The sequence below is a fragment of the Pocillopora damicornis genome, chromosome 2, assembly GCF_964200805.1.
Source record: "Pocillopora damicornis chromosome 2, jaPocDami1.2, whole genome shotgun sequence".
Classification (NCBI taxonomy): domain Eukaryota; kingdom Metazoa; phylum Cnidaria; class Anthozoa; order Scleractinia; family Pocilloporidae; genus Pocillopora; species Pocillopora damicornis.
Genome location: NC_142671.1, coordinates 16,125,433 through 16,197,521, shown reverse-complemented (window position 1 = coordinate 16,197,521; position 72,089 = coordinate 16,125,433). Strand labels below are relative to the sequence as shown.

General features: G+C 39.4%; 1 protein-coding gene, 1 long non-coding RNA gene and 5 pseudogenes across 4 annotated transcripts in view; 3 read left to right on the top strand and 4 right to left on the bottom strand.

Moving 5' to 3' along the window:
* The window catches only part of LOC149050083 (uncharacterized), a 3,009-nt gene extending 1,689 nt beyond the window's left edge, over positions 1-1,320 (top strand). Inside the window, exons 3-4 of the mRNA XM_089197437.1 lie at positions 237-365; positions 999-1,320. Coding sequence (XP_089053563.1) covers positions 237-365; positions 999-1,219 — 350 coding nt within the window. The 3' untranslated portion in view covers positions 1,220-1,320. The remainder of the gene's footprint in view (positions 1-236; positions 366-998) is intronic.
* The window catches only part of LOC149050082 (uncharacterized), an 89,740-nt pseudogene extending 78,298 nt beyond the window's left edge, over positions 1-11,442 (top strand).
* A 1,148-nt stretch (positions 11,443-12,590) lies between these two features.
* LOC149050081 (uncharacterized) lies at positions 12,591-13,324 on the bottom strand (annotated as a pseudogene).
* A 9,231-nt stretch (positions 13,325-22,555) lies between these two features.
* On the bottom strand, positions 22,556-24,957 carry LOC149050080 (uncharacterized; annotated as a pseudogene).
* A 1,425-nt stretch (positions 24,958-26,382) lies between these two features.
* LOC149050079 (uncharacterized) lies at positions 26,383-28,619 on the bottom strand. Its single transcript, XR_016183774.1, has 2 exons — positions 28,446-28,619; positions 26,383-26,832 (listed from the first exon to the last, which is right to left on the bottom strand). It is a non-coding gene; the product is annotated as an uncharacterized LOC149050079 (long non-coding RNA).
* Positions 28,620-41,201: 12,582 nt separating this feature from the next.
* LOC149050078 (patched domain-containing protein 3-like) lies at positions 41,202-46,621 on the bottom strand (annotated as a pseudogene). The gene is made up of 4 exons (XR_016183772.1): positions 46,450-46,621; positions 44,153-45,376; positions 42,630-43,773; positions 41,202-42,148 (listed from the first exon to the last, which is right to left on the bottom strand). The product of XR_016183772.1 is annotated as a patched domain-containing protein 3-like (transcript).
* Positions 46,622-50,333: 3,712 nt separating this feature from the next.
* LOC149050077 (uncharacterized) lies at positions 50,334-71,565 on the top strand (annotated as a pseudogene). The gene is made up of 13 exons (XR_016182486.1): positions 50,334-50,392; positions 55,995-61,713; positions 61,798-61,954; positions 62,130-64,564; positions 64,733-64,895; positions 65,319-65,597; positions 66,060-66,448; positions 66,862-67,152; positions 67,613-67,930; positions 68,411-68,641; positions 68,823-69,144; positions 69,600-69,728; positions 70,337-71,565. The product of XR_016182486.1 is annotated as an uncharacterized LOC149050077 (transcript).
* Positions 71,566-72,089: the final 524 nt, after the last annotated feature.

The window sequence follows — 72,089 nt, the reverse complement described above, 5'->3', positions numbered from 1 at the left end:
TTCATGGCCGGCCATTGCCATCTCTATGGTTTTTGGTTCAACTACTTGAAATCGCAAAGTATTGTATAAAAAAAGAGGTTTACAAGACTAATGGATAAACTTGACATTTTGCCTATTGTTTCTTTCTTTACAATGCACGAAATAAACTGTCAGAGATCTGCCTCAAAACAAGATATTAGACATGGATAAACGTATCCTGTTTGAATCTCGTGGGTAACAAATTTCTGTTATACTAGGCAACAAAATGCCGCATTACGGAATGCTATTTTTCCGTGAAGATGCCCACAGACTTGAGTTGAGATCAAAACCTGGCGAAGAAGAAGGGATTCAAAATGAAAAAACTAAAAAGATCATTGATCTGAAAGGTAAATATACTTTTTAGTCTGCGCAGCTTTATCAGTCTTTTTGTCCTTCATGAATATTTTTGCTTGGGACGAATTTCTGAGATAGAAAATACGCTTCTTTGTCAAAAGAAGATCAAGCTCTGAAACCGAATCGCTCATACAGGTCTTATCTCTCCGAAGTTATGTTTAAGATTTGGAAATCGGTTCTCTTAGGAAGGGTGTCGCATTTATTTTGTATTTTATCTCAATGAATTTATCAACGGAGATCATGCTGGGTTATCTGATTTCACAGGGAAATGATAGAAGAATTACTTGAGAGGGAATACCATAGCAATAAAGCCCATGTTGAAGCTAAAGCCCCTCAGTTTAATCGTCTTTTATTTGTTTACCCGATACTTTCAAGTTAAAGATGAGGTCAGATGCCTGTCAGGTTGTTATATTTGCTTTTAGCGAGATCCTTGACCTTCACTGTCCCACTTATCCCTCATTCGGACGCCCTGCACACATTGACACAAAGAGTACCACTGCTGTATGAGGGGAATTTGAAAAACTGCAGTATGGATGCATAACAGAATCCTGCGTGCAACCTTTTTTCTATTGTTAAACTCGTGATTGCACCAAATGTCTGTTAACATGAAAATCAACGTTTTTCAGAACTTCGCATGGTGCAGCCGGGAAGATTTGTCTCCAGTGCCCTGAAGTATACCTGGCGAAAACGAAGAGTTGGAGGTTATGAAAGTGGAAATTTGGGATACATTGCTTCGGTTGCAACCAGTCGCCGCATGTACAATTTGGAATTTTGTGATTATTCCGACTTAAAAGAGTTTTACGACATGGTAGAAGCTGTGTTCGCTGTCAAGCTATTGACTATTTAGAAATGTAGTCGTGATATTCAGTAGTATTCAGGCAGGAATTTGCTAGTTTGAAGTATCAGTGTCAACTGACACTTAAAACTTTATTATAGTTTCTACCTTTTTATCCGGCCTACAATAAGGAACTTTGCTCAAAAAACGTTGACAGATAGATGAAGAACCGTTTTTAAACTTAGATTTAACATGTTAATCGCATCCTCGTTCGACTACCACTCCTCATCCTTTGCGATAATATTGATATACAGATGAAAAGGTTTGGAAATACTATTTATTGGAAAAGTTGAAAAACACTAGACCACTTTATGAAAACGGAATGATTTAATTGACAAGATGCTTGCGTAACAACTTTCTCCTTCGTTAAGCCAAACGAGAGAAGTATTGGCTAAGCCAAAAAGTGATGTGCAGGCCTAAATGAAAAACTTTCTATCGCCTTTTTATTCCCCCCCCCCCCCCCCATCCCCATTGGCTCTTGTTTCTCATGCTTGGACGAAAAGAAATGGAAAAACGAAAATTCTGCTGCAGAAACATGAATACCTCGTTATTAGAACTAACTTTCACAGCGTACGAAACCTTCAAGTAAATTTACCTTTGGATGATTGAATTTTAAAAGAATGTCATACACTTTCCTTTTTGAGGCCCCAAATTTGGTTGATAATAATTCTGTAAACTTGAAGCATGCTCAAGAGCTTCATCAGGATGTTACAACAAACAGACCTTTTTTTTGTTTGTTTCATAGCCTCACTTGAGGCTCTCGTTTCCTTTCTAATAGGTAATGGCGGTTCATTGGCCCCGGTGTGAATACATTTAATAAATCTTTAACATGCAAATTTTTTCATAGTCGAATCAATAATATTCCATTACTGAAAAGTGTTTTTGATTACGTAGGACATAAATTTTGCAAAAATTAGGTAAGCTGAGAACAAAAGCCTTGAAGCTACCGCTGCAAAATGGTGAAAGTCTTAGACTGAATTGCTTTAATTATCAATAAAATTTTATAATTTTTTAATCAGAGATGTGGTCTATTATTTTCAACATATAAACAAATCCATATATCGAGGTCTGGACCGCGAGTCTTTGAAGCAGACCTGTGTATAGGGTCACTTGTGCATAGAGGACGCGGTCACCCTTTAGATTCCCGAATCCAAATTGTCACCATCATTATTTACCTGTACATAACGGTCACCGAACTGGATTACCACGAGCGAATCATGACAAGCTTTATGTCACGGCTCATTATTAATTGTAGCTTCTGGGGTAGGGGTCTCACTGAATACAACTACAGATCCTACATGTCATTGCTTGTGTCCACCATATGCTCGCGACATAATCGTTTTCAAACAAAAGTTGCCCTCTCATAACTAAAGTAGTAACATGAGAACTATATTTTAATGTGAGGAAATTAAATGGCGTCCCACATGGGATCAAGTTTCGCGCTCCGAAATCTCAGTAAACCATAGCATATTTTTTTTCGTCATGAATAATCTTTAATGGTAATTATGAGTGTCATTGTACGCCTTTCCTATAATGAAACTCAGCAAAAACTTAAATAAACTCGACCTCCATAAAAGTCCAGCACAGACATTTCAGGGGCGGGCCCTTTCTCTTATTTCTTGTATCGCTGTTAATTTTTATTAACAAAATAAGAAAGAGTAATATTTTTACATAATTTTTCAATGTCTGTCAGTACACAGTATAGCACCCGTATATATGTGGCACCCTGTATACAAAGGTCGCCCAGCCATTTCCCAAAAGTAACCCTTATATACAGGTTGACCATTTACATAGATACAGTTATTTTTCCAAAGCGTCCTTGGCGTGCTGGTGGAATGCGTCAATTTCGACTTTGTGTAATGTGGTAAATGGGTCGGCAACGTCGCGTGGCCAAAGTGGTATAATTTGTCAGCAAGTGAAAAGGGAGAGTTCCATGTCGTTCTACATCACAATTTCTGCGACAACAACGGAAACTGGCGCCCTCATGGCTGTTCCGTGTAGCTATTGTACTGAAGATGAACAGGGGCTACCTTTAACCTAACGATCGCTTTATTCCTTTACAGGAAAAAACATCCCTCCCCCCATAGAAGAGCACATTAACATATGACTATAGACACAGAATTCCACTTAGAGAGTTGAAACATTTCCTCAAAGTTCACAGCTGTACCACTAAGGACAGCTAAATGTGAAAGATGTTAAACAATAAAAATACGTCCATATCTTATTCTGGGATTATGAATGGAAATAATATAGTAGCATAAACCATTCAGTTAAAAAATATTGTAAGCAGTTGATAATTTCCTTTTTCGATGGCGCTCTTACCTTATAAGTAGAATAATTGTTATCTGTTCTTTCTGGGAGAAAATAATCTACATAACTACACAAAAGTTTGTATTAAACTGTTGACATATTATCCTATCGCGAATTTGACATGAAAGCAGCTGCTCAGTTTGTACAGTGATTAAAACTTACCGTGACGTATTTCTTTATCTGACGGTAAGATATATTTCAATTTAGGGTAGCAAGAGCTTTTGACGACAGTCAACATCTCGAAGGTACATACATATGCAGAAACTGTTCCTCGTAGATTAGCCTTATTCGCTAACTAAGAAAGAAAAGATGACGATTTCTGAAGATTGACAGGTTAGTAAGTGTCACCTTTATAAGCTGGCGACCAGCATTCTCACTAAGATCTGACTTAGTTCCCGAGGCAATAAGTTGTTCAAGAAGAACAGAATAAAGAAGTTGTTAACTGTACGTGAAGTGTTAGATAAATCATCTAACAAAGACAATTTTTCCCTAAACGACGTCATAATGGTTCGTAACTGCATTAAGAGATTGGTGCCAAGCGACTCAACCAAAAATTTTACTGATAATTTTACTATTAGGAATAGAATCACTAGAAACCTAGCTTATGTCTATCCAAGTGCAGACTGTCCACTGATCAGTCGTCTTTCATTTTTATAGGCGCCAAAAACTTTAAACACATTCCCAATAATATTGGTGATCAACTGCCTCACCACCTAATCTCAGGGGCACTTATTTTACTTCTCGATTTTTAACTTGTTTAGATCGTAATCCTTTGTAGTATAGGTAATTTATTATTTACCACTACTGTTGTCTTCTGTACCTTCCACTGGTTAAAATATGGGATCAGAGGGAGTTTCAACACAGAATGACCTGCCAACATAATGATTATCCTCCAAACATCAAGTAAATAAGAATGCAGGATGAACTGAGGATTAATCTTAACCACCATTTTAGCCAACACGACACATGCACAATCATGATGTAATTTGAAGGTAATAAGTTAATATCTGGTATGATATATGTTTTGCACCAAGGCAATATTTCTGATGTTAAGATGTAGACATCCTTTTCAAACATGGCTTAGCTTATTGATTTACAACTTACCAAGTTCATTTCTGTCGCCAAGAGAAATTTCTCCATCGATAGCAGAACATGACCCGCGTGTGTGATGGCGATTGCCAATCTTGCTACTAACATGTTTCAAGTAAGGGTTATAAATATTTATAAAATGTTAATCATGATTAACAATCATTCCATGAGCGCGTTTTGAATATAAGATGGTAAATAGCTATTGAGGCGTGTAGCGACGAGTGGGCTATAAACAATCACGTATCTAACAAGCAGAAATGGAGTAATTGTTTTGTAAAATTTCAGCGATTCCTGAATGTTTGAATGTTTCCTTTTTTCAGCTCCGAAACACTTGGGCATGTATTTCCATGTAAGGTGACTCAGAATATGAGCTGATAACCTCATAAATTGCATGGTTTAGTTTATTCGAATTTTTATCATTAAGTGTAGTAAATGCCACTTGCTTATTGAGGATCTTTTTAAGGTTTGAAACTGTTGGATAGTATTCTGTTATTATAAAGGAAAAGATTCGATTGTTTGTTTTCAGTGTTGGAGGAGGGCCCGTTTGCGTCCTTTAAAATTTCACTTCAGCGAGTAGGTTGTCAATAAAGTTTTTCTGGTACTCTGTTAGGTATGACAGCCAGGTATGCTTTGAACTGTCTTAGAGATAGTAGCGTTTAAGAAAGTAGCTTTTAAAAGAGATATTTCAGATGTAAGTTTAATTGTTGGTGGGGTTTATTCACTTGTTTAAAGAACTGGTTGGCGACATATCTGTTAGTGTGAAAAAAGAAAATTTGGTCGTCGATGTCGCGTTTGCAAACGAGCACCTTTATCTCGGATATGCAAAGCTGAAAGCTCCTGCCTTTTTGCGGCCCATGGCGATTTCGTGCGTTTGCAAGTAAATCTGTTCGTTGGATTGGGATAGGTTTCCCTGCAAAATTAGCCTAATGCTTTCTCTAAAGTAAGCACTTGGGGGCGTGTATTTGTGTATAAAACCGTAACGTCCATTGAAACGAGTATCACCTCTTTTGGAAGCTTTGTTTTTTCTACGAAGTTGATGAAGTCCGTTGTATCTTTGAGATATGATTTCTGTTGTTGGCTGAAAAAATTTGATCTGTGTAACAGAATAGTTTTTCCTGTTGGTCCTTCCGTGGGTGGAGTTTTTGTCTCACTCAAACACACCGAGGAACAACTGTTTTTATGCTGGCTAAATATGCATTAAGCAGCTGTGGATTTCTGCATAACGAGTCTACATTACCAATATTGTAAAGGCTCTAATTTTTCCATAAGGTGGCGGTGAACTGGAGTAACTTGGGTCTAACCCGGCGGGATCGGGATGAAATTTTCATCCCCGCGGGATTGCGAGATGGAATGAAAAATAGCGGCGGGAGGCAGGATTGGAAAAGTCTATTTTTGCATGTGAAGTTGACGTACCTAGATGTTCAAGTCTTGTCTCATGAGAGACAAAAATGTAATGAAAACAAAGTTGAGCACACTCGTTTATTTTGTTGGAACCTTTTTTGATAAAAACATTCAGGCTGAGATCAACCAAAATTTCAGGAACAAGCTAAGAACGTACTCAGGCTGAATGTTTACCATATCTCTTGGTCCTAAATCTGGGGATGGCGAACTCCGCCACCCTTAAGTTGCAGGGTGAACAATGCGTGTGAAATAGCTTGCATATTATGGTGGGGCATAGTTTGTGTTTCACCTTAAACATAAGGATAGCAATATCTTGCAGTCTTCTGTCTTCTTGTCCAGTAATACCTGGTAGCTTGATTGCTCATCTAAAAAAACTGCGCGTAATGCTCTTTCTTGAATCCGTTCGAGCTTTCTTTTATCCGAGTAGCACAACAGAAATGCCAAGTCAGGTGGCAATAGGTTAAGTAAGGGTTAAATAGGGCAATATGGTTGATTTATAAAGAGTTAATTTAGCATTGGTAGGGATAAGTTTTTGAAGCCTCAACATTACGTCTACCTTTTGAACGGTGTTTCCTTGAAAGTGCAAAGAATGTTAATTTCTGTCCTGTTATGCTTTAAAGTCATAGTTTGATATTTGCTCAGGTTTCCTTTTGGCAGATTGCTAGCCTTCCATTCGGAGGCCCTATTGGCATTCCTCAAAAGATTGGTGTTAGCCATTTTCGGGTCCCCCGCTGTTACATACATTTGATGGTCATCCGCTTATGGAGAGATGCGAAATAATTTACGTATATTCCATAACAATGGGCCTAGGGCCGATCCTTGTGGGCAACTTCTATCTGTCTGCCTCCACTCACTTCTGAAAGCTCCCAGCTTCACTCGATTCAATCGATTACACAGGTAAGATCGAAGTAGATAAAGCAGTTCGTCATGAAATCCATACGCTTTTGATTTGCTGATCGTTAAGGAAGGACGGAGCGAATCGAAAGCCTTACTCAAGTCGGTAGACAATATTTTAACAGTTTAAGACTTATAAGTTTTGTTTTACAACTATGGTGTTTACGGTATACTGTGATTCGGGGGTCCAAACGGCTGTCAAATTGCTTTGAAATCTGGTCGCTAAGCAGCTGCTCAAACGCCTTACTAACCACTGGAAGGACAGTTCTTGGTCGATAGTTCCGACTATCTTGTGGATCTTCTTTCTCAAAGGCGGGCGTCCATTCCCCCCTTTTCCAGTTGCTTGGCCAGAGTACTTCAGTAAGTCACTCTCCGAGGAGTTTCTTAAGTTGGCATCTCCGATATCGCTTGCTATCGTTGCAAAATGATCTGCTAATATTTTTAACAGTCTCTTGGTGGCTAATGATCTTGCTGTCAACTTTAAAGTTAATAATACCACACCAGACTAAGGTGGGTGGGAGCGTCCAACTTCCCGTGGTAGGCTGAAGCTCATGCTTATCATACCCCTTGCCCATTTATATTATTATTGTTATTCTTGTTTTTATTACTATTATTATTTTTTTATTATTAATATTATCAGTCAGGTTCACATTCTTAGCTTTGATGACAGGTCTTCCACACCGTCACTTTCCTCAGTTCAATTTTACCTTCCGTGAGTTATTGCGGCTTCGAGTAGTGAAAATCTATGAAAGATCCCAATACTATACGCGATCTTCAACTGATAAAAGAAAAATGGAATTTGGAAGAAATTGGACCTTATGCTCCTACTACTACCGTGATTACCGGATTTTTTCTGTTCACCATCCTTTCAATTTCCCTGCTATCGCCCTATAATGATAACAATAATAATAATAATAATAATAATAATAATAATGATAACTATCATCATCAGCAGAGTCATTATTATCCTTACAATTATTAGATAGTATACTTTAAAAAGTGTTTCATACTATCTTCAACTATTGCTGCGAAGTCGCCACTCACCGTTGGGAATACGATTGTACGATAAATTTAGTTCCTTAGGTTATCACTTGAAAACGCCAACTTCAAGATCGATATAGTCGAAGCTGCAACTCATAGCCAGGAAAGGTTTTTGAACAGTTAAAAATTGCTTTTTCTGTTATTATAAAGCTACGTCGCATCATTTGCGCGGTTTCAGTGCTTACGTAAGAGTTGCCCAACCGAGAAGATGGCGTGATTTAAAAAAAACAACAACACGGATCCTTAAAAGTGCCAGGATAACTTTAAGTTTGGTGCCCAAGTTACACTATAAACTCAAACTTACCTTAGCACTTCATAATTGCAGCGTTACTGAAGTGCGTGCTGAAATACCTTTTCATGGATGCAATTTTGACACTTTTAAATTATTGTCAAGTCGTTTGTGAATTTAGGAGTTTCTGCGCGCAGATCAAGGCATAGTAGTTTAGCACCGATGGCCCATACAAATATTTCTCGTAGCATTATGCAGGTCCCAACTATTTAACGAAAAACTAAAAAAGGTTATGAACATGAAGACCGTTACTGTAATTTGTTCGGTCGTTTCAGTGGCATTTCCAATTTTACTTTTTTATTCCGTTGACACCATTGGATGATCGGATGATATAAAGTTTTGATTAAAATAGTGAGAGAAAAAAGCAAAAGTTACCGTGCCAGTGTGAAAACACGATGAAGGATATTACTGATTTGCAGGTTCGCCAATGGAACGAGTTGAGAAAGAACCAGTTTAAATCACGTATATTGTCTCAGTTACAGACCGGTAACTTCATTCGTTTCACCGTTTTTAACACCTAAGCATAGTCTCAGTGAGGCTGCCACTAAGTACTGATAAGGTATTACAAGCCTGCCGGTATCGTAAGAGATCACTCTTGACGACTAGCTCTTTCATATAACAAGCTCTAAGATCTCAAAGTCGACATCATTAAGTTCGTTGCCAGTTACGCTAAAAGTTAGGCTGGGGAATTACTCATACCTCAAGGACTTAGATCCCCACCTGAGGATCTACAAATCTGACAATCCGAACGACGTAAGTGATTATTAAAAGAAGCCATTGAATATAGATTGTGCAAACTGTTAATACCATAAATCACTAGAGACTTTGTAACAAAATAGCATTTATAACTACATAAGCTGAAAAAAATTACGTAAACAATACAACCACATGGATATTAACGACTAACACTGCTGACTGCTTACAACAAACAAATGCTGTTATTCCTCGGCTAGCGAAAATTTGTTTTAAAAAGTGACCCAAAGGAAAAATTTGGGCAGGAAATCTAGCTTGTAACTAAAGAAACTCCTCCTTACAGGAACTAAATAGGAAATAGACAACTCAATTTACAAATGAACATGGTAAGAATAAGACTCGCAAACTTAAATTTGGACCGGAAACGCGGTTTTTTCCGAGGCCAGGGTGATCTTCGCTTGGAATAAGGAGCTTATGACCCCAATATTGCTACCTTTGACGCCCATGACCTGGTTCCTAAGTTCTGATGGGTCTCGAGCCGACAAAAGGGTATTTCTGACGCTTGAGTCTGCGAATAAGGCAGAAATAAATATTTTGTTGGCACGAGATGCGACAAGGCCTGGGTAAAAGATGCAGTGGTATATAAGGGGGAGTATAGCACGTGGCGTCTATCTGGGTCTTAGAACCAACCGTCCACCTCTGGCTTATAAAAAATTCGGTGGTCTTTTTCTGATCTTTTTTTCACGCTGTCGCCATGTCGATCGAGAAAGAAGACGTGGAAGCACTAATCACGGCTAACAATGACAACTAGAATAATTAGAGTGGTAAAGCACATGGAACTGTGTAAGACGAGAGGATCGGTTATCCTTCCCTAGTGGAAGCCCTCTTGCTTCTGGACTTTCTTTTGTAGAGACAGTGTGCACTGGAATAGTTTTGTAATTGACTGGGTGTTTTTACCCAAATTCCCAGGTCTCTTTATCAAAGGAAAAGCCAGAAACTCGCTTTTCGGTTCCAGACCCCTAGACTTTGATGTTATAGCCCTTCGAATTGATTTTCGCCGCCCCAGATCTCCCTGTGCTCACGTAGACTTCTTTAAGAAGTTCAGTAAAGACTGTGATCGTTGTAATTAGCCCGGCGACCGTTTGTATTCACCGCGGAAGTTTTTTCTTCTGGATGCAAATGCGCTTTTGTTTCAGTCAATCCCAGCTTAATTGCTCTAAGTCCTTTGTACTTAGCCTATGGGTTGTTTGGCACTTACTCAGGCCTGGAGTGACTTAAGTCATAGTATTTCTCTTCAGTATCGTGTTATGACACGAGTTTGTGTCAAGAATTTATTAAGCATTGTTTGAAATTAAAGGAACCCATTTGTGGTCCACTTTACAGATTCCAATTTTCTGTGCATTCTCTGTTAGAGTTTGATTATTCCCGGTTATCCTATTTTTATTTATCTATTCATTTAGTTATTTCTTGTTGGATTGTACTCCTCACTTTACCTTATTTTATCTCTCGTTTAGATATATTTCATTCTGGATTTTGGGCATTCCGGGACGGACCGCTTGACGACTTGCTTGAGGGACTGAAAGATCGACTGAAGACGACTGTACTCTCTTCCAAAGAAAATGGGACTGTTATGGTATACAACCGAGCTTTTCGCAGATGGAAGCAGTTTGGAAACGATAAGTTAAACGGGAAAGCTGCTCCCGCCGGCCCTTTTCATGTGGTTTTGTATTTACATCATCTTGTAGAGGAAACCCACTCCCCTTGCGCGGTCGATTCTGCTTTCTATGGCTTAAAATGGGCCCATGACGTAACAGGAATCCCCTCTCCAACTGATGATCCAATTGTTGAAGCTGTGGGGACGGCGTCCAAAATAGTCCTTGGTACCAGTGGCCTTAGTCGTAAAGAACCTATTTCGGCCACTTTATTCCACGACATTATTAACAAATCAGACCTAAACAACCCTGTAGAGTTGCGTGATGTTTACGTGTATGTTTTATCTTTTGCCGGTTTCTTTTGGTTTGACAATGTGTATAGAGTTAGAAGTAATATTTCCTTTAAAGAGGGCTTCATGGTCATTAAACATTTGAAAAGCAAGAGTGAAAAGCTCCGTAAAGGCGACGAAGTCGTTATCTCACAATTGTCTAGTTCTGCATGCCCCGTTGAGTTGCTTAAGAGGTATTTAGCTATGTTTAAGATACCCCCTGATTCCAAAGATTTTATTTTCAAGCCCATTTCTAAAGGGAAGGGCTCTTGTGAACTTGTTGCTCCTGATAAGCCAATTAGTTACTCTACTATTAGAGGGAATTTTCGACGTGACCTGCAAAGTCTCGGAGTTGAACCGTTTAAGTTTGGTTTGCTTTCTCTGAGATTTGGAGGAGCCACTATAGTAGCAAACAATAGAGTAAACGACAGGGTTTTCCAACGACCATGTCATTGGAAATCGTTATAAGCCAAAGACACATACGTAGACGATAATCTTGAACAACTACTCGAAGTATCGCGTTTTTTTGGGCTCTGAGGGCGTTTTCGTGTTCTTTTTAGTGGTATAATGTCACCTAGCCTGGTGCGTCTTGCCCAATTCTTTGCCTCGGGTTGGTTCTCGGCAGGCTTCCCGAAATAAACTTATTTGGTGTACAATACTCTGTTATTTGTTGTGTAGTGGAGACTAAATGTGGTATTTCTGACGATTGAGTCTGCGGATAAGGCAGAAATTAATATTTTGTCGGCACCAGATACGACAAGGCCTGCGCCTTGGGCCCGAGCATCATGGGTAATGATGCAGTGGTATACAAGGGGGAGTATAGCACGTGGCGTCCATCTAGGCCTTAGAACCAACCGTCCACCTCTGGCTGATGACAAATTTACTAACTGTGAAGCCTCGTAGGACGGGATGCCAACTGCTCTTAGTCTGGGCCATGGCTCCTACGTAGATTTCCTGTCATGTTTTTTCCCCAAAGGGGTTTTTTCTGGCAGGTTTTTTCTGGCCTCCGAATAACCGTAGTAATGTCCTTGTAAGCGGTAGTGCATCTCTGTTAATCACGACTTGGTGAAGTTTGCGTGTTAATAATGTCTACCTATTTTTGAATGTGTAAGGAATCGACTGTATATCAGGATTGTATATGGTATATCAGTTGCGAATGTATGTATGTATGCATGCCTCGGGCTATATATGCCTCGGGTTGGTTCTCGGCAGGCTTCCCTAAATAAACTTCTTTGGTGTACACTACTGTGTTATTTGTTGTGTAGTGGAGACTAAATATATTGATTACGGCTTTCTCCACAAGCTCACATGTCAGGAAATAGCATTTCACTGTCTCTCTTGCTAAACATAAGTAACCTACTATTCATTAAGACTACGGTCAGGAATCAATGGCAAGTCATTCTGGTGTGAATGTAATAGAGTTCCATTCGTGTAACCTATATTGATCAACTAAAATGAATGTTACAAGCTACTAGAAAGGATTCATCGAAGCAGGTTATACAATGTAACTATGATTAGAAGAGGCCATAAAAAATTAGATGCTCAACTATTATTGACGGGAAAAATTAAGTAGTGTTATTGCTTTAATCTTTTACAAGGGTAGAAACAGAAATCAGTGGTAAAGCCAGTCTACATGAGTTACCCTCAAGTTCGTCTAAGAGGCAATGGTAACCTAAAAGTATACGTTATTTATTCTGCGACGGTAATTGTTTCTTCAGATTCCAAATTCGAATGATTTCGAGTTCGAGTGAAGCTAATCCCAATGCATCCAGCAGCTCTTCTGCACTCGCATCCATGTCAAGAAAATATCTAAAAGGCAAGCTTCGGTCAACGCGTCAGAAACGGCCTTTGTCCCCTCATTTTTATTGTAGGCTTGGGAAATGTGAGAGACCACTTGAAACTTTCAAACGCTTCTTCACACTCCTTTGGGTAATTCCAGAACAACACAGGGTGGATCAGTTATTGAACTGATGGGTACGATCAGGATGTGTGACAAGTAGTCAAGATCCATATGAAGCTGAAGAAGTCTTGCGTAGATTAAACACTGATGAAAGAATTTCCCAAAAGCGTTTTTGTTCTTCTCCCAGAAGTTCAAGATGTCGAGAACCTTCCAATCCACGATTACATACCTTTCTATTTCCGTTTTCGAGTCTTTGTACCAACCAATTGTGTCAGCTTCTCCGCGCCAGAAATGAACTTTTGGTAATGCGTCTGTTTTGCCAGAAGCGTTGTCGTACAGTGGAAAATATTTGTCGAGAATATTTATACCAAAGTAACCGAAAATTTCCTCAGTTGTGTCTTCTTTTTTTCGGTTTTTTGTGAACCAACGCTTTTCTGTCGTTATTGTATTTATTTTCGCAGAGAAATTTCCGTCCCAAGCAATACCAACATCGTTGCCAGGGTCATATTTACCTCCCATTGCCAATGTTACCCCATGATCACGTTTCCTCTGATACTCCCAGACTTGTCACCGAGACCTTCGATAACAAGAGAGTCTAAGAAGGGGGGGGGGGGGGTACAAATGTCAGTTCAGTTAAAATTTCATTCGTCAGTTCTCAGTTAGATTTTAGGACATTTGTCAGTTGTCAGGTAAATGAATGCTAATGATTAACTTGGTGAGTTAATTATTACTTTCCGACCATATTTTTGGCTAAAAAGGCACATGTAGAGTAAACTCGAAAATTAGGTCATTTATACAATAAGAACTCCCTTTTCTCAATTCTGGAATAAAATAATACAGGAATTTTTTCTATAAATATCTTCATGTCGAATCCTAAGTTTCCTTTTATTTTAAAGTTTGAAATAAGATATTCTAGGTCTAGCTTATCTTTATTTAAGTCAATCTTTCGCAGCGCAAGAAACAGATTGTAAAGAGAGTTATATTTCATTGGCCAGAGTTGCCAGGATCATGGACAGGCTCGGTTTAAAGACACTGAAAAACGAAGCAGAGGTTACCGAATTGAATAGCTGAAAAATTGAAATTTCCAAGCAGAAGACAATCACGAAACGAAAATAATCGAAAGAGAATCGAAGACGTTAAAAAATAACAGGTTTAAACACGAGTTAAAGGTGACCTTTCTTCATAATTTTCCACACTTAGAGAAGCATGACACGTCAGAGAAAAATTGGTGGAGCAAACACGGGCGACTGACGACATTAAGAGAAGGTATAAGAGAAGCCCACTGATTCGCTGTTGTCAGAGGGGCCGTAAGGGGGTTTTCTGTGAAATTTGATCTGTTATTTTTAATTGCCGTAAATTGTGATCGTAAAAATAGTTAAAAGCAGTGAACTGTGGACGATTTGCTAGTCGTGATACGTGCAAAAAAGAAATTGTTTTCTGTCCTCCGTGGTGACTGACGAGAAAATGCATTTTTTTTTTTGGTAAAGGCAAACTTTTACAAGCCCTCCTAACGACCGCTTAGCCCTCATACGTCAAAGTGATTCTCAATGGTGTAAAAGCTCTCAAACGTCTGTTACACGAGTTGAACCCAAGCTCCGAATTCACCTGCACTCTTGCCTCACCACTCAAGTAGGAAATCTACGTGTTGTAGGTCACTTAAAGGAACAGTTTCCTACTTTGCTCTAGTACCCACGATTTTTGCCGATACGGTCTATGAGAGAATCAAGAGGGTTGCACAGTGGGCGACAAACTAGTTCACACACGCGTAGTCCTAGTACTATAGGATAAATCACCTTGGTCCAGCCAGAAAACTGAATGAAAGTAAGCGGGAAATTATGTTAGACTGGGTAGTAAGCAACGCTTAATGGAAAGAACTGTGCACCGGGCCGAACCACCAGGTTCAAAGCAGGTACCCTCTTACTCAATATGTATCCCACCTTTTTGAAACCAACGGAGACTAGGTAAAGCATAAAAGCTCTGGATTATCCTGCCAACAATATGGAAAGTCTTACTGAGACGCCTTCTGATAACAACAACAAGCAACGAGACCCCCCCAAAAGGAGGAAAACAAAGAGGTGAAATGGAATTAGAGCGGCAAACATCAGAACAAGGTAACGACGCAGTGAAAATGATAGCCAGACGGACAAGTGCGGTACCTGACTCCGATAATGAACCTCTACCTGCGAGGGACCATGAGGATGAGGCGATTTTTCCACGCCGCAACAACTCGCAACTGTTAAAGTTACATCAAACCTCCGTTAGGTAGACCCACAACGAATACATCATATCCAAATTCAGTTCTTAAACCTTCTTCCTGCGAAAAGGCGATATCGCGTGAAGAAAAACATTGAAACTGACGGTTTGAATAAAGCACTGAAGAAATTTCACGATCTGAAGATTTTCTCTTGTTGCAGCGTTTAGATCACCCCGGATGAAGGCACTAGACAGGAGTGTCGAAACGTTGGGTCTATGAATTGTAACTTCTTCGGTTACATTCATTAAATCTGTAAACCGGAGTAGCATCGTCAAACCATGTCTGTAAGATCTTTTTCCCATTATCATGTTATTTACCTTGAAGCGTGAAATAAGAGTATTGATTAGTATAGATTACCGTGATTCGTTTTTTTCTCATATTCAATAGTCGTGAAAAGTGCAAAGGACCCCCTTAACGGATCCTCTTCCGGCGTGTACCCCTCGATCAATCGACCTGTGATATCTTCACCTGAAGTTGTTTACCGTCGCTTCTTTCAATTTTTTAGCTAATTTTTCCGACCAAAATTATCAAATCACGCTCAATAAAATATCACTTCAATCGATACTAACATCTTTCACTGTATCTGAAGAAAAAAACATTCCCTATCCTAAAAAATCCGTTCAAAACATCAGGAACATCAAGGAAAGTCTCCAGCCGCTTGAAAATACTACTGACAAGCATGCGTGTTGAAGGTTTGGGCGTTTTCTGACACAACCAGCTTTGGTATACCTCGTCTGCAGATGAAACGTTTCAAGCTTCTAATGAATTTTTCCGCGCTCAGATCTGGTACAAAATCAAGATGAACGGATCAAGAACTTCCACAAGTGTACAACACGATGTAGATCTTCTTAACAACGTTTTTTCTGTGGAGCTACTCTTAGCGAACAACGGTCCGGCAAAATCGATTCCAGTGTTGGTGAAGGCAGGATTCCCTCCGACAAGAAACTGAGTCAGGGCGCGATCGGTGGGATTGCATAATGTTGCCCCTCTATCTTCTTGCAATCCACACAAGAATCTTGCTAATGACTTGTCTTGTGGCAATCTTGAATGATAAGAACGGCTGGGTAGTGATCGGATGGCAGAAAAATGAGGAACTTGGCGTTAAGTGGAATCTGTAGTCTTCTCTTAATAGGTGCAACTCGTTTTCATCTGTGTACAATCCTAGCCGTTGCTTCAAATTCTTTAAATTTCTGTGGCTTGGTTAGGGACTGCTGCATTTCGCAGAACCATAGATTTTCTGCGTGCGCAACGTCTTAGGTGCTCTTTAAAATTGAGATGGTGTTAGACCTCCGAATTTCACAGGGTATTAAGTTCCATTCTCTTGGCGCATGAACAGCGAATGCTCTGTCTCCGTAGGTCTTAGTATACGATCTAGGTTGCATTAAAAGTTCATCACTAACAAACATAGATGATCTAGTGGGAGAACAATACTGCAGTTTCTGAACTAAATAGCTAGGCGATGCCCCATTCAGTGATTTATACACTAGAAGCAGAATCTTGAAAATAATACGGTATTGGATCGGTAGCCAGTCAAACTCCTGCAAAATAGGTGTGATATGCTGAAACTTACTCATTTGACACACGACTCTAGCCGCCGTGTTTTGTATATATTGCAATCTTTGTAACTGATACTTAGGCAAGCCATGTAATAATGCATTACAATAGTCTAGTTTCGATGTGACAAATGCGTGAACAGCAACTGCTGCTGATTCTTTAGTGAGATACTTCCCAATTCTAGACAGGTTCCTGAGATGATAAAATGATAATCTACAGATGCTAGACACATGTGAAGGAAAAAACATGTGCTCATCAAAGATGACGCCAAGACCCCTAGCCAACTGAGAGGCAGCCACGCACTCATCATCAACACGTAAGGACTGAAAGGATGGAGAGAGACAATACTTTCAGTGGATGAGCATGACCTCCGTCTTGTCGTGGTTTAGCTTCAATTCGTTGAGATCCATCCAACGACAAATAGCAGAAGTGCAGTTCTCGACCCTCAATTTAGTGGTGTCTACATCCACCGATTTGAATGCAAAGTATAACTGAGTATCATCAGAGTATACATGATAATCCAAGCCATAAGATCTTATCACTTTAGCAAGTGGCGCCGTATACAGAAGGTAGAGTACAGGTCCCAGAACTAAACCTTGGGGAACTCCCACGGGAAGATCACATATTGTAAAATTCACCTCATTGATGTTAACAAACTGAGTTCTATCAGAAAGATAGGAATTGAACCATTGCAGAACAGTTCCTCTGATGCCAAATGATTTCTGCAGTCGTGCCAGCAACAAGGTATGGTTAACAGTATCGAATGCTGCCGACCAATCTTATAAAACAAGGTAAACATTCTCGCCTTTGTCCAATGATAGCATAATGTCATTTTTTGATAGTCAGAAGCGCAGTCTCTGTGCTGTGAGAGATCTTGTACGCTGATTGGAGAGGCTCATGTAGATCATTTTCGCCAAGATAGTTATTCAATTGCACAAACACTGCTTTTTCTATTAATTTAGATAGAAACTTTAAATTTGACACAAGGCGAAAATTACTAAACTGCTCAAAATCTGCATTTACCTTATTGAGAAGAGGTAATAGCAGCGCGATGTCAAGTTCCTTGGGCAGCACTCCAGATGATATATAATGACAAATTAATCGCTCTTCTAAATACAGGAACAAGACTAGAATAGCATTTCCACATGATACTCGCAAGAAGTGGATCCAGTGCGTATGCCTTGATTTTGCGAACTCACTAAAGCATGATGTACGCTCAAAATCCTCCATAGTGAGCTACCCCAGCTGTTCTTTTGCTAACCAGCAATTCATTACGAATTCGCACAATCGTGGACTAAAGAAATCAGCAAAGGCATTCGCGGGTTCTTGGTCACTGTTCGCAGACGGATATCTTTTGTCTGTATTCTTTTGCAGTAATTTATCAACTGTGCGAAAAAGTAACTTGCTATCGTGGGTATTGTCCTCAATAACTGTTGAATAATGCTGTTCTTTCGCCTTATAAAGCATTGCATTTACAACTTTGCACTATTCCAAATAATTCACCCTATCAATTTCGAGACCAGTCGAACGCCATTTATGTTCGAGCCTCTTCCTCTTCTGAGTGGCGATCTCCTCATTATATCAAGGGACATTAGGTCGAATGACGATAGTGCGAGTTCTTTTAGGTGCCACCTTGTCCAAAGCCTTGCACAAAACCTCATCATACTCCTTAGCCAACGTCTCAATACATTGCGAGACACATCCATCCGACAAACCAGTCGATATAATCATTTCATTGAAAGCATCAAAATCAAACCCCTTTAATTTACGAGAGACAACAGTCTTCCTCTCATTTACTGGTTTCCATAAGTTCAGATTAAAGCAAACAGCCTTGTGATCATAGATAAACTGTTTCATGACTGTGACATTCTCTAGGCCTAAAGCACCCTTAGTCTCATTCCTTGTAATGACCAAGTCCAATATATAACCTCGTTTATAGGTGGGTAGACTCACATGTTGCTTTAAATTGAACAAATCCAGTAGCTCTCCAAATCGTGTCGTGTCCTTATCGGCCTTGTCATCCATATGGAAGTTAAAATCCCCTTATATCTAAAGCTCTTCTGGGCATGTTACAGTCTCTCGCAATAGACTAGAAAATTCCTCCAAAAAGACTCCAACTGAGGCACCCTCCGGGGAACGGTAAACAACAATTACTCTCAAACTCTTACAAGCAGCAAAGGTGACATCCATGCATTCAAATGATATAAAAGAATGCTTACATAGCCTTGTTTTAGATTTAAAGCCAATGCCTTGCTTGTAAAGAAGGCCTACGCCTCCACCTCGTCCTGTCGACCGTGGTGTGTGCATGAGACGATAACCATTCGGACAGAGCTCTCCAACAGCCACGTCACTACCTTCCATATGCAACCATGTTTCTGTGATCCCTAACAAATCCACCTTGTAATCCACAACAAAATCTTTCATGATACGAGTTTTGTTGCATACTGAACGAGCATTCATAAGGCACGAGGTGAATTCCCTGTTGAAAGAAAATTTAGGAACAACACTGACGCGATCCAAAGCACAGTAGATCCTCCAAGTGCTCGGCAGAGGATGGCGTGAGAGAAATTGGTTTCGTAATTTAGATTTAAGAAAGGAGAGAAGATATTTGAATGTCAGCGGAGTAGAATAAGAAGAGGACTCTCTATGGTCGGAACTAAGACCATTGGAAATTTTAGTGGCACTAGAGGCAAGTGTGCGTCTCCCAGAGTCACTATTTGGGTATGGCATCTTTAAGTCATAAAGAGAGGCTCTTGTAAGCGGCCCAAAGGTCCATGCGAATCAGAGAGAAGTTGAAATCTGTTCCTGAGGCAATTGGGAGCATTCGCATCAAGGAGTACGTTGAAAAGAAGAAAAAGTTTCCTCTATTTAATGATCCACTTTAGTTTTAAAAATAAAGAAAGAGAAGCCGGAGAGAAGTCGGCATTAAGGAGTATACGCGCAACACGCTTCTGAAGACGATGGAGACGTAGAGACGATGGTGGGAGCAGTTGAAGTAGTTGTTAACACAAGAATTATATAATTGTAGAGCAGAATCAAAGTTGAATAAGGTTTGATACGACGGAGAAGACAAAGCATACTGCTAATAATGCGGCAGATTGTATCAATCTGGTGCTCCCAAGACATGCTACATTCTATCATAACGCCAAGCAACTTGGCATGATCCACTTGCTCGATAGATCTACCACCTATCTAGACGATGAGTGCTGCAATGGTTAAAGTGCTGCGTTTCTGCTGAGTTTTAATAAGTAAAGATTTAATTTTGGTTATGTTGAGTGACATTCGATTATTATCAGCCCAAGTAAATACAGTTTTAGAGGGCTCTCGAACAAGAATAGTAGTATCATCTGCAAACATAGTAGAATTCACGCCTGGAGGTAGCTGTAACGGCGTCATGATTTGAATAATAAAGAAGTGGCCCTAAGATACTATCCTGCGGCACACCTACAGAGAATGGAAGTGCATCGCTCTTTCGCTTCAATTTCATGGTTGAAAGTATTAAAGCCAATTGAATCACGGCAAATCTGACCTATCATTTAGACCCCATTTTTCAAGAAGCGTCCGCGCTGTGATCGTGTATTGAAACGGGCTCCTGACAGACACGCTGGTAAGCATATGGTTAGCGAAAATAATTGTTGCTTACAGTTTTCGAGTTCTAAAGCAGTTTTGAAAATTCATGAGTGCGTTTCTGTAACCTTTCTGGATATTTTCTGTTGAATTTATTGATTTACACCCTCGAAATCTCATGAGCGATAATGAACGATAGATTCGAATCGGCAACACCATTAAAGCACATTTCGTGCAATTTTGTTAAAAATTCATGAACCATTTCTGTTACCTGTTTGGATATTTTCCTTTGAATTGATTGAGTTGCCCTCACGGAATTTCATTAGCGACGACGATCAATGAATCCTTATATGTATCACAAATAAAGCACATTTTAATCTTCTCATACGATTTTAGCCCCCATGGATAAAGATGTGAATTCTTGAAACACTCTCATTATTCTTACTGCAAACAGTTTAATGTAGGTAAACTTTTCTAAAATTTCAAGCTGTCGTTATCAGCCCTGCAAAGAATGCTCAAAATAGACTGTTTGTAAGCAATGAGTCACAAATCAACAATCCTGCCTTAATGCTTGACATGCTTCACTCATACATGTTAGTTGTATATACTTACCATAATAGAGGTGTCTTTCAAAAAATGGTTGGTATAAAAGCTGTTGCTCTTTATCGATCTTTAAGGCCCAAAAAGCTACTAAAAGCAATAAACTTCAGGTTTTGTGCGCACAAGGCTCCCTCCAAGGTGGAAGAATAGAATAACGTGTTTACTAGGTACTTACTGATATATTCAAGCAATAGTCTACTGTCTAATGAAAAACTGATTACATATATCTTTCATGGCTGTACACTTTTATTGTTGCATTTCTTGGCAACACTAGTTACGACTGTTATGAAAGCAAACAAATAACTGACAAGACAGACAGTGAAATAAGTGAAACTATACACTTTACCATTTGATAGAAAAAAAGGTCACAGTACTTAAAAAGGGAAACTGCAGCCTTTTATATTTGACTTTTATGTTTTAGATCCAATAAATTTAATCAGTTGTAAGATTTGCCTACAATTTGTCAAATTACCAGTGTGAGCTTCATTCTTCTCAGATGAAGTTGGTTAAAGATAGATACTAAAACCGGATGGCCAAAAGAGAAAGTGCACATTGTCAAACAAATCACAATAAAATGGCTATTAATGGTACAATTTGATGTAATTTGGTGTAGTGACTGGTTTTTGATATTCAGAATGATAGTGGCAGGTAAAACACATTGAGGTTTTTCTTATTCAACTGCAAGTTAATTCATTTCAGATTCTGGATTACACATTCAAAATAAGTGAGATTAAATTCATTCATGTATTACATTTCATCATGGTGTGTTTACATGGAAAGGTAATTTTAATCATAGCTTTACAAATTTATTTTCATTACTACTAATGGCTTTTCATTTAAAATAGAATGTTTCAAGAACTTTCTTCTTTTCGATCTATCAAACATCATTTACTGTTGCTGGAGCACAATTAAGCCTTTACAACCCAACATCCACATGCTTTTTCTCCAATTTGATCTCTGTTTAGATGTTCGTGAGTAAATAAATGAAGGCTTTGTATGTTCGTGTGTATATAAATGAATTGTGAATATATTCATGTGTTTATAAATGAAGTGTTTGTTATGTTTGCAGGATCTTGTATTAAAAGACAGTTTGAGTGTTATTGAACACTTATTTCCCTCATTTTCTTTCGTTCGTTTCCCAATTCTCCATCCGGATAACCATACAATCTCTATACACTTTGTAAGGTGCTGGCAAGGATAATTTGTTTAACAGTCTTCAGCTTCTTTAGTTGGTGACCATTTCCTTTAATTTTGTGCACCTAATGTGTGATTCAGGGGTTGATTTTGTAAGGAGAAATAACATGCTAGTCATTCTTCGAGTCAATTGGTTAAAGGAAACAGATTATGAAAAAACATAACTTTTGATTCAGTTAGTTACTTGAACATGTGAATTACATCTGATGTTTTCCCATGCAACAGGATAGTCCTGCTGAAGATGGCCATGCAGTGGAGCGGGCTTGACTGAAACAAAGGTGACCAATTGGGAAACTTGAGCACTTGGTTTTAATTGATCTTGGCTTGATATTTTGATGATTACAGCTTGCTGACGTAGTTGTAATGTCAGTCCCTATAAAGGTGGGAATGTAACATCCAATGACCTGTACAGTCATAAACTATGAGATAACTGAAAAAATGTATTTATGTATTTGTAGTTGGTAGAACTATTGTAGGTAGAGTGCCACCTAGTGACAAAAATTAATGATTTCCTGTAAACATTAATGTATGGAAGAAGTATGGCAGTAGTTAACTTATTTTTGTTAGAATGCAGAGGTAAGTAAAGTAAAGTAAAAGCTTTATTAATGTGTCAATGTATGTAGTTTTCACAACCAATTGGGGACACAGAAATAAATAAATAGATAAAATAGAATTATCTACAAATAAGAATTTATGAAAGATGTATACATAATTCATATGAATAATATGTATAAATTGTGCAATAAACAGTAGGTATATAAAAGGTGATCTCTAAGAGTTGCACAGGTTACAGCAGTTATTTTTGTTGTTTATTTGTTTGCTAAGCAGTGATTCAAAAACCTTGTCAATAGTCGAGAGCGTAATGATAAGTCGATAGTTTTCTACGTTATACTTGTCCCCTTTTTTGAAGAAAGGAGTGAGTGCTCCTCTTTTCCATGAAGCTGGCCAGTTGCTAATTTCAATACATTTGTTGTAAAGGTTCATCACTGATGGTGCAATACCCTCTACAACTTTCTTCATTAATTTAGGCATTAGTCCAGTGTCATTGCAAGATTTTCTAGGATTGAGGTTTTCAAATGAGGCTTGTGCGTCTTTTGTATTTACATGTTTGAATTGAAATGAAGAGTTGTTATAGATGGTCTCGATCATTTGAACGCTGCTGTGGTTATTAAATTCATTTTCAGTTAAACTGATCACATGGTTGCCACCGATATCAGATGCAGTAGTGGAGAAATAGTTGGCAAGAGTCTCAGCAACTTGCTTTTGATTTTCTATAATGTCATCCGCATGTTTATTTTTTAGGTATATTGGATTAGCATCTCTTGTTTTGTTGTTCAGAAAAGGCCGAAATGAATCGAAAAAGTCATGTGGTTTGGACTTCACTTCTTCAGACTTTTTGTACCAGTATGCAGTAAGAGCTTTCCTTTGTTCACTCGTTGCAATATTTCGATATTTCTTTTTAAGTTCAAAGTTTTCTGCTGTGCGGTCTATGGAGAATTGGATGACATATTTCCTCTTGTTTCTAATCGCCGCTTTCCATTCTTTAGACATGAAACATACATCTCTTTCACGAACCCGTTTCTTTCTCATGGGAGCATGTTCATTTGCAATACTGTAGTCATAAGCGTCATCCACATCATCAAAGATTTCACCGACATGCCACGGAGCATCTAGTAGATCTTGTTGAGGTTGTCAAAGTCAGTAGTTTTAGTTTGTCAGTGGACTAGAGTCTTGGTTGTGTGTTTCTTTACCTTTACTGTTATTTCACCATAGATCTTGCTGTGATCACTGATCTCGGGGTTGAACACATCGCAGTTCTTGACTAGATCAAGGTTATTTGTAAGCATTTCATCGATGAGTGTTTGCGAGTTTTCCGTGACTCTTGTTGGTTCATTTATAAGGCAGTGTAGGTCATTGACTTCTTCTAGGTCCCTTAGAATTTTTCACTCGCTGCGATCCAACCGTAGTCTGTCTGGATTAAAGTCACCAATAATAATACTAGTTTTCTTTTGGAAACACGCTCATTGACTGATGTTGTTTAATTCACTTTCGACTCTTCGTATGTAGTTGCCATAGGTATTATTTTCTTTCTCGGAGCTATTAAGTGGTCTGTAAATTGATAGTATCAGAATATCTTGTCTCCCTATTTTAACATCAGCGGCTATAGCTTCTAATGTTTTGTAAGTTGTCGGCAGAGTGAGCTTTCTTCATGGAATTGTAGTTGATATATAGATGAGTGGGCCACCCCCTCCTTTAGCTCTGTCCTTGCGGAACATATTGTAACCTTGCAATTTGAATTGACTGTCGGTTGATTTTGGTCTCCGATAATACCAATATTTGTGCTTTCAGAGATCTGTTCAGTATACTTAGATCTTCAAATTTGTTTTGAATGATGTATATATTCAGATGCATTATAAATGCGTGGCTTAAGTTCCCTTTTCCATGGTCAATTATGGATCTATTGTTCTCATGACAGCTGGCTTTGTTGTGTGGTCTTTGTTAATCGGTTGGCAAGATATTTGCATATTCTCCTTCCCGATCCTGAATAATGGCGAATATTTCGAAATCATTGGATACGCTGAGTTCAGCACCAAATGCTAGGTCAGAGGGGTTGTTGAATGGCAGACAAAACCAGCCACAAATCCAATCGATATGTGGATTGTCAAAGTAGCCTTTGAATTGTGTATCGGTAAATCCGAGACATTTTGCATGCGACCAGGTTTCGAAATTAGCACACAAGATAACATTTTGATTTGAACGAACATTACTCTGGCACTCTTTACGTGGGTATTTGACCTCAGCTGCTGGTCCTGGTTGCGGGTGGACGTCGCCACATAAAGCGATTCAATCAAACTGAAAATGGCCCAATCATTCGGAGATCAGCCCCAACTTCCTTCTTACGATATGCGATAGCGCATAAACAAAATGCCAGGAAAGCAACAAGTAATTTCCCAGAGCCATATCGAGAGCGTCTCAGCGCCATGATTGCATGACAGCGGGTTTAATGAATTGTAATCTACATCTTTCAGCTTTCAAACTATCAACTTTATATTATTTGTAACTGTTTACCATATTTATTCCTCTGTACCTCAAGCTCTCAAGAGTTGTGGAAGGCGAGTCAACCTGACTTCCTTTGTTGAGAATTGTGTTATTATATAATTTTGCTTTAGCGACCACATTGTAGCATGTAATGATATTTGGATGTCATCAAATAATCAGGCTGAGCAAGCTTTCAATAGTGCATGGTTTTCTTACAATTGCGCTCATACCCAAACTAACCATTGATATAAGAAATTGGTCATAAGATAGTTTATAACATTAAGTGAGTTTTAACAGGTAGGAATCTAGAAAGGCAAGGATCCTCCTTTGATTATGTCTGGGACTGAAATTAAAGAATGTCTTCCTATAATTGAAATTCATGTTCTCCTGTAATGTTTGGGGCACAAAGATAAAGAGGAACCTTTTTGTATAATTGGCATCCACACATTATGCACAAAGCAAGAATATAAGTGCCCTAGCTTTATAGGTTAAACTTTTGAAATATGAGAGTTGTGCAGACCTTATCCTACTTTTTATCCTCCTCATGATATTTATACAAATAACATAGTCATTATCAGTCTTGCTAGCTCTCTCTGTCCATTGAGCTTGAGGAAAGATTGTTACCACTGTATCTTTTAAATGAAGAAAGGAAAGCCTATCCTCTCGCAGTGGATTAAGTTGCCTTGTGTATAAGCAAATCACTATTTTTAAAACACCTTCTGAAGATCAAAATTTAATGGCAGACCTAGGGCTGTGGTTCACTACCAATTCTCCAGCTAGGCTAACATTTATAAATAAGTTGCAAAATTGTCTTGATTGCATCATTTTCAAGAAAATTTGACTCAACTTTACCTGACTGACCTAGACTGACTCAATAGAAACTTGAGGTCTTGTTCTTGTTCTCCTTTTGAGGTGTGCATCAAAGTTTAGTGGTAATGACTGGTTTATATTGCATGTTTATAGGAAATCTGCATGTGTACCCAGGTAAAATCAGGAGCTGGGATCCCAGGTCTGTCCCAGGTGGGATTCCCAGTGCATGGGATCCCAACAATCCCACCTGAGATCCCAAATGGGATTTTGGACTGTCCCAGGTGGGATCCTGCCTAAATTTTTAAGGCTGGATCCTGTAAATCCCACCTTTATTTCTGGGTGGGATCCCACCTGTGCTAGTGGGATCCCGCCATTCCCACCTGAGATCCCAGATGGGATTGAAGGGATCCCGTGTAAACCAGGCTGCCCTTTTATCTGGGTATGTGTGTCTTAAACATTAAAATCTGGATTGTGGCTTCTTGGGATGACTCTACTACATGGTACACAGGTACAGGCAGGTGTTTTAAAAAGTTTTGCATAGCTTTTACATTTGCACACATTTCTTTTTCTAAGCATCTTCTTTATTCAGCCTACAGCTAATTATAATTTTTCCACCAAATTTGATACATTTTTTTTTTCTCCTTGTATCAGTTATCAACAAGTCTTTTAATTTTTTTTTTTAAATTACATAAAATCGAGATTACAGAATTATGGTACATTCATTTTTTTCCCTTACCCAATTGACACTTAGTGATTGGTATTGGTTGTAAAAAGTATAATCAAATGGAAGTTTTGTGCAAAGCATATAAATTATGTCAAATTTATGTCATGAAATAGTGTCCTCCCTAAATCTACCTTATCAGAATGGGAATGAGTTACCATTAGCACAAGTATGGGCTTTTCACAATGATATCTTCCAGGCTTAAAATAAAAGTCACTTTCCTAGTGAACATTTCCTTAAATCTGCTGGCCTACCAAAATCCTCAGTCCCTTGTTCTGACAGATCAACCTGATAAAAAGGAGAAAAAGCAACTTTATGACATAAACAACCAAGCTTATTCCCACATACCGGTACACCCTTTTGCATCCTGATAGCCAGTACTGAACATGGCATTTCAGACATGGATTATATGCCACAAATTTTCCATTTTCCTGCATAACTATTTCATAATGGTGTTTAGAAGTTATGGAAAATGGTTGGATTGAAACATATTTCAAAGATTTTCCAGCTTGTTGCAGCATTAATGGAAAAATGGAAGACAAACCTGTGTGTTCAATGTATAACCTGAGTTTTAACAATTACCCAATTACACAATTTCAACAAAAAATACCCAAGCCCTATCAAATGACTTCAATGTTTGAATTTTCTCATAGTGAACCAGTGAAATTCTTTGTGAATGAATCCTTTTTTTAAATCAACAAAATTTGCTGTTGTCTTTCTTGTTGACATGTTGCCACAATTCCACCTTCCAGGAAATTTCTTTTCTGCTAACATGAGAGAATACCACACCAAAGAGAGTATCTTTGTTTGAGACCTTAGAATCATACTCTTTGTCATGGAAAAAAGCTTCTAAGTGAACATGGCAAAGGAATTTTTTAACATCTGATTAACTGAAAATTCACCGTGAAAACCTACATTAAAATAGTCTATTATGAGAAAGTAAGAAATTCCAAACTCTCTACACAAGGTGGCCAGCAGAAAGTAACCATATTATCAATATCCTCGGTAGAAGGCAAGAATGGAAAAGGGGCTTAATGCTTTGCCTTCCATACAAACCCTGTAGGAATACTCTGGGACCTTAAGTTGCATTAAATTGCCTTAAGTCATCTAAAGTTTCCTAAAGTGACTATTGGTTACACAATGTTTTAAGGGCTCCACCCTTTTAAATTGATCCCATTCACTTCATTCCCATCACAAGAATCAGAGGAGGAGGCATTACAGCCAAATGGTTGGTGCACTGGACTCTAGATTAAGCTGTCCTGTTTTGGTCCCTAGTAGGGATCATTGCATTGTGTTCGTGATATTTACTCTCAAAGTGCCCCATCTCTTCCAGATGTAAATATGGGTAGTGGTTGGTGGGGAATAACCCTGCAATGGACTACAAGTCAATATGAGGTTGGTAATGGCTTCCATATTATACATGTAAAACTCCTGTTATAAGTGTCATGCACCTGCCTTGCCCCTGTGTTTGCACGAGTAACTCCTAAATGTAGACAATGCTGACATATGAACTAATTATGACAATGTACTCTCTTCCTTTTTATTACTCAGACAGCCCTCTGTTTAAACCAAATTTCTGTTTTGTATTTCATTTTGAGCAAGTTGATCAAAAGATTGCCAGTGTGTATTATTATCAGGAAATAATAAATATAAAAAATGATTGATCTCAGGAAAAAAAAGACAGCAAATGACTGTGGCTGCAATCATTATTTATTCTTATTTTGAGATATTACTGAATCAAATCACACCTACAGTTCCGATCATCCATACAAAACAAAATAGAAAGGTGTTCTGGAGAAAGGCATAATTCTTGCAACACACTTTTACATTGAGCAGTAAAAATAACATAGTTCGAAATCAATTGAGCTGTACTGGAGCTTAAGTTTAGACACTTTACTTACCCAGAGTAAACGAGTGACAAAAGTGGGCCATTTTTCCAGCATAAACCCATAAATCTGCACGAGCTACTTCCACCATCGTATTCGACCCAATATAAACGTTTGAAATTTTTAACTCGACGAACCCACTAAAGGCATAAATCTTTATCTATCTGAAGATTTTGAGGATCATGTGTACTATAGGTGGACTCGGTCGACATATCGGGCGACTATCGGTCGACTATCGGTCGACTATCGGTCGACTATCGGTCGATGCTCGACCGACTATCGGACGATAGTCGACCGATACTCGACCGATAGTCGACCGATATATCGGTCGACTGTCGCCCGATGCATCGACCGATATATATCGGTCAAGTATCGGTCAAGCATCGGTCAAGCATCGGTCAAGCATCGGTCAAGCATCGGTCAAGCATCGGTCAAGCATCGGTCAAGCATCGGTCAAGTATCGGTCAAGCATCGGTCAAGTATCGGTCAAGTATCGGTCAAGTATCGGTCAAGTATCGGTCAAGTATCGGTCAAGTATCGGTCAAGTATCGGTCAAGTATCGGTCAAGTATCGGTCAAGTATCGGTCAAGTATCGGTCAAGTATCGGTCAAGTATCGGTCAAGTATCGGTCAAGTATCGGTCAAGTATCGGTCAAGTATCGGTCAAGTATCGGTCAAGTATCGGTCAAGTATCGGTCAAGTATCGGTCAAGTATCGGTCAAGTATCGGTCAAGTATCGGTCAAGTATCGGTCAAGTATCGGTCAAGTATCGGTCAAGTATCGGTCAAGTATCGGTCAAGTATCGGTCAAGTATCGGTCAAGTATCGGTCAAGTATCGGTCAAGTATCGGTCAAGTATCGGTCAAGTATCGGTCAAGTATCGGTCAAGTATCGGTCAAGTATCGGTCAAGTATCGGTCAAGTATCGGTCAAGTATCGGTCAAGTATCGGTCAAGTATCGGTCAAGTATCGGTCAAGTATCGGTCAAGTATCGGTCAAGTATCGGTCAAGTATCGGTCAAGTATCGGTCAAGTATCGGTCAAGTATCGGTCAAGTATCGGTCAAGTATCGGTCAAGTATCGGTCAAGTATCGGTCAAGTATCGGTCAAGTATCGGTCAAGTATCGGTCAAGTATCGGTCAAGTATCGGTCAAGTATCGGTCAAGTATCGGTCAAGTATCGGTCAAGTATCGGTCAAGTATCGGTCAAGTATCGGTCAAGTATCGGTCAAGTATCGGTCAAGTATCGGTCAAGTATCGGTCAAGTATCGGTCAAGTATCGGTCAAGTATCGGTCAAGTATCGGTCAAGTATCGGTCAAGTATCGGTCAAGTATCGGTCAAGTATCGGTCAAGTATCGGTCAAGTATCGGTCAAGTATCGGTCAAGTATCGGTCAAGTATCGGTCAAGTATCGGTCAAGTATCGGTCAAGTATCGGTCAAGTATCGGTCAAGTATCGGTCAAGTATCGGTCAAGTATCGGTCAAGTATCGGTCAAGTATCGGTCAAGTAGCGGTCAAGTAGCGGTCAAGCAGCGGTCAAGCAGCGGTCAAGCAGCGGTCAAGTATCGGTCAAGTATCGGTCAAGTATCGGTCAAGTATCGGTCAAGGATCGGTCAAGTGTCGGTCAAGTGTCGGTCAAGTGTCGGTCAAGTGTCGGTCAAGTGTCGGTCAAGTGTCGGCCAAGTATCGGTCAAGTATCGGTCAAGTATCGGCCAAGTATAGGTTCACTTACCGACCATATCGCTCAGAAGAAAATAGGCTAAGAAAGAGTGCGAGGTTTTTTCGATATATGTTCCCATTTGGTAATGGAAAAATACATTGTAAAGTTGGTCGCTCTTGTGTAACTAATGTTGTGCCTTAACGTATTTCCATTATTCCTAAAACTACCCGGCTTATGCTTTATCCCTGATGTCATGCTGCCCTTAATCCAACTTACCTAAAATAATCATTATTCCATAGCTCTTATAGCTCTAACAGGGCCTCAACGTTATATTCCTTGTTCAACGTTACCGATATTAACTGTCCAATTTATGTCGGTAATGGGATCCACCTAAATTGTATCAGCTAAAATTGCAGTGTGTAACTGCCCAGCTAAACGAAAAGTAAATGATCTTTTGAAACTGAACTAGGCGGTTAAACTCATAAGCAAAGCGATTTTATAAAGACTTCTTTTTGCAGTGCAAGGTCAGCCGTTGTTTGTTTTTTTTTTATTATTCTTGTTATTTTACCTAGAATAGGGCGTCTTTTTGGGGGTTTGGGCCTTAACAACGGTATCAATTTTTTTCATCCTTAAATAGGGAACTCCGCGGCACCCACCTGTCGGAAATACAGAACTTATCCGCTTATAAGAACCTAGAATTCACGAACCTGTTAGACTAAAAATACCAATTTAGACCCCCTTTACAAAAGAACCTATTTAGCCTATATTTGAAACAGGTTTCTGTTTTAGAAAATGAACCTTAAAGATCTTCAGGCAAAGATAAAAGACATGACTCTCAAAAGTAATGAACTTAAACATGTATGAACTATAAAAATCTCTAAATTTGGTATAAATAATGTATGAAAAACGGTAGTATGTACATGTTGGTTTTGAATTAGAATTCACATGAGTACACCCTACGAGTAGATTTAGAACTGAGAACTCAGATTCTTATAAGCGGGTAAATACTGTAATTTGACTTACTAAAACGAAATCAAGTCTGCAATGAATATCTGATTGTCTTTGCCTCCAGATAAACCTCTTGCCATTTGGATTAAAAATTCTCCAAACATCACATAGCTCCAAATTTTCCATCGCATTTTGCACTACCTTTAAAGCGTTCTGAGGTGTTCTGGCGATGCCATTTTTTCAGAAAAAATTGAGAGAGTAAAAAACATCCTAAGCAGCTGGTCTGCTAGTAGACTTACTCTTCTATGTAAAATCACGATCATAAAAGCTTTTGCAATATCCTAAATTGTACATATCTTCCGACGCATCAGGGTGCAATTAAGGAAATCAATACCCTGCTATATGACTTTCTCTGGGAAAGCAAAGGGGACAAAATTAAAAGGACACAAATGATCAATGATTACGATAAAGGAGGCCTCACGATGATAAATATTCAAAGCTTTAATAAATTGCTAAACAAAAAGTGGGTAAATGGAAACTTCTCGTAGACTTCCACCTCCAGAAGTGTAGGGGGAAAGTAATGTTTTTAAAGTGCTACTACGATCAAACAGTCGATATCCATTTTTCATAATTTCGTATAAAATATGACTGTCTAAAATACCTTGCTAAATATCAATCCATTACGACCATCAGAAATCTTTTTTTTAATTTGTATTTTTATTTCCGAGAAGTTGCAGTCGCCATTTCTTTATCTCTTTCCAATTATAGCCTGGTTGAGAATTAGGGAAAATGACGTCAAATGCTCAAAATACCTCGCGTAAAATAACTCGAGTGTGCTAGACTATTGCAATGTTTGAATTTATTACAGGTACAGTAAAAAACCCTTTTTTAAGAACCTAGATTTTAAGAAAAAAAATAGATTAACTGAAAATGTTAGACAAAAATTGTACATTAAAACTCCTTTTACACGAAAACCTGTTTTAGCCTACAACTTTGAAACAGGTTCTTTTTTTGAGAAATTCAGTCAAAGCAACAACACAGTTCCATATATTAATGTTGCGTTTTGTTCTGTTTGTCTTGGATAGCTTTGTAAACTTGGTAAATATATGCTTGGATTTTTAACATATTATGCATACAATACCAAAAATAGGCCACGCCCTCCAATGACAAACAACTCATTTATTTTGAAAACTAGACTGCGAGCAGTGGGCACGATCGACAAGCGGTGAGCAGCCAAGCTGCATTCTCTTTTCGCTGTGACTAGCGCCCCTGCTGCTCGCAGATCACGGCTTCGCCCCTCATCGCTCGTCGATCACGTCCGCTTTTTCCCCGTTCGTTCCAGTGGGATTTCACAGCAAAAGAGACTGCTCGCAGTCTATTTGAAAACAAGAACCTGAGTAGCCAAATTTTCCAGTTTAGCACCATCTTTTATAATAACCTTCTTAGCCTTGCTTGGAAAAAATTAGGTTCCTATAAGCGGGTTTTTTACCGTATATGCTTCTGAGTCTAAAATTGAAAAAAATACCAAACTGCACCAATGTTGCACTAAGGTCACAGGAACTGTCCCGTTTCGGGGGAGGGGGTACGCCCGTAAATTTTGAATAAGTGTGTGCCTCGAAGAGTCTTAAACCCTGTCCCACTTTAAGGATGAAACAAACGAGAATTGTCCAAACACGAAATATGACACCCTATTCAAGGAAAAACAATCACCAAACAACGGCTAACCACGCGCGGCAAAACACAAATCTCGATAAAATCGCGTTGTTGACAATTTTAGCGGAATTTGGTTTTTTGTTTAGCTGGCCATTTACACACTGCAATTTTAGGCGATACAATTTACATATCCTATCTACAGATCACAACGGAAACACAATGCTAACAGAGGCAAAACGATAACCGCCAAAACCATACCCTATCCCGCGGCACATACATGTATATGGGAGTACCCCAACCTCTGGGTATTTAAAGTGGATATTGTTCTGCAATGTCCTCCATCAACCGTCCAAAACAGCCATTCGGGTGAGGCTCACCATGCCATCTTCTCCACATGAATTCTTTAAGGTATTCTAGTAGGAAGTTAGGATTTGTGTTCCCTTTCATCTTCTTAAATTTGTCCTTTGCTGCAGACCAATTGCTCTCTGCGTGTTGTGTGTGGACACCTGTGATTGGGTCTACAAAGTTAACCGAGTGATTAACCGTTTGATGATTGAAACCCAAAACCCTTTGCATTTGCCTGTATGCCGCCCATTCATCAGTATAAACCAAAGAGCCTGGTTGTACGTGTCTTTGGATAATGTTCAAAAGAGTACGCGCATCTCGCCTTCTCACAAGCTGTAAATACGGTCGAGCGGGGTCATACTGTGTGTCAAAAAGCCCAAGAACCCATCTCTCTCCTCGAGGTCGACGTCCCCTTTGGAACTGTGCTCAAGAAGAGACAAATTTCATTAAAACATGTTGAATATATAGAAAAAAATTAAGAAAGACTGTTTCCTAGCAGGTGCAGGACATAAGTGGATATTATAAACTGAAATACGGTTGATGTAATGTTTCGTATGTATTTTAGTTGATATGTTTTCTGTTGTAAAAAAGACCTGAATGAAATACAATGTATACGAGGCATCGAGGTGAATCTCTTTATGAGCACATTTCTTGATGACACATTTATTGTTAACATTTTCAAGGTAAAATGCGCACAGTTTTTGGCATTTTGGCTCTAATCTGGCTACAGGTTTTGTCGAAGATTTTGGGAATAATTCGGATGGCGCTATTTTTCTGTTGAAGTCACTACGGTGAGATCGACTTGCTGGGATGGAAGAGAAGAGAATAAAACGTGCTATAGCCATTTGCGAGAAGAAGATAAGGTGCATAAGCTTACATTTGTTCAATTTATCTTCAAAAGATAGTGACTAAAACACCACACGAGCACTACGAGTAACATACAAGTACATACGAGTAATTACGAGTCATACGGGCGCACACAGATACATATGAGTAACATAAAAGTAACATACGAATACATGGAGTAACACACAGATAACATACGGTCAAATGTGGGTAATACGCATGAAATCTGCTAAGTAAAATACAAGAAATTGGACCTTTAACGGAAATAGTTCATTTGTTTTTCACTGCTCGGTATGGAGAGAAATTAGCATTTGAGGGTGTGTGTGTCTGCGTGTGTGATGGGGGTGGGGGGGGGGGGGGCTGGGAAGAGACCTTCCTTAATGCTTCCTATGAGCCTATTACTACATAAAATAGCGATAACAAAACTAATAATAAATTCAAATACTATTCAATCCTGTAGGCTGAACAACAACGCTGATTTCCTACGGTTACCACCCTCCCGAGGTAATACCCGGGACAAGATCGGCCCTTGTGACCCTAGGGTGGAAACTGTTTGAAGTTTTCAGTTTTTTCCGTGGGTAGGGGGTTGGGCAACTTTAAATAACTACCCGCACAAAGACTCCTGGGGCGAAACGAGATATGTATTATTTTATTATTTTATTATTTTTATTATTATTTCATTATTTCTCATTCTTTTATTTTCATTGTATTTCTTATTATTAATTTATGTTATTGCTATTTTATGCAGCAATAGGCTCACACGAAGCACACGAAAACACACCCTCAAATGCTAATTTCTCCCCACACTACCCCGTTTCGTACAAATGATATCATTTGCACATTTATCGCGATTGACTACCTAAATTACCCCGACCTGCTCCCGTACTGGTCTCGTAGCTCAGTCGGTAGATCTAATTCGGAGGTCGTGGCTTCAATCCCCACTTGGTCAAATTTTCTTTGCCCCGTGAGGACTCCCAAATTTCCTTTAAAAGGGTAGTAACCCAGGGGGATTTATTGTATCGGCAGTATTGCCTTCTTCCAGCACCCAAACATTTATTAAAAAATATATTATAATTTATAGTACAGGTGCTTCGCGGTTCACATTCTATATCTATATCATTTGAACCAATGAATACACCGAGCAGTAAAAACAAATCGAAGGTTTCCGAGAAAGGTCCAATTTCTCGTATTTTACTTTGTAGGTTTCGTGCGTATTACCCACATTTGACCGTATGTTACCTGTGTGTTATTCGTATATATTCGTAGGTTACTTGTATGTAAAAAAATGTAACTCGTATGTATCTGTATGTACCCATATCTGACTCGTATGTACTCGCACTCCTATGTTACTCGTATGTAACCCGTATGTAACTGTTTGTACCCGTGTGTCACTCGTATATACTCGTATGTACACGCAGGTACTTGTATGTTACTGTTACGTTACTCGTGTTACTCTTGTGGTGTTTTGGTCACCTTTCAAGGCAACCTTGATACCTGGGCTCATGTTGTGTACCTACCTTGGACTTGTAGTTAAACTTTGATTCATCGATTTGTATAATTACGCCTGGACCGCCTAACTGCGGGATTGGGTGGCGTAGTAGTGCTTCCCATGCAACTTCCCGGCACTTTCGCGCAAACTTGACCAAAACTTTCCGTGATGCTATCCCTTCGATCTCCATTACTTTCAAGGAATCGCTTTGTGCCCATTTCCAAAGAAAGTGCATATGTCTTCCTAAAGAAATTCTGCTTCCAGCGAAATATGAATTTCCTCTCACTGAGGAAGCACGTCGACATCGGAGACATCTCCTGTTGAAGTTTTCAAAATACATTTTTGACGGAAGTTTTTCATATTTTCCAAACATATATCTTTTGGACGGAAGTTTTTCATATTTTCTAAACATATATATTTGTGACGGAAGTTTTTCATATTTTCTAAACATTTAGCAGGCAAAATTTGGGTTAAATACTCACCAAATGTATCCATCAACATTATGTAGGTGGCGAGTGAGCCGCATCGCCCGCCGACAATTCACACAGTTGAAGCTTCTTTTCAAAAGTCTCCTCCTTTGTAACCAGTTTATTATACGGAGTTTGTTTCCTCTATTAATTCCAAATACGAGGGGTCCAAGTTCATCACGAAAAAAATTGGCCATTCCAGGTTGCGTTACTTACACCTGACGCGAATGGCAAAAGTCCTTGAAAGATCGTAGTTTGCTCCCGGAAAGAGCGCTTGCTACTGAGAAGCAGCAGAAAAGACATCTGGAATTTGTCATATAGTTCTTACATGATACCTTATTACATAAAATTTTCGCGAAACGTTAAATTCGCGATTTCTTTTGAAATCGCGAGAGTGAAGTGACGCGAAAAATAAGTGTCGCGAACGTATCATGACACGAAAAATTACGTGAAACAGTATGTCAATAATCAAGAAAGAAATAACAAGTTTATAAAGTCAATACGTCTCTTGCAAATTATCTGAAAATTCTCCACGAACTATTGCCGGACGACTTTTCTGAACTGCCCAAATAAAAAAATACGAGAAACTGTTTGTGAAAAGTGATAAGGTTCAGTAACACTTTGGACTTTCTGACTTACTATCGCGCTATACCGCCGGATTGTAAAAGAGTAAGTATACGACCACGGCTGCTAATTCTAGAAGAAAATGTACAAGATAATTTGACAAATATCTGCCAAACTTATCCTTTAGAATAGGTAAAGTTTCAATATTTCATAAATTGGGGAAACGAATGGTAATAAATTCTGAATAAGGACATTTTTCTTTCTAATATTCTAGGAACGGTCCAAGGATCCAATTTACAAGGAATTCATGACAGGTATTTAGGCGTTCTCGAAACAATGAAAGAGAACCAGTGCTCCCTTGCAGAGGCCATGCGACTTTCTGGTGTCCCACGGAACACCCTCAGGGACTTTATAGGCATCTGCGAACTCAGAATCATCGACAAAGAAAAGTACGAGAGAGTGGTCCAATTAGTTAAGGAAAAGACGGGTAAGGTGTCGATGAAATTAATTGAATCGAAATGTAGGGAAGCGCTCAGTGATTATCGCGCCCAATCAAGTAGGTTAAAAACCGAGCAAAACCTTCTCCCGTTTTACCCAAAGGATGATTTTTATATGGGAAAATAATTAAAGAAATTAATTAAACTAGTTCATCCATTATCTTACCGTATTTACTCTATGAAGCGCCACGTTTATTCTTTTTTTTTTCGGTGCGGGACGCTCATTAGAGAGCGGAGCTTATTCAACAACCATCATATTTCTGAAAAAAAAAAAAAAAAAAAAGGAAAAAAGATAGCTATAAGGAAATTATAACCATAGCCTTCTCAAACTGAAAAATATTATACTATGGTTATGTTCCAATGTAATTAGTTTCCTCAAATAAGTGCCGCCGGCAATATTAGATGCGGCACTCATTCTGGGTGGGGCTCAAACGAGTAGATACGGTGATTTTATTGATTATTTACCACTATAGATTTTTTTTTCTATTGGTCTCAGTTTTGTTTTTTCTCTTTCCGGCTATGACCCCTAGAACGTTTGTTGTTATTTATAGGTGTAACTCGCTTGAATTCTTCGACGCTGTTACTTTTTGGGTTTTAGGTTAAATAAGATTCTGTGTTTTTGTTTTTTTTATAATATTTTCATCTCCACGGACAGTTTATACTTAGCAATGTGTTAACAGAGTAAAATTTTGGCTAAAAGAAATTGTTGTTAGGATTTAAAGAAAAAGGCCCTTTTAATGTGTGCCAAGAAAATGTTTTAGATCACTAAGTTTTGAAGGAATTTTGGTTGTTGTTACTGTTCTTTAGGCTTTAAATGTAGACCATAATGATAATAAAATGCTATGCAATAAGGTTGGTGCACCTTTTTGGAAAACGAAAACGAGTAACCAAAAATTACTGCTTTTGGAACGAACTTCGTAGCTGATAGTGAACTGTTGATAGTTATTAATTACACATCCACTTTTATATTGTACAAAACCATAACAAATGATTATCCTGAAATAAAGTTAATGATTGAAAGATGTGTAGCAATGTGAAGCAATTATTATCTTAATCTCCATGATCCTCGTTATTTTTAATGGACGGAAATTAGAAAGTTAAATGGGGGAGGGGACTGAGGGGAATTTTCGAGCTGCAAGCATTTTTTTTCCCCCTCATTTTTCCTACAGAGGAAAGTTTTCGGGGAAAACCCCGGCACATCTTTGGAAGGAAAAAAAATTGAAACAAAACTTTAACCGCGCTACTCTCTTGGCGCGTCAGTAGTTCCCTCTCCATCCACTCAAATTAGAGAGCTCAGTTTTACCACTCGAAAAATCTTGCCTTTTTACAAATCAAAGGAAAGAAAGTCAATTAAGCTTTCGCTAAAATGCATGCGATCGAAAACCATTTCCCATTTGAGTTTTGGAATGTAATTTTTTTTGGATGACAAACTGCAGTTACCAGTATACATCTTGTATTACGGAGGACAGTAAGGAAATTAACCAATGTTTTTTAAAACACTTGCACACAGCCATTGTTTTGCTCCATAAATCATTTATTTTTCCAGGCTCTCGGTGCGATCTTCGTCACCGTGTTTACTGTGACGCACAAATCTTGCAGCACCTATAATTGTTAGTGCACCTATAATTCGTGTTTAAACCTCTCGAACGCGGAGTAACCGTTTATGTCCCCCCTTTATTCCACCAGTCCCCCCTCCAAAGAAATGTGAGCGCGCTTTCTTTTCTCTATTCCCAGCCTTCTTGTGACACAAATAGGCCGCTGCGGGGGAGAGAGTGTAAACAGCCATTTCAAGAAAGGTTGTCGTACAAGAGCGTAAAACCGTGCGCTACAATACCAACAGGTTGTATGGGCAACAGTTATTTGCTTTTGTTTGATCGAAGCTCACAGTCTAAGCCGGAAGGAAGGAGAATCCATGAACATGCGTGCTCATGCTATCTCTCTCTATTGCGTTGAAGCAACGAGAACTTCGACCAAGCAGTGGTAAATTACTTTAACCCATAAAGCCATTTGGTATTGTCGCATACGCTTTTAAGCTTTTGTCGGACAAATATCTCGAAACAGTTATATCCCTATAAAGTGGATTTACAAAGCTACGGAACCTAATACGATCTATATTTTCAACCGTCACCACCATTTAATACACCAGCGTTGAAGACTACATCATCGGAAAGTGAAATTTCTTTACTCGCGGTCCAATGGGAACAAACAGGGTTAGAATTGTTTTGACGTTTACTAAAAACACGCGCTTGATATAGAATGAAATAGAAATCAAAACTTTATGAGTGCGGCTGGAAGTATTGCGAGTTCACTCTACCGACGTCCCGTTTGCCGTTATGTCTCAAACTGGAGGTTTTTAACCCTTTAAATAGTCGAATTGTGTGCTCTTTATCGACAGACGGTGACACTTTTTTTTAAAGAATAATGACAGCGGCGGCGGAAAAAAAAATTAAAATGCCATTCATTGTCCAATGAAATAAGCTTCCAAAGCACAGATAATAAAACCAAATATAACCTAACCTTTGAAAAGGGTGTAGTAAGTCTCCAACGCATGAACATCGTGCGTTGTAGATCTCATAATTTTGATCTACTGTAAGTGAACACAGATCCTTAATTCTCACACCACATCTATCTCCGGAAAAGTAACAGGCAAAGTCAATAGGTTGAATATACTTGAAAAACTAGAGAGGGTAAGGGACCGTGCACTTAGGTATGACATGTATTTATAGCAAAGACCCTTCATTAAGAAAGAATGCTCAATTTGATTGGTTTAAATAACACATTAAAAGGTCGTCTCACCCAAGATATGTTAATTACGATAGACAGATGTTTTCAAAAGAAGACACCCACCACTACAGCTAATTCATTTCAAGTAAAGAACACGTATCTTAATGAAAGGGGCACAAATATGCTTTGATACCTAAATTAACATGTACAAAACATGGTCTAAGGTCTCTTCGTTACTTCGCCGCTGTAAGGACTTGGAATTCGCTACCGGAGACGACACGCACCATGGCCGGCACAAGAGAAATCTAAAACTGGATTCCAGACATGAAATTTGCATCTAAATTATGAGGTAATCATATTACTTATAAGAGTTTTATATCTTTTATCGTGAAATAAACCCCCTCCCCGGGGGGCAATGAATTATCGGCCAAGTATCAGTGAAGTATCGGTGAAGTGTCGGTCAAGTATCGGTGAAGTGTCGGTCAAGTATCGGTGAAGTACCGGTGAAGTACCGGTCACGTATCAGTCAAGTGTCGGTCAAGTATCGGTCAAGTATCGGTCAAGTATCGGTCAAGTATCGGTCATGTATCGGTCAAGTATCGGTCAAGTATCGGTCAAGTGTCGGTCAAGTATCGGTCAAGTGTCGGTGATGTATCGGTCATGTATCGGTCAAGTATCGGTCAAGCATCGGTCAAGTATCGGTCAAGCATCGGTCAAGTATCGGTCAAGTATCGGTCAAGTATCGGTCAAGTATCGGTCATGTATCGGTCAAGTATCGGTCATGTATCGGTCATGTATCGGTCATGTATCGGTCATGTATCGGTCAAGTATCGGTCATGTATCGGTCAAGTATCGGTCATGTATCGGTCAAGTATCGGTCATGTATCGGTCAAGTATCGGTCAAGTATCGGTCATGTATCGGTCGAGTATCGATGGTTTAAGACTATATCGGTCGACACATTTATCGGTCGACTATCGACCGATAGTCGGTCGACTATCGACCGATAGTCGACCGATAGTCGACCGATAGTCGACCGATAGTCGACCGACATATCGGGCGACTATCGCCCGATATGTCGACCGAGTCCACCTATAGTACACATGATCCGATTTTGATAGTCTTTTCGCACATTCCATCTTCGTCGGTTTGATGATTGACATACATGTATGAGCCCTTCAATGATCTATGCCGAGAAAGACTTTTTGCTGCAAATATGGCTGCCAGGCTAATATTGGATTACGATATTTCGTGTTAGCTAAATGATGTAGAAGGATATTTCGTGTGTACATAAACCATTGGTTTTGTTTGTTCGAGTAATATTTGATTGAAATTAGTCCGAGTGGGATTGTGCGATTATTTTCCTAAATTCGTTTGGCCTTCTTGTGTTTCTTCGAGTTAGCAAAGACGATACACATTGAAACTAGTTAGCGCAAAGGTTACTTGGAGAATCAACATGGCGGACACAAGTGAACCTGTTATCAGTTCATAGTTTTTCTTTGTGACTCGTTAATTTCTGGACAGTTGAAAAGTAACAACGAATTCTTTTAAACCTGGTATACTGCCATATCAGCTGAAACATAAAACTTATTTCATTTTTATTTGGTTAAATGCTGCAGAGTGGAAACAAGTGAATCCTTGGAAGGTCCTAGTGATCCGACAAACGGTGATATAGTAAAAAGATCTTCTAAAAAGATTTGATTCTCTATAGGTGCCAAAAAATGGGAGACAAGTTGAGTACTTTTATAATTAGCGAAGCTTTATGAAGTAGTTAAAAGGTATAAACAATCTTGAGTAAGTTTAGTGAATTATTATGTGGAAAATTTATCGTCAGTATGTGAGTTTTATGTAAATCATAACTCTTTTCTTAAATTTAAAATTTCTCACCATTTTGATTTGGAAGCAAAATTAAACATCGAATTTACAATGTTTGGACGGTCATAAGCTCTTAACAGGTTTGATTTTGTTCATGTCAGGTAGGCTGACCCAAAATGGTCTCTCAAATCTTTAAGACTTCCTAATGCCAGACACAAAAACTTCGCTTGTAAAATGAAACTATTAGTCTCTGAAAAGGTGCTATTATTTTCTTTTTGAGCTGACTAAACTTGCAATCTGGGTATTTTTTCAAAGCACTTCTTCAATTTCCAGTCTAGCCACATTTTTTAACGTCGCCTTCTACCTCCACCGTCTCAGCGTCGTCGTCTTCCTCATCAATCCCCATGTTTTGAACTCCTTTCTCAGCTGCTATCGTCTCTATCTGCTGGTTGGCTGGTTTTTCACTGAGTGAGACGTCGGCTTCCCTTTTTGAGTTTGAGTGTTGTGGCGACTGAAGAGATGTATCCCCGGAAGATTTCACCAAGGGGGGTCTGATAAGAGCGGGTCTCCAGCACAGCAAAGACAGATAAACAGGCATGATGCACAAGCCATGAAAAAGCCCGAGCATGACGATGCCAAAGAACATTCTAAAGAAAATTCGGAATATCTCGGATGCAGCAAATGCAAGTACAACCATGCCAAGGAACGTACTGACTCCTAAAACATATCAAGAAGAAAAGACAGCGGATGTTGCGACGGGCATAGCACTACAAATGTTAGGTAGGTGGTGGAAGTTACTTAAAGCAGAAATGAATTTCACCTTAAGTTGTTCCTTGAAAAAAACGAAGGATGAGATTTTTTCAATCATTTGCGGTACACCCGAAAAATTTTGGTTTTATCAACTAAGTTGATAAAGACCATTAGACACTGTAAAGAGATTATAGAGCTGATGTTTGAGCGTTAGCCGTTCGTTGGAGAAGATTCGTTCAAAACATCAGCTCCATAATTTATTTGTGGTGGCCAATTTTCATCATCAACTCAATAGATCCAAATTTTCTTCCAATACCTCCTACCGAAACAGGACCACAGTCTTTAAAATCCTGTTTTACGCGCCAGAAACACAAAGATGTCAATATGTTTGTAAATGCTTACTTTTCTCGGTCACGTTTTACAATAATTGATTTTGCTTTCGACGTACCTCCCATGAAAACACTTGCACCCAACGTACTTAAAGCATCCACAACTCGCTCATCGGCTGTTACTTTGCTTGACATAATGTATGCATGGGCAATGTGGGCACTGCAGTCAACTGCAAATCCGATGGCCATTACTAGGTTAATCATGGAAACAGAGTTCAGAGACACATCCCAGATAACCATTAAACCAAATAACTCGCAAACCAGCGCTGCGAAGTTAAGCACCACCACGAACGTCACAGTACAATCCATAAAAAAGGGGCTTGTGACAATTACCACCGTTAAGCCTGCGATTATCAGGTTTCTTAGGGTCTCACGTGACGTAATTGCGTATTGTTCAAAGAATATGAAGGATCGAGTGATTGGAAAGGCATTCAGTTTGGACTTCTTTGTTATGTCTTCACGGAGTGTGAGCATAGCGTTTTTCTGGAAGGTGGAGCTACCCGAATCCTTCATATAGCCTATTACGCGAGAAGCTTCTATTTTGGTCTCATCCTCGGATAACTTCACGTCCTGTGTGAAATACGAGAACTCGGGAATACAAAGGAATGTTTTCAATTCTCGTAGAAAACCTGAGCCAGTAATGTTTCTCTTCGACTTTTTAGCATACTGGGCTAATGCAACCATCCAGGATAGCGATTGGTTCTTGTAATATTCATTTTCCTTAAATATGTTCGTTAATTCTTTAATGTCGCTCTGCGTGGACCTCAATTGGTATCAACCTTACCAGTCTGCACGATACTCACTCCAATGGACAGCTCAAAGTACTTTTCTTGAGCTGTCAAAAACTGCCTCAAGTAGGAATCATCTCTGGCCAGTATACGTCTATCAAATGACTCGTCTACCTGAGTGACTCCGTATATCCCAGCACCAAGCAGTGACAGAGAGAAGAGTATAACCAGAACTTTTGTAAATGGAAGGATCAGGAATGCGCCCCAGTATTTCATAACTTTATTTGAAGTTTGGGGGAGAGGCTCATCCCATGCTGGTTTACCCTCTTTTGGCCGTGGTGCCAGGCAGAATGGGAGGACATCTCTGCGGCCAGATTTAATTCGTCTTACGTCGTATGTCATAAGGGCCACAAAGAATGTGACAACCATCAGGAAGGAGAACGTCACCGTCAAGGCAGCATAAACACAGAAATACCTGAGAAAAGAAAGTAACTAAGTTTTAATTTAGACGATTTCATTGAAATACTCTGCAACATTAGATGAAATTGGAGAACTTGAAAGCCAATCAAGTGACATTTCATGCCACCATTTGTGCTTACAGCTCAATCATACAAGGGCAAAAAAGATATTCCAAGAAACTGTAAGCATTTTCATCAGAAAATCAATTCATTAACTCTTGTCACAGCTCGACATCTCACTTCAATGATTTGCATTTGAGGTTTTAAAAGAAATTAATACAGGTCACTTAATAAATTCGGCTCCTTTAAACAATTACGCCATGGCTTAAAACCTAATGTTATTGTCTTCATCTTCACAAACTGGAGAAGCACTGGTTATCAATTCAAGTATCTTACCTGATAGCAGGAAATGAGGTAGACGTGCTGACCGCAAACGCAACTAAATCAGTCATAGTTGTCATAGTAACTGTTGCACCAGAATGTTTCATAACCGCTTTGATCTTTCCGGTTGTCGACAGGTCACGTGGCTGCCGATCAAGCTCGTCGACCATGATGAACATGTCGTCGATGCCGATTCCAAGAACCAAGAAAGGTAACACCCCGACCAAACTAACAAAAGGTACACGGAGCCACATACCAAGGCCGAGCCCAGACAAAATTCCTAGGGCAACTGCGATGACCCCTCCATTAGCAAGTAAAGCATGACCAGTCAACGGATTAAGGTACTTGCCCAGCATGAAACAAGCAAAAGAGATCATGAAGGTGAATGTGATTGACACCAGTTTAACATCAGACCCGGTACTTGCACTTATAGCATCATCCAGGCTCCTTTCACTTGAATAATGGACATCGAAGCACGAAAGTTGGTCCACTAACGAGCCAAGTTTATAAATGAAGGCCTTTTCCCAGTCGAGAATCTTGTCACTCTCATCATCGTCCCTCGGATCACGAAGGAGATAAATCATTTGCAAAGCTTTGGCGTTGGTAATGCTTCCATGTTTTCGAATGGCCTTGCCAAACATTCGGTTGAAATTCAACCAGAATGGGCGTCCATTACGCATGAGTAAACTTGTGTCGTTGTAGGATTTGCTCAGTTCCCGTTGGACATCATGTAAGTCCTTTCCGTTCAAGTTGCTTTCATTGAACTGCAAAAATTCTAGCGGATTAATCATCGCACATCCGTTTGGTGACCTAGATTTGTTTCCCGACAACGTGACACAGAGGTCTGAAAACGATTTCAACTCCATGACTGCATCGTGAGCTCTGAAGGTCTGTTTTAAACACTTCGGGGAAAGAGGATTAGGATTACTAGGGGAGGCCACCAGTAGGATGATTTCCTCTCGAAAGTTGACTCGGAAGTATTTCTCGGCAGTTTCCAAGTCATCTATTGCCTTGCTGTTTTGAGGGATGAACAATTTTACGGTTCTGTTTTCTGAATTGAACCAAACAAAGCCTACAGAACAGACACTGATAAATATGAGACACAACTGGATTGTTATCAGCGGATGTTTGGCGATCCCTATACCATACCAGCCAAAGAAGCGTTCCAAACAACGCATGTACCATTTGCAGAATGAGGACCACAGAAGACATGGAAGAAACCGGCGTGGATAGCAGGGTCTGTAAAAAAACACACATTGAAAAGTAAATTTTGATATGGGTTTTTGAAGTATTCAGTGGAGGAGAGTGATCTACTAGTCCCAAAATATTTGAAACAATTCCTCAAACGCTCTTCCCCTTCCCATCTTCCCCTCGGCCTGAAGATTTTCAGTAGGTCTGATTGTGCAGGGTGGATCAAACATGCCAAGACATGATCTAGCCAACGGCTCTTTCAACGTGTTTTTTGCTATTTTATTTTCCTTTTTCTGGTATTAAACAATGCCACTGTATTACAGATGACAGAGGATTACAAAGAGAAAGAATAAATACAAGGAATGCCTTGAACTTGCCAGAGAAAGAAATAGATATATAAACAGCATATAATGCACACAGCTTGCTACATAGTTTTTGCGACACATGTAAATCTTATTTTGGCTGGCTTAAGCCATGAGCCAGCCACCCTTTAAGTCTGATCAGCGGTTGACAGCAATCATCAATCGATGTACAATTTCATGCATTATCTCAAAGTTTTAGTCGCAGAAGTACCTCGAGTTCGGTGTACGACCTAACATGAGAGGTAAAACCTTAAATGGGTTTAGTTTCTAAAGAAACTGTGGTGCTGTCTTGGTGTTGTTATAACCATCATACTTTGTTCGTTACGTAAGTCTTAGCCGAAAAGACGAGAATTGTTTCCGAGCGCTTAAATAACGGCTTTTAACATCTTCGTGAATAGAAGATGCATCTCGTGGTGTATGTCTACTTCGATTGAACAGATTTCAAAATTTATTCGTTTCCCGCTGAATTTACTTCAATGCACCTCACCAGGTTGGTAGTAATCAAAGCGCCTGTATATGAAAGGGTCCAAGTATCGTTAAACTCCTGACATCTGAATCATAACCGAAGAGCAGGACAAACTGCGCTTGACATAAAGTATAGTATATCTTCTTTCAACGCCGTTACTATTATAACTTGCCCTTGTTTTAGTTTGCATGTAATTTCAACCATTACCATGAGCGCAATTAAGAATTACCATTCGGTCAGTTCCCTACCGAACTCTGAATCATCTGGCTACCAGAATTTTACCGAAAAAATACCTAAAATCATCGAAGTCTTGAACGTTCGCCCCCTCATCGAATCCTTTGCTCAAATTATTTTCTTCGCTTTGTGACATCCTTTTTTTGGTTCTATATATTAGAATATTTTGCTGCACATCGCGTCCATCGAGTTGTTCCTATTTCCTTCTCAAATTAAAGCTTTCTCTGGAACATTTTTGATAAGTAACAGCTAAACAGGAAGTTGAAGAGTTTGAAACATCACGTACGCACACGCACTATTTCCTTGTCATAGTAAACAAGCAGATAAAAGTGACAAATGAACCGGGATTTAACATGGGAGGTTTCAACTTCCCTATAATTACGAGTGAAGCCAACACGTACTCAATCGCAACGTAAACAAACTCGCCGCTTGGTACTGTTTTTTATTAAATAATAGCGAAACTATCCGTTCTCGAGACTTTCATTCCATCCTGAATTTATTATCACTGACACCTGAAGGGAAAAACGTCACGTCGTACCATCGTTCGAATCACGTTTACCTCGAGTATTAGAATTCTAGGGGGGGATGGGGGTAAGTTTCTAAAGAAACTGTGGTGCTGCGTCAGCGAGAGTAACGAGGTAATTTTGGTTTTATCGACTGAGTTGATAATGTAAATTGGCTACCGTAAAGAGTTTCAAAGCTGACGAAGGGCTAACGCACGAAACGTCGGCTTTGAATCTATATCAGATTTTTAAGTTTGCAAGCAAAATTGTTTAAACCTGTTTTTGATCGTAGGAGTTTGAAGCGATCCAAATTACGATCAGTTATCTGAATATTCTGAGACAAACGTTTTGTACAAAAAATAAAGGCCTTTTTTCCGATGCTTTGTCGTTATTTTCCTGTTCAATCAAAAACGGCGAACTTATACGTTTTCTAAGATTTCACACGTTCAAAAGTATATATTCTCCTTCACAATGACATATCTTCATTGATGCTAGGTTCTTGGAACTGTCACACTATCGGCTCGTCTCTGATTGGATGATGGATAGGAACAACCCAATCAGAAGAAAGGACAAAGAGAGTAGTAATCGCTTTTCCGACAAATGTGTTCGCTTTCTTTGCATGCAAGAACCAAACGAGCAAACTACCATGAGTACGGTAGGCAATTGCTGAGCAATATTTCGCTGTTGAGGGATAAATGTTGTAAAGTACATCTCCACATTGGTAATAATTCGTGGGAGAAATTCCTTTTATTTATCGATTATTCGTCGCTAGGAAAACATATACTGCCGACTTGTTATTTGTTTTCTTTGAATTTATTCCTCAGAGACTTCAAAACATCACTTAGTGGCTATTTTTATGTCACCTTGTGCGAGGCAATAACGGCAAGAAATGAAGTAATCCTCGTACAAACATTCACTACCTTCGAACATCCAATATTTCAAGGAAAAACACGGGTGCTCTGTAGAAAACTTTATCAATTATCAACAACATTTATATTTATATACAAATGATTACTTTGTTGAGTGCTGAAGCGCAATATTGTTATTTAGCACGTACATCTAATGCGTATAAACCAGAGGAGTCGGGTTCATCAGTTAATTTTTAGCAAGACTAGCACTAGTGTTGAAGTCACTTTCGCCCCATTATGGACAAATTCAAACCAGAACTCGAACAAGTGAAGGAATCGGACCAATCAAGGACCTCAGACCGGAAGTTTTAAAGTCCATTATGCGCTTCCCATTCCGACGTGATGGTGTTTTTATTTAAAAGATAGACATGGTGATTCCGAGTGGAATCTCTGTCTTAAAATATAAGGAAGGTCACCATTTTTAAACGCTCCTTTCTATCTTTTCACTCTTTTTAGTAGACTTTGATGAGTTGTAAGTCTTTTCCTTCCGTAGAGCGGGAGCCACGTTAAGCGCAGCTGTGAAATGTTTCCCGGCGCTCGAATTGTTCAACCAAATAATTAGTGTGACTCAGACACCCAAAATAAACCTATTTCCTGACACGTGTGAATGATTTTTTGCCCTAAATCCTGGGTTTTAAGTATCATAACATGCATATCTTTCTTTGTGAAAATCACGTTTGCCACCTTTTGGGCGGCGTGAACCAGAGTTAGAGATTTCGTGGACTTTACCGACTTTCTTTAAAGACAAGTTTGTCGCTCTATGAATATTGTTAGCTTCTTTTGAAAGTCAGAAGAGTCTCAGTATTCATGAATCATTAAGAGCAAAAATGAATAAATTGAATTCGTAGTGTTATCTCTGGCTTTTATGAGCCCGCTAACACATTACAGAAAGAGAAAGTTCGGATCATGTAGTTTTCTTCTTAGGGATCAAGCTCGCCAATTGAATTGCTTGCGGGCAATATATCACGAGGATGAACTGTTCCTTCGAGCAACAACAATCAAGCAAGAGACAGAGTAAATTTCCACTTTATTAACAGATCGATTCAGAGGTTGGTTAACTTGACCGTGGATAACAAACCTTTCTTGCATAGTCCACAGACTAGACAGTGAATGGTGTTTAGTTGAAGTACATACCCAAGAAGTAAAATATGGTCTTACCATACGCTGTGAACAGTCAATTTTTCACTGAAGCACTGAACATGAAAAGCATACATTTTTTAATACCCGCCTCCAGTCCAATTTGGGATTTGATTCGATTCCCCTCATCTTCCCTTTCAAACTGAATTAAGTTGTTTTGCCAGCTAAAGGAGAGTATCATTCGCTATTAAAATATTTCCCTCAGTAAATTTCCTCACAGCTATCGCTTTGTGTTTGGAAATAAATAACAAACAAGGCTTAAATGCACGGCCTTAAACAATTCTCAGTTAACCTACTTTTTAACTGGTTTAATTTTTCTACTATTTTTATCTCCTAGGGAATTTAAAAGACTTACGGAAAACTTATTGAAACATTCGAAAGTTTTAGACGTTAGCGAGAGGTCCGTCAAGTACGTGGGGAACATAGAACGACAGAGTCTCTTTCGTTTACATCGGTGCTAACAAGAGGTCAGGTCAGAAAGCAATTGTGTGACGCAGTTCTTTTCTTGCTCGATTCTCATGACTTTGATTAGTTTTTTTCTTGAATAGTCCGGAATAGACTACTGGAACAGGCGCGTTGTTCATGGAAGCGTTTTTCAACAAATATAGTTTTTATTGCTAACGCCTTATTGCTGAAGAAGAAGGAAATTGACTTTGCATTGACATTATTTTAGCCCCCGGCTGTTGCTCTGGTTCGAAAATAGGCAGATTTTGCATAATTCCTGAATGGAACCCGCAAAGCTTGAAATAGACATTACTTATTGACATGTGAAAAATTTATTTCAAATTGATAGTGAACCCTTTCTTTGATAAAACTTAATTTCCTCCTTGATTAAATAAAATGTTTGGTGAATTTACACGCATAAGTGAGTTTGTTTCAAGTGGATGCATATGTTCTTAGATAGAGCGGAATTGTCAGGAAATACTGAAGAGAGGCACGTACTTTTCACTTACCTTTCTTGAATAAATGAAGGGGAAATGTGGGCTTACAGCAAATGAGTTGATCCATATTAGACCTAAAAGGACGTTCTAGAAAATAAACTACATATTGAAATTTTACTAAAAGTTAAATTAAAACGACATTGGGAATTTTAGTAGTAAAGTAGACGCTTATTTCTCATGAAGCGGCCCGGATGGGATATCACAACTCATCCGCCTTCCTCACTTCAACAAAGCATGAAAATCTGACAAGGAAAACAAGCTATGACCCCGTTACATCGATAAAAATATTTTGATGATCACAATTCTACCAGTGTTCCTCTATTGCTATGTCCTGCAAAACTTCCGCGTTGTGTTGAAGGTATAAGTCAAAGGTGGTTTTCCTCTCGGTACCATTTTTTTCATTTGGGTTCATATAGAAGGAACACGAAGATTACTCACCACAAATCGTTTTCTAATGGCGGAGGTTGAGGCAGGTGTCGAACTTGCCGATATTTCAAGCAAGCCAGAAGACAGGTAGGTGTGCTTTTTATCAGACACCTGCTCATAAAGATAATTTTTTTAAAGAAAATGCACGCCAAGTTGATTCATTCATGACAATCAAAATCAAACTAGCACTATTTACAACCAGCAAGAAGCTATTTTAAAAAAGATAGTGTTTCGTTTCCGGGTTAATAATTGTAGTGGACAGCGCGACCTTTTTTTAATATTTAGAACGTATTAATTCAGCTGAAATTTCCTCGGCCTGACAGATGTCCGTTCCTTTCCTACTGTATCACTTTCACCTTATTTTTTAGCATTTCACTCCGCAAGTATTATTTTTACTTCAAGGAACACTGCTGAATCTTCTCTAACATGTAACGAGGTTACTCCTGTAGTGAACATGTTTACCTCTATATTCTGCTGTCGTTTAAATGGCTGCTGTCAGGATTTTATCGAATGCTTTAATGACAAAACTTGGTTACGACCCACTGGGTTCTCCGAAGTTGTTTACATTACCAACAACCGCGATACGAGATAACTAATTCGCATTTTTCGACGAAATGTAGCTTTAATCTAACCTAAAATCACAAAATCGCTAAATCTTTCTATTACGACCCACTGGGATCTACGAAGTTGTTTACATTACCAATTACCGCGAAAAGAGATAACTAATTCACATTTTTCGACAAAATGTAGCTTTAATCTAACCTAAAATCAAAAAATCGAAAAAACTTTCTATTCGTGATACATTCACTTCCCTTCTTTGTTGGTTTCGTCTATTTTTTTACAATTTATTAAGATCGCGTTTTTGCAGCTCGGGGTTGTTTACATTCTCCTTTACTGAAATGTCATTTAGCCCGCTAAATAAATAGCTCTCTGTTAAAGGAAACTTCTAATTTCATATACTTTGTTTAAAGATGGCGTTTGGTGACTCTATTTAATAGCAAGATCACTGCTGCAATTCTTTGCAGTTTACGTCAGTAATTAATGTCATTATTGCCTTCTTACGAGATTAACACATGTGCAGATATATTTAAATGCTGTTGTTGTTTTGTTTCGCATATGTTTATATTGGTACTTTCCTAGGATCATTTTTTTTCTCAAGACACCGCTTTCTTCCTTTATCTGAAGTTCCGACAAGGGTGACTCGAAGCAAGGTTTCTTTTCACGTGATTTTCATGCTCACTGTTTTGTGTTCTAAGCTGTAAAGTTGTCGATCATCTGTTAGAGTTAACGTTTAGCACACCTGATAAACGTCAGCTTTACCTGTGCTATATCCGTGATTACAGTGTGGAAATAAATGCCATATATGAAACAAGAAGAAAGGCTCAACCTCTGAGATAAACTTCCTTACTAAGACAAATACTCATAAAATGAGAAATTCACGGTGACGGTGAGCCAAACATTTCGAGCAAATGATTCAATTAAAACAGTAATGATTATAAACACATAAACATGGAGGACAGACTGAAAAGAACCTTCAATAAACACTAGTGATTTAACCTACACAACAATATAAAGTGTTTCAAAAGTTCGTATTAGGTTTTGTCTCTATTATGACAACAGAAGAGCCGGGTAGGTTCTTTTTCATTCCCTCATTGGTTCGGAATGTCTACTTTGAGGCTGTTAGCTATTACAGTGAGGGGTGGCCTTCCCTTCCGCTAGAATAAAGATATAATCATCAAGGAGCTGTGTAAAGGGAACTGTTCACTTTGTTGGAGAAAAAGTCTTTAGCGAGCTTAAACTTCGCGCCAACAATGATTTGCTGGACTGGGTATGTGTCTGCCTTCAAAAATCTTTAGTTCTGGAACAAAGTTTGTGTGTTAGTATCAGGTTTTGGCTAAACCCTCTGTAACAAAGAGCTTATCAAAAACAGATTATTTGTGTATAATTATATCATACCTGCAAACAATTTTTTTAACCTCTTCATGACTGTTCTCATTGTAAATGATTCCATGAGGAAAGCTGAAAAGTAGATCGGTATTCTACAAGTATCATTAAAGCTACAAAATAAAATGAGTTTCCCATCTACTCCTTCCAATAATTCAAAGAATATGCTTCGAGAAGTTTTCGTTATCTTCCAGGTATCTTTTGATTTTTAAGGATTACTTCTTTCTGTGCTTCAACAATTGAAATTCGTCGTCCATTTTCATTATAAGTGATAAATGTAGACAGGAGAATATATTCTCGTGATGTGGAACGTTCATTTCTATCATTACCTCTCTACATACATCCCTAGATAAGTTTATTCATCTGCTGAAGGAAATCTTTATAAACTGTGACTATCACCGCCCTCCTTATGGATTTTAGGATGATTCAAGATTTTAGGATTTGAATCTCTGAAGTTGTCTCAGACCTCTGCTCTTCTTGATAAATATAGGATTCTTTAAAAAAAATGCAGAGAATTAGATTGAAACTGACTTTCATTCTGTCTATTGAGTAAAAATAATAATGAAAAATGTTTGACAAAATGTTTGATATTTGACTAGAATGTATTTATAACTTTAATCTTATCAAGGTGTGAATCATTCTGTTTTGTTCGGTTACTTGACCTTTAAGCCAGAATATCTTCGAAGCATTCCTAGACGCATTAAGTGCAAAGCTTATTTTGGAACCTTAGGCTGCTGCAACTTTAGGCGAATGAAGGAACCATAAGGTGACTTATGAGAACTGAAAGCAACGTGACTCTCCTAAAGTTATTTGAGCAATCTAAACTTTCTTTACTAAGATGGCTTTCCTTTCACCAATTATTATTTCTTTTCCAGAGTTATATCAGGGTCACGTTTTACTTTCTTTTGCAACATCATGATTCAACATGCTTGAATTAAAAAAAATTGCTGTTATTCAACCAAAATGAAATTTGATATAACCAGAAAACGTGTTCAAATTGGTCAATAACTAAATTCTCTAAAGCCCCAGGACCTGCTGGGAAGTTTAGTCTCTAGTCTTCCTTACCTTGTGAAAGCCTAAAATATAATGCTTATGATATTTATTTGCTAGTTGACGGGCACGTGTAAGGTGAATAGAAACTTTTATCTGACTTCAATTGAGTTCAGGATCAATAGCTATGAAATACGGTACAAAAACAGAATGATATGGAACATTTTGATCCAATAACAATAAGGCAAAAGGGGCCTATATTCATTTAGAACACGGAAATTGAATTCGCATTTGCCGAGATTTTTAACTCAGTTAGATCAGAATCATTAGCTTATAAGCTTCTGGTTACGTGCCATATGGTGTCCTTCAAAGCAAAATTGAAAATTCGCAAAACAAAACCGAAATTTAAATGTTTCAAGCTGGATAAAGCCTTAGGAAACGTGTGATTTTCACGAAATACAAAGTAATCTGTAAATTCGATTTCTTCAAAGAGCTTCTCGCCTACATTGAAATTTTTTCGCGTCTATAATAACTTTAATTGCAAAAGTTCACCTATGAAGTACTTACCAGCGGCCAAGAGGTTTTTTTTTACCTCTTTCGCTACCAGTGCAAAACGCTCGATTTGTAGCAAACTTCTTTATTCCAGTTAGTGAAGCTGGCAATGGAGCTACTGTGTTTAACTTTATAAGATTCCACTTTATCACTATAGGGCAAGTAGTTTCCTTAGTTTTGTTTGGCATACTTGTGTTTGCGCGTTGGGAAAGTATTTGTGGAATGCAAAGGGTTTCTCACATAATCAACACTTCAGAGTATGCTATCACTCTTTTTTTTCCGGTGGAGATTACTTAAATTTAAAAAGAATTCCGAAACCTTTTGAGGTTACCTGATACCAGATGCGCTGCCAGGATGGTAAACACGTCGTGGACTATGAGTAAATCAAAAAGGGCACAGACAACACCCTTTACCACTGTGTTAAGAAGTAAGAACACCTTATTAGGGAACATATCATTTAAAACTGAGAAAGTGCTATGTCCAGAAACCAACTTTTCCTAAAATAATTTTGAACGAGATAGCTCTCACAATCCGGTAACTGTTTGAAAGAGACGATATCGACCTACAAAAGTTGATGGTGAAATATATCTTCAACTGAACCCACCTAATAAAGTAAGGGTTGATCAATATTTTCTTGCTTTCTAACAGGAGCCTTAAATCTCCAGTTACGGATCCCTGTTTTGTAAAGACAGTTCTTATTTACGTTTAGATCTCATAGGATTTACACGAGAAGGAAGAAACGAAGGCTGAATATCAGGTTGTCCTTTCTGCACAGTTTGTTTCCACTAATTTTAAATAAGTCTTAGTTAAACCACGAGAGTGCAATGTTTGATATGCACTGAGTGTTGATGAAAGAAAAGTTTGCCTGTTAATTTTCTAATATGAGGAATCTGCGCTCCTTGAAATTTACTTCGGCTTTTTTCTCAGTGCTTGTTCTGTACCATAATTATTTGTTCAGGTTAGTAAAACTGAGCAGCGTTATGACGGATAATGACTTCAATTGACTGACAAAACGAAGTCGATCAGATACCCAGCTATTGCAACTGGAGGGAAACGCTTCTTTTTTTGTGTGTCAAGGAAACCGCTTTTCTGTGCGTTGATTTTGCACAAGCGCATTTCGCACATCGGTTGGATGGATGGATGGATGCCTTTATTTAAAAATAAAAATAAACCTCAGGGTAGCCCCGTCAGAAGCCCTAAAGAGCCATCTGCTATCAATGGGAGCCCTGAGTATAAACTAAATAAAATACATTACAATTTCATGCGAAATACAAACACGAAGATAAAAAACACATTTATAAAGCTTTAGATTTCTAAATTTAAAATTATGTTTATAAAAATTACTCTACTTTGAAGAATTATAAACTATGGATCCAATAGTAATAAAACGATTGTTTTGCAATTTCTGTCCGTACCGAAGATAGATGGATTAAATTTTTTTGGCGAGTATCACAGCTATATAAATGCTTATTGAAAGTAAAATAGTTCTTAAAAAACTGAGTACATTGCCCATTTATATATTTGTTCACTAAATTCAAAGTGTGCTTGGATTGCCTATAGGCTAAAGTTGTCAAATTCAGTTTTTCGATCGCATCCTCGCTACTTGAAGCTCTGCATACAATCCTTCCTGTTCGTCTCTGTAAGGACTCTAAAGCATTCTAATATACTTGTCCACAGCATCCCCACACTGTGTCACAATATTCAATAATTGGTCTTATCATGGAAGTATAAATAATTTTCGCACTATGCTAAGTAATGCAGTAGTGAATTCGGCCAAGCATCCCAACCCTTTTACCAGCTTTAGCTAGGATGATTTTAACGTGATAGTAACATCTTTTTGTGTGTGCGTGCAATTTCCCTTTCAAAACTAATACTCTTTTTCATCCCATGGGCATTTGGCTCCGGATAGAATCTCATAGTTCAAAGGATTAACAACTTTTCAAGTAAAAATACCTTCAATTTGAATTGAACCAAAAAAATGCTAACATATAACAAAAATGTAGCTAGGTGGTCTACTATTAGGCTTGCCAACAAGACACTGGGCACTAGCTGGAATTTGAGAACATTGACATTCTACGACAAATCTAAGGGTTTGAAGAAAAAAATTCAGTCCTCGTTTTGTCAATCATTGAAAAAATACTTGACGCCTAAATTTTTAGTATGATATCGCTTTCGCTTGACAACATCCCGTTCTTGCGCCTAGGTCCTATGCAGTTCACAAGAAACGTAAAAAACGCCCCCATGGGTGCGGGGCTATCACCATAGGACGAAGAATCAAAGTATTTATTGTTCTTACTACTTATCAAGAAGCCTTCGAAAGACTGGGGCATTTCCTTGCCCGCATACCATTGGCGGTTCTTCTGGTTTCGCTCATTGTTTTAATCGGAAGCTGCCTCGGATTCATTCGCCTGAATTTTGAGCAGCCCACCATTGAGCTTTTTACCTTCACCAACAGCAAATCCAGACAAGACTCGCATGATTCCGCACAATTCTTTCCAATTCTTGAGGCACGACAAGAACAAGTAATCGTAATACCCAGGAATGGGGACAGTATTCTAAGCGAAGAATGTTTAAAAGACGCCATTATGGTTCACAGAGCCATAGTAAATATCAGCGGTTACGTCAATATATGTTTCAGGCAGCAATCACCAAATGCCCAACAAAGAAGCACAGAGAAAAGCTGCAAGATCAGCAATCCTCTTGAGTTAGCTGGAACGCATTTTCAAAAATTAAAAAATCTTTCCTCGATCCTTGCTCGCGAGTTGGTAAAGCCTACTGCTGTTCTTTCCTCTGGAAAAACATTTAATTCTTCTTATCAGCAAATGCTGGCCAATTTCCACATAAAGCGGAACAAAGATCAATTAACTGCCCGTGCCGACGCTCTTCGAATTATTTACTTCGTAAGAAAGACAACCAGTACAGAAGACTACCAAGACATAGCAAGGTTTGAAGCCTCCTTTAGCAATCTCCTTGCTTCAATGGGTCCTCGCATGAAATGTGCAAAACTCTCCTACCAGACCGAAAGAACAGTGACTGATGCATTGCAAGATATCCTGAAACCAGAGCTATGGCCTCTTTGTTTTTCAGTCGTAGCGACTGCTGCCCTTGCATTCATTGTCATACGCTTTACTTCTACCAACGCCGGTTGTTTAAGGACAGTCTTCCTGATGTTCTCTTCTCTTGCTCTTCCTTTAACGTGCTCTGCAGGTGTTTTCTCCATAACAAACTCTGCCTTTTCTTCAACGTACCTGTTTATACCCTTCTTACTATTGGGGAAAGCAACTACGGACGTGGTACTTTACCTTATGGAATGGGAAAGGCAAAAAAAGGTGCCATCACTTGAACATCGCGTGGGCAATTGCCTGGCTAGAACAGGGGTTCTTACTACGATGACCGCACTTTGTGGATCGGCTCTTTATGGATTGGGAATCAAATCCTCTTTTAATGCGATTTCCAATTTTTCCTTTGCAACACTTGTTGCGTATGTAACTTTTTCTGCTTCTATTTTGATCACAGCCATTGTGTTGATGTATTTTGAAAGCAAGCTTAAGAAAGTGAACACGCCCTGTGCCACTACATGTGAAAGAAGATTGTCCATCTGTGAGGTTGGAAGCGTTGAGCTTAGACTCTCACGGTGTCATAAGAAAAAACTGCAACGCTTTCTGAAAGAATTGGCTCGAAAAATAACATCAAATGGCGGCAAAATTCTCTCCCTTGGAATATTTGCCCTTCTCATCACTTTAGTTGTTTTTTCCGCCTTTCAAACTGGAGACAGAACGCGTACCACACAGTTGCGCTATCGGAGTGAAAACTTCAAGCAGTTTAATAAGGCACGACAAATGTTCCTTGGCAACGAAACTGATGTGAGCATCGTTTTCTCCAAGCAAGTCGACTATTAACTAAAAAGTGTGCAAAATCAAGTACTGGCAATGTGTAAAAAACTGGAAGAGGCCGCTTACAGTAAAGGAAAGTCCTTTTGTTGGATGGCAGGCTTTCTACAGTGGGTCAAACATCAAAACATGAGCTGTTCACAGTCAGAGTTTCACCGGTGCTTGGAACTTTTCCTGAAAAATTCCCAGAGTTTGCTGTTTAGACAAGACCTGCTTTTAGAAGATTCTACATCTCTTGTTAAAATATCGGCGTCTCGAATTCATCTGAGAATGACACTGAACAACCGACTGCAAGAGGATGGAGAAGCCCTTAGGAAACTGAGAAGTGATTTACATGAACAGTCTTCCTTGAAAGCTGTTCCAATCTCCAGAGAATTTTTCAAGATAGATGACCTCGTCAAGTTAGAAAAAGAAACCATCTTCATAGTTCTCACAGCTGGCACGGTGGTGGTGTTTGCTGTTTCTATGTTTGCAATGTGTCATGTCGGGGCTAGTACACTCCTAGCTGTAACATTCGACCTTCTCATACTGGAAGCAGCAGCCATTATGAAAACATTTGGAATCTACCTGGATCATGTGGTTTTCATTTCTCTTTTTGTGGCGATCATGCTGTCCTTGAGTTTTAGTATTGAAGTGTGCCATTCGTTCGTACTCTCGGCCAAGCGAGACATACAAGGTCGCATGATTGATGCTCTTCGCTCCGTTGGAGTATCCGTGTTGGGAGGTACTTTAACATCCGTATCAGCCTCTGTTTCCCTGGGATTCATTTTTCCCAGTCTGGCAGACATTTTCCACCTACTACTTTCCTCGGTCTTCGCTTTGGGGTCGATCCACGCTCTTCTTTTTTTCCCGACGGTCCTTGCATTGTTTGAGGAGTTAGTGCACAATTTTAGCTTCAAGATTAGTCAAGAAGTAACAGAGCACTACATGGTAGGAAATGACTACACATCATTGGAAGCACAGAATGGCGACATAAGAAAGCTCAAGGCTAAACGTTCCGGGATCTCCATCATAGGCATTAGTTGTAGATTCCCCGGTGCTCACAGTAAGAACCTCTTCTGGGCCTTGCTTGAACAAGGAAAGAGCTCCATTCGTGCGTTTCCCGAGAATAGAACACAGCAGCATAAAGCGTTTGTTGAGTTCTACAACCCCAAGCGTTTCGTCAATGGACGCCTTTGTGCCATCAATGGTTCCTACTTGGAAGAAATTAAGAATTTCGACAACAGGTTTTTCGGTATCTCCAATCAAGAGGCACGTGCAATGGACCCTCAGCAAAGAATACTCCTTCAAGTAGTCTACGAGGCAATAGAAGATGCAGGAATGCGGCTTGAAGACTTACAAAATTGTAGAACAAGTGTTTTTGTCGGTGTGATGAATATCGAATACAGTTCTCTTTTAGAAAACCAGTCAAATTACCCCTACATCGATCAGTATACCTCAACAGGGATAACAGCATCTATTCTTGCCAAGAGAGTGTCATTTTGCCTTAATCTGACCGGACCAAGTGTTGCCGTGGATACAGCATGTTCCTCATCGCTGACTGCTCTTAAACTAGCCTATGATAGCCTGCATAACGATGATTCCGATATAGCTATCGTTTGCGCACCCAATGTCGTCCTTAACCATTCCATGCAGATAATATCCAGTATGGCTGGACTTCTTGCCCCGGATGGCCGTTGCAAGAGTTTTGATGCTTCTGGGGACGGTTATGGACGCGGAGAGGGCTTTGCAGCCGTTGTATTAAAACTTTCAAAGGATGCTCTTTGTGACAAAGACGATATATATTGCGAGATCCTTGCATGTGGAATGAACAATGATGGTCAAAATGCTGTCCCTATCACTGCTCCAAGCGCTAAGATGCAAGCTCAATTATCAAGAAACGTGCTAGAGCAATCAGGAGTGGCCGCAGAAGACGTGGATTACTTCGAAGCACATGGGACTGGGACTGCGATTGGTGACGTAGTAGAAGTCAACTCCATAGCAGATACCTACTCCAACCTGGACGCAAATTCATCACGAAAACTGAGAATTGGCTCTGTCAAATCTAATCTCAATCATACGGAATCTACTTCCGGTCTTGCTGGACTTATTAAGGCCGCCCTGATGATTAAAAACAAGACCTTTGTACCCACTATCAACGTCAAGGTGTTGAATCCCAAACTAAAGCTTGAAGAAAAAGGGATTATTTTGCAACAAACTCGTGAGTCTTGGAAAACAGAAAAGGGCAAACCGCGAATAGCAGCCGTTAATTCATTCGGCTATGGTGGGTCAAATGTGCATGTTATTCTTCGCGAAGCTACAGCAACACCAAGCTTCCAAGTGGAAAACATCAAACGCAAGAATAACGTTTTTACTATCACAGCACGTTCTCTAGAAGCTCTTAAAAAGCTGTCACATCTTTATTCCGAGTGGATCAAAGACAACACTGAAGAAATGAATGAACACTTTGTTCAAAACTTATGTTACTCTTTGAATGAACGTCGAAGCCAGTATCCGCATCGCCTGGCAGTTGCCTTTGGGCCTGCTTTCGAAGCATCAAAGTCACTAGAAGCTTTTGCTGATGACTCCGTTGGTTGGGAAAAGACCGCTTCTTATGCTGAAGTAACCTCAAGTGATAGAAAACTGGTTTTCATGTTTGGGGGTCAGGGATCACAATGGTATGCCATGGGAAGGCAGTTAATGAAATGTGAAACTGCTTTCAGAGAGGCAATTTTGACAGTCAGCAGCTTACTGAGAGATATGGGACAGACGTGATCACTTGAAGACGAATTGATGGCACCAGAAGACATTTCGCGAATATCAGAAAACTACATTGCCCAGCTAGCCACGTTCGCTGTCCAGTACGCAACTGCACAGCTGCTCAGGTCCTGGAAAATCCATCCGTCTGCTGTTATTGGTCACAGTTTAGGTGAGTTCGCAGCTGCCTGTATTGCTGGAGTCATCACTGTCCAGGAAGCACTTCAGCTGGTACTAACTCGCTCCACTCTTCAAGACAAATGCCCAAGCAATGGAAGTATGGCTGCCCTGGGCATGCCTGAGATAAAGACCAGGGAACTGCTTTCCAATCTAAAGTTAAGCGCCACCCTTGACATAGCGGCAGTTAATGATGCAAGAAGCGTCACTTTAGCTGGTGAGTCGCAATCCATCGAGGTACTGGGGCAACATCTCTCGATGAACGCAAGAGATGTTTTCTGGCGTGTTCTTGGAACAAATCGTGCATTTCACAGCTCACACATGGAACCCATAAAGAAGCCATTTCAGGCAGCTATGAAAAGTGTACAGCTAAACCCTCAACTATCGAAGATTCCAATGTACTCTACTGTTGAAGGCGAAGTTGTCTCGGGTCAGCAGTTAAACAGCGATTACTGGTGGCGAAATATACGCTCTCCTGTTCGCTTCTACTCGGCAATGAAACATCTACTGAGAGATGGTTACAAGCAGATAATTGAGATCAGCACGCAGCCAATTCTTGCCCATTACGTGAAACAGATAGCTCTTCAGGAAAATTTGACGGAAGAGGAAAGGCCCGTTGTTGTCGCAACTCTTCCTCGCAAGAGAGTGCCCATCAAGGAGCAACACAAATGCTTTCTTCAGAACACAGTATGCAGATTGTATACCATGGGATTTCCCGTAGACTGGACCTCGGTACAGGGGAGCCAATCAGCCAGGTTCATCCGGTCCCCAACATCTCCATGGCTTGAAAACAGTTTTTGGTACAGGGAACAACCTCTGCAATCAACAGTCCACCCAATAGGCTCTAAAGAAAGCCTGGGAAAGCCAACACATCCTTATCTGGCACAAGTCAAAATGACCGACTTATACTCCGGCCTGCACTGCTGGGAGACTGAGATTGACCTTGTCAATTTTCCATCTCTAAAGGACCACGCCCTTATTGAAGGAGGTGCTGTGATGCCCGGGGCTGCTTACCTGGAGATGGCCTTTGCAATGGTAAAGGACGAATTCGTACATACTTCTGGCCTGGAACTTGGTGATGTGAAACTTTCAAGTCTTCTCACTCTTCCTGAAACACAGGTGAGTGTAGTATATACATGAATTAGAGACAAGCTATATCAGCTAGGTTTGGTTTATCGTAACTTTTTATCCTTTGTTTTTTAGGTCAGATCCTTACGACTTCGCCTTTTAAAGACCGACAAAATAGACAAGGCTCAGTTTCACATAACAAGCGTGCAGGACGACCAATCTGAAATTGTTTTGAGTAGTGAAAACATCTTGGTCGATTTCTTGGACACAGAAGCAAACAGCGAGGAAGAAGGTATTATAACATTCAAATGCGTTTACGATTCTCCATTTATAGCCTATTTATCTATCCACCCATTTATATGATGGTTTATGACCAAATGATTACGCTTATAACGCAGTTTTGGGAAAGATACTGCAGACTATAACTATCACATAGAAATTAAAAGGAGATATTTGGCTTTTTACAGCTTGCAGTGAAGTTGGCCCAGTCGTCAACGAGATAATCAGAAATATGAAAGAGGTGCCAATTGAAGGATTCAGAGAATTAACTCAAAAGTATGGCTTTCAGTATGGTAGTGCCTACTCGATCATCAAAAAGACATGGTACCGCGAGCACGAGGGGCTTTGCTTGATCGATATCCATGAATCACCCATCGTTCAATCAGAGAGTGAAAATTATGTTGTCCACCCCTCCATTTTGGACGCGTGTCTGCAGTCCTGCTTTATCCCACTCGGAATCTCAGCTGCTGATGGAGAATCTGTTTTACCGGTGGCATTTGAGGGCATTACTCTGTATAATGTTCCAAATACCAATCAACTCTATTGTCACGTCGTTGAGGATGCCAAAGCGTTCGGGAAATTCGACATCACGCTTATGAGTCCATCTGGAAGGGTTGTACTAACCATGAGAGAGTTCCGTATCGCAGAGTTGAATAGTACGCCACGCCGATTTACCTCTGATGGCCTTGTTTATGAAATGAAGTGGATGGAAGAGGATTTACAAGGACAAAGAGCAATGGCACCAGACTTGACCTGTCTTCTTCTTAGGGACAGCTCTCCTTTCTCAGACATCCTAATCGCCAAGCTTCGCGCTGCAAGAGTCAATGTAATCACAGTTGATCCACCCAATGCTCTATTTTTTGACACAGAAACAAAAGAAGCGATAAGCAGAGAGTTTACTGCGGTACATTCGATCCATTCATCCATTCTCAAAGTCGTCAACATGTGGCCAGTAGAAACCACTGTCCTACCAAACAATTTCGATGTTATCGACAAAGCACAAAACCTCGCGTTCAGCAGCTCAGTTTTCTTAATTCAACAACTTGCAAGAAACCATTTTCTTGATTCTCAGCTTATGCTCGTCTCTGAAAGTACACAGCTCCTAAGTACCACAACGAAATCTCAGAGTGACTCCATTCCTTGGGCTTCTACAATCTGGGGTCTTCGTAGAACAGCAAAGCTCGAAGAATCTGATCTTAGGATTACCTCGATTGATCTTGGCAACAAAAATGATACTGATGAAGTAGACTTACTCCTCTCTGAAATCCTTGGCGATAGTATCGAAGAGGAGGTTGCCTTTCGAGATAGAAAGCGGCTCATAAATCGCGTTGTGAGATCAAATATTTTCACCGAGCAGCCCACAATACACAGCAACGTTAGCGACTGGGGTTCTTTGTACTTGTCATCCATTCCTGCTTCACGGAAGGTCTGCTTTCGCCAGAGAAGTTTTTCGAGGCCATCGCCTTCCGAGGTCACAGTAGAACTGCTTTTTTGCTGGACACCCTCTGAGTCAATACTTGATGTAGCCAAACCAGATGCCTGTGTTTTCACCGTGGGAAAGGTGATTCATCTACCAAGGGAAACTGCAAGTAATCACATACAAATTGGAGACGTTGTGTGCGGCGTTATGGCCTCTGGACGAGTTTCTCGTTCCGTTTCCATGCAAGTTAGCAACACTTTTGTAAAGCCAACTATTTTGACGCAAGAACAAGCAACATACATCCCTGCCTGCCTTGCCATAGCCTTTCACGCCCTACAACGGATAGGAACGATGGGAGAAAAGAAGAAGTTACTGATTCATCAGGCTCACCGTGGCCCTGGGCCTGTGGCAGTCGCCCTTGCAAAAGCATTGGGTCATGAAGTATTTTGCACTATCTCAGACACTTGCCAATCGGTGACAGAATCCACCCTTCTAGAGCTGGGAGCAAAGAGTGTAGCACATCAGAGTCTCACTAGGTTTGAAAATGATTCCATTGACGCTTTGGATGCAGTTTTGTTTTTCTACCCACCCACTCCAAACGCTCTGCAAAAAAGCAGTCGACGTCTTAAACGCGGAGGAAAAGTCGTTATCTTGGGAGCCGAATTTGATGGTGCCGTCGTTTTCCCTGCAAAGAAAAACGTCCTGTATGTAAGAGAAAGCATTTCAGATATCATCCGATCACCCAAGACTTATCAAAAGCTCAGCTTAGAGAGTCTAGAGCTGCTAAAAGGTGGTGGAGTTCTTCAAAAGCTTCTGGAAATCAAGTTACTATCGACAGACATACCCACGGCAGTTGAAGCTGCAAACAAAGCCAATCTGAATGACTCACCTCCAAAACGGGTCATGAGAGAATCTCGAGGCATTTCTTTTCTGGTTCACTCTTTTGCACCGCCTGAAGGAGGCAGTGATCTTCAAACGATCCCCGTGCTTCCACGAGGTCTGGACGTGTGTGGTCTAAAAGAAGACAGAACTTACTTGGTGGCTGGGGGGACCAGAGGATTCGGATTTGAGGTGGTGCGTTGGATGGCCGAGAATGGAGCAAAGTCTATAGGACTGATTGGTCGTTCCAAGCTCTCAGATGCCGAGTATCGAAAAGTACGAGATGTAGAGACGGAGACAGGTGCAAAGTTGTATACGTTCCAGGTAATTTGGTGCATTACCTTTATAGTAGTCAATAATCAAACGGTTACTATTACATTTTCTCAACTAGAAATACTAAGTTGCATTTGTGCGATGCCCGGAAAGTAACTTTATCTGAAGCACAACGCGCGCCAAGAATTTCAAAGACTCTTTTCTATTTTATTATTATAGATTGATATATCCAGCCAAGAGCAAATGGGGTCGTTACAAAAGCAGCTTGAGTCTCTTCCAAGTGTAGCTGGAATAGTGCATTCTGCTATGGTTCTCAGAGATCAATTCATCAAAGATTGGACATTTGAAAGTTTCACAGATGTTATGGGTCCTAAGATCAAAGGTGACTATCGGCGCTACTTTACATCGCACACTTTAATATTTCCTTTAACATCCTTACAATATTTGATTGATCCAGAAAAATTGAGCTATACCTTTCAACACCTATAAATATCAGGTCTCACACTTCAAATAATAATCATTCAACTTCTTCTCTGTGTTTGTTTTCCATTTCCTCATGAGTTGGTATATGATAAAAGTGTAATGAAAGTTCGAGTGCACCTAAAACGCAAGATCATACCTGTTTACCAGCGGTGAAAGTAGTCCAAATTAACTACCAAAACTAAGTGTGCTTGAGCACTATCAATTTCTTATTCTCATTTACTCAAATTGAGTTGTGTAGATATTATTATCTGGATAGCGAGTTACATAACATATCTTGATTTTATGAATAAAATGAAGATTGCAAGTGTGATATTTCTTTTAGGTTCCTTTTTACTACACCAAATGAGTTTGGAAATGGATCTAGATTTCTTTGTTATGTTCTCATCCATGGCATCTATTGTTGGAAACGTGGGATCATCGTCGTACTCAGGCTGTAATGCTTTCCAAGATTCTCTTGCCCAGTATCGAAGACAGGTACTCGGTTTGCCCGGACTTTCGATAAACTGGGGACCAATCAGTGGAGCTGGCGTGCTGGATCGGCAGAGTAATATTGCAAAATTGATGGCAGTTGGAGGACTGGGCTTCATAAATGCCAGAGATGGTAAATATGATTTTTTAACACGCTAATAGCAGTTTTGTATATGAATTTGATTATTCTCATGGGTAAAAATTAATGCATTTAAAAGACAACAAAATTATATTGTGGAGAATAGTGAAAGCAAATGAAAATGAAGATGACTCTTACATAGTTTGTGAAGGAATAGTTGCGCCCACTGCTCTCGATGTTACAAGGTAAGCTGAGGAAGAGAAAAGAGCTTTTTACAAGCGTAGATGAAGAAGTGGTTCACTTCGGGTGACATTAGTTTAAGATCGGCAGTAGATGATTTTCAACCAGTAGACAATATTCTTTACTTATCAAAACGTAAGCCACTCACTAGAATTTTTCGCAAAGTACCCAGTCTTGCCTTTTTCCCTTGTGTGAAAGTTGTACTGCTTGTTGTACCTTAAGAGAAACATTCAGTTCATCAGTAGTTTCCATGGAAGATTTGCAATTATTTTTCAGGAGTCAATCTGATGGCCAAGGTTTTGACCGAGGAGCCGAGCCGTTTCCATATCTCTTTATTTGGTGTGGACTGGCCTCGGTTTATTAACAGTAATACCGGACTACAAAATACGCCCCGACTCTCAATGTTCACCTCAGAAATCAGTGTTTCTGAGAGCCAAACTAACATAACAGAGTCTTTACTGCAAAGAATTAGGTTTGAAAAAGACCCAGATAAGAAAGGCGAACTTATCGTCGAGTATGTTCGCATCTCGGTTATAGAATTGACAGGCAGTTCATCGCTTTCAGAGACGGATCTAAACAAAAGCTTGTATAGCTATGGTATTGACTCCACTGCAGCTTTGACTCTGAAGATGCTGCTTGAGTCAAACTTGCAGGTCTCTTTTGAGGTGTGTATATCATTAGATTATTAAACAACACCGAATTTCCAATTTTCCCAGCTGGTGCCTTTAAGAAAGTCCCGTCGGAATATCCTTATACGTATCTTTTAGCTAAAATGTATTTTAGTTTGCTTAGCAACATTGTTCTGGGAAATACTCCAGTTGAGAATAATTCATTTTGATTCAAATGAGAGACGATTATCTTGAATCATCGATACTACTAAACACACCCCTACATACCCATATAAGGATCATGCCCTCATGTGTGTGGATGGTTTCATCGAATTAAAAGTTTCCATAATCATTCTTCGAGCCTGGAGATAGTGAATATTTAATCAAATTTTAACGTACGGTGGTGAATTATATTCAATCAAAACGTCGATACATGTTAAACTTGTAATGTTTGAAACTCTTGTCTTTAGGTCTACTACTTCATGCAGCCTGACACTACTACACTAAAAATGGCAAGGGACATCAGTGAAAAGCTTCGTGGGAAAGCAAGCAGCCCGCAGAATAGCGAGAGCCAAGAAAGTGCACCCGGACAAACTCAGTCATCGGAGGAAACAAATTCTTCAGACATGCCGTCCAAGAAGGAGGTTCAAGTTTTACCCCTTTACACTCCTGAGGGATCAGCGATAAAGTTCTTCTGTGTTCACCCTTCACATCGCTACGCGTTGAATTTGGTTCCCATTTCTACTGGATTTCAAGGACAGGTGCGTATCTGACCGTTATAGAATTTATTTAGCCCCTCAGCCAATGATATAAACATCATTTCAATATCTTTTTTTTTAATCAATCGCCTTACATTTGGTTGTGCAGCCAAAGAAATATTTTGCTGTCGTTGTTATAGTTTCAAGGTAATGTGAATCTCGCGGTGACCATAACGCTGAGGTCGCTTCCCAAACCAGATCTTAGAAGATCGTGAAATTTTAAGTATCTGGCTCTTTAGGATTCCTCGCTTGACCCAGTAGAGAAAAGGGAAAAAAAATTATTTGATGCAGTTGACACGGGTCACATATTCTGGAAGTGATAACAATTTCTTCTCCTCCGAATCAACTCCATATTCTTTAAGCTTCGTTGATTTGCGCTTTCTCTTGATCTTTATATAAGTACACGTCAGAGGTTTCAAACACTTTCATCGTGTGGCTCGCATCTTTTATTCGTCTTTAATAGGACTTAGTATCCTTTTATGCTCTGGGCTTTACTGATCCTACGGTCATCAGTGAGGACTGGGGTGGAGTGCGTGAGCTTGCCGCTCATTACGTTCAGCTGATCACTAAAGTACAGCGCCATGGACCGTACTTTCTCGGGGGATATTCATATGGAGGACTTGTAGCGTACGAAATGGCTTCCCTGTTAACAGAACAGAATCATAGGGTGGAGTTCCTTGTAATGATTGACACATTTCCTTGGTCACCACGTTCACGGACCATAACTGCTAGGTTATTTTCCGCGAAGGAAGACGGATGGTTGCCATCGCGACATGTTCAGGTTTGTTAAACATTTCAAAGTTATGCGATCTTTTATATTGTTTTAAATTGTTTTCATTGAAACTAGAACTACCTCACTTAAAGACATAAAAATGGATAAATTTTAGGATTTTTATACCTAATTGAGGATTTGTGGACATTTTGTATCACCTATGCCTCATCAGGTGATTTTATGTTTACTGTGACTCTTCCGATTCCTTTTGTTCGTGAACCCTTGTAAGGAATTCCCTTTTCAAGGAATCATGATTTATACGTCGGGTGGATTTCAAATTCGTAGAGAATAACAAAACTTTATTTGACGAACTTAAAAAGTAAGGTAAAAAAGATAAATGTTCTCCACGGTTTTTAGAGAATTATCCAGACATACTTGTTAACCACCCGCTCCAATCGGTGTACCACTTTTAGGTGACTTTATCTGTTCCCATTCTAATATTTTATTGCGCAAGGAAAATTAACAGATGCTGTCACTCTCTCTATTCAGCTTCAATTCGAAAGATACTTGGAAAAGCTTGCAGTAGACACCTTAAAGATGAATGTTGACGAATATAAACAAATCAGAGACACGCACAGTCAAGACTGGATCATTGATGAGTTGCAAAAGAGAAGCCTTACGAAAGGTCTTACCACCTACAATTTAAGGACCCTAAGAGAAGCTCTTCTGAGGAATCAAACCCTTGCCAATAGGACGCATCAAGAATGGCAGCCTGCTGAGGTAAGAGGCACCCTTACTGAATGCCGATATCCATACAATTACGTTTCAAGGGGCAAGTTTTCCAAATGCCCTTTGGTCAACGAGAAGAATATCAAGCCATCAGACATCATCAATTTATTGGAAACATACTAAATATTAGTAAATAACTTAAGTGCAATTGTTCATGCTTTATATTTAATAGGTTCGCTATCGAGGTCCTCTCACATTGCTCAGATGCCAGAACAGGAGATTTTTCCCCCGTAATCCCACATCACGGGACATCGGGGAGGAAAGGAGTCAGTTGGTAGATGAAGGTACCACAATGCTCGTTTGCCCTGGTGACCATTACTCTTTAAGTGAGTTACCTCAAGCACAAGTAACAGGCGGTATCCTGGCAACAGCCCTGGGCTTCACCTACCGCATGTTGTTTCCAGAATTCCCCACACCTCCGAGAACGCCCAACCAAAGACGTGCCGTGGGGAAACTTTCCGGCGGTGTAGACGTGTTCCTTCACTCGAAGAAAGGTAATTCGAAAAGAGCCTGTCCTCCGCTCGTTGTTTGGTTGTATAATATTCTCTTTAAAGGTGTATTCTAGATTTTGGCTGTTTTTATGGCTCCTCTAAAAAGTCACTGTTTAAATGAGAATGAGTTTGTCACTCGCTTTGTAACTCCTACTACTGAGGCCATTTAAATTGTTTTCTCAGTGTTATATATGTCCCCGTGCGGTATTTTCTATTTTTTCTTTTCATGGCTGGCCATTGTCATCGTTATGGTTTTGGTTCAACTACTTGTAATCGCAAAGTATTGTGTAAAAAAATAGGTTTACAAGACTAATGCATAAACTTGATATTTTGCGTATTGTTTCTTTCTTTACAATGCACGAAATAAACTGTCAGAGATCTGCCTCAAAACAACATATTAGACAAAGATAAACGTATCCTGTTTGAATCTCATGGGTAACAAATTTTTGTTATAATAGGCAACAAAATGCCGCATTACGGAATGCTATTTTTCCGTGAAGATGCCCACAGACTTGAGTTGAGATCAAAACCTGGCGAAGAAGAAGGGATTCAAAACGAAAAAACTAAAAAGATCATTGATCTGAAAGGTAAATATTTAGTCTGCACAGCTTTATCAGTCTTTTTGTTCTTCATGAATATTTTGCTCGGGACGAATTTCCTAAGATAGGAAACATGCGTCTTTGTCCGAATCCCTCATACAAGTCTTAACTCTCCGAAGTTATGTTTAAGATCTGGAAATCGGGTCTCTTAGGAAGGGTGTCACATTTATTTCGTATTTTATCTCAATGAATTTATCAATGGAGATCATGCTGGGTTAGCTAATTTGACAGGAAAATGATAGAAGAATTACTTGAGAGGGAATACCATAGCAATAAAGCCCATGTTGAAGCTAAAGCCCCTCAGCTTGATCGTCTTCTATTTGTTTACCCAATACTTTCAAGTTAAAGATGAGGTCTGATACCTGTCAGGCTGTTATATTTGCTTTTAGCGAGATACTTGACCTTCATTGTCCCACTCAGCCTTCATTCGGACGCCCTGCACACAATGACACAAAGAGTACCATTGCTGTCTTAGGGGAATTTGAAAAACTGCACGTATAGAGGCATTACAGAATTCTGCCTGGAACCTTTTTTTTCTATTGTTAAACTCATGATTGCACCAAATGTCTGCTAACATGAAAATCATCGTTTTCCAGAACTTCGCATGGTGCAGCCAGGAAGATTTGTCTCAAGTGCCCTAAAGTATACCTGGCGAAAAAGAAGACTTGGAGGTTATGAAAGTGGAAATTTGGGATACATTGCTTCGGTTGCAACCAGTCGCCGCGTGTACAATTTGGAATTTTGTGATTATTCCGACTTAAAAGCGTTTTACGATATGGTAGAAGCCGTGTTCGCTGTCAAGCTATTGACTATTTAGAAATGTAGTCGTGGTATTCAGTGGTTTTCAAGCAGGAATTTGCTAGTTTGAAGTTTGAAGTATCAGTGTCAACTGACACTTAAAACTTTATTATAGTTTCTACCTTTTTTATCCGGCCTACATTAAGGAATATGTTCAAAAAACATTGATAGATAGATGAAGAAACCGTTTTTGAACTTACATTTAACAGGTTAATCGCATCCTCGTTCGACTACCACTCCTCATCCTTTGCGATAATATTGATATATAGGTGAAAAGGTTTGAAATATTTTTTATTGGAAAAGTTGAGAAACACTAGACCAATTTATGAAAACGGAATGATTTAATTGACAAGATGCTTGCGTAGCAACCTTTTCCTTCGTTAAGCCAAACAAGAGAAGTGTTGGCTAAGCCAAAGTGATGTGCAGGCGTGGATGAAAAACTTTCTATCGCCTTTTTACTTACCTCCCCATTCGCTCTTGTTTCTCGTGCTTGGACGAAAAGAAACGGAAAAACGAAAATTCTTCCGGAACATGAATGCCTCGTTATTAGCACTAACTTTCATACGAACGAACGAACGCTAACCCTAAGCGTACGAAACCTTCAAGTAAATTTACCTTTGGATGATTGAATTTTAAGAGAACGTCATACACTTTCCTTTTTGAGGCCCCAAATTTGGGTGATTATAATTCTGTAAACTTAAGCGTGCTCAAGAGCTTCATCAGGATGTTACAACAAACAGACCTTTTTTTTTTTGTTTCATAGCCTCACTTGAGGCTCTCGTTTCCTTTCTAATAGGTAATGGCGGTTCATTGGCCCTGGTGTGAATACATTTAATAAATCTGTAACATGCAAATTTTTTTCATTGTCAAATAAATAATATCTTATTACTGGAAAGTGTTTTTGATTACGTAAGACATATGACTTTTGTAAAAATTAGGTAAGCTTAGAACAAAAGCCTTGAAGCTACCGCTGCAAAATGATGAAGGCCTGAATTGTTTTAATTATCAATAAAATTTTCTAATTTTTTAATCAGAGATGTTCTTTATTATTTTCAACCAATAAAAAAATCCATATGTTGAGGTCTGGACCGCGAGTCTTTGAAACTGACCTGTGTATAGGGGTCACTTGTACATAGAGGACGCGGTCACTCTTTAGATTCCCGAATCCAAATTGTCACCATCATTATTTACCTTACATAACGGTCACCGAACTGGATTACCATGAGCGAATCATGACAAGCTTTATGTCACGGCTCGTTATTAATTGTAGCTACTGGGGTAGGGGTCTCACTGAATACAACTACAGATCCTACATGTCATTGCTTGTGTCCACCATATGCTCGCGACATAATCGTTTTGAAAGAAAAGTTCCCCTTTCATAAACAAAGTAGTAACCATGAGAACTGTATTTTATTGTGAGGAAATTCAATGGCGTCCTACATGGGATCAAGTTTCGCGCTCTGAAATCTCAGTAAACCATAACATATTTTTTCGTCATGAATAATCTTTAATGGTAAGTATGAGTGTCATTGTACGCCTTTCCTATGACAA